General features: G+C 36.8%; 4 protein-coding genes and 1 long non-coding RNA gene across 5 annotated transcripts; 3 read left to right on the top strand and 2 right to left on the bottom strand.

Annotated features, from left to right (window-relative positions):
* Positions 1-20,906: 20,906 nt before the first annotated feature.
* Positions 20,907-24,284, bottom strand: LOC141596736 (uncharacterized). Its single transcript, XM_074417011.1, has 2 exons — positions 23,495-24,284; positions 20,907-21,203 (listed from the first exon to the last, which is right to left on the bottom strand). Exon 1 carries the CDS (start codon positions 23,961-23,963, stop codon positions 23,496-23,498), a length of 468 nt encoding a protein of 155 aa, XP_074273112.1. The 5' UTR covers positions 23,964-24,284; the 3' UTR covers positions 20,907-21,203; position 23,495.
* LOC141649930 (uncharacterized) lies at positions 21,617-22,516 on the top strand. The gene has a single exon (XM_074458600.1). The coding sequence runs from the start codon at positions 21,617-21,619 to the stop codon at positions 22,514-22,516; it is 900 nt and encodes a 299-aa protein (XP_074314701.1).
* A 1,930-nt stretch (positions 24,285-26,214) lies between the features above and the next one.
* On the top strand, positions 26,215-42,963 carry LOC141607581 (uncharacterized). Its single transcript, XM_074426934.1, has 27 exons — positions 26,215-26,591; positions 27,004-27,163; positions 28,076-28,168; positions 28,305-28,425; positions 28,510-28,678; positions 29,561-29,735; positions 31,401-31,523; positions 31,817-32,362; positions 32,769-33,368; positions 34,407-34,475; positions 34,770-34,886; positions 34,995-35,240; positions 35,665-35,712; positions 35,793-35,930; positions 37,021-37,185; positions 37,325-37,387; positions 37,486-37,593; positions 38,013-38,096; positions 38,190-38,237; positions 38,974-39,048; positions 39,316-39,411; positions 39,525-39,605; positions 39,799-39,870; positions 41,360-41,404; positions 41,518-41,601; positions 41,985-42,088; positions 42,482-42,963. Exons 1-27 carry the CDS (start codon positions 26,371-26,373, stop codon positions 42,627-42,629), a joined length of 3,999 nt encoding a protein of 1,332 aa, XP_074283035.1. The 5' UTR covers positions 26,215-26,370; the 3' UTR covers positions 42,630-42,963.
* An 846-nt stretch (positions 42,964-43,809) lies between these two features.
* On the bottom strand, positions 43,810-46,324 carry LOC141596683 (uncharacterized). The gene is made up of 3 exons (XR_012522563.1): positions 46,126-46,324; positions 44,815-44,982; positions 43,810-44,478 (listed from the first exon to the last, which is right to left on the bottom strand). It is a non-coding gene; the product is annotated as an uncharacterized LOC141596683 (long non-coding RNA).
* A 1,344-nt stretch (positions 46,325-47,668) lies between these two features.
* On the top strand, positions 47,669-50,070 carry LOC141649924 (uncharacterized). The gene is made up of 4 exons (XM_074458593.1): positions 47,669-47,729; positions 48,034-48,289; positions 48,798-49,385; positions 49,488-50,070. Exons 1-4 carry the CDS (start codon positions 47,669-47,671, stop codon positions 50,068-50,070), a joined length of 1,488 nt encoding a protein of 495 aa, XP_074314694.1.
* Positions 50,071-72,089: the final 22,019 nt, after the last annotated feature.

Here is a 72,089-nt window from a genome sequence, read left to right as displayed (position 1 = left end):
GTAATCAAAAGGAGAGCTCTTAATATAGAATTTTGGAGGATCATCTTAATACTCATCATAGCTCAAGAACAAGTGAAGGTAGGAGACTTTACTTGTGCCCATAAATCCGAAAATTACAATGTAAGGGACATTGTTTTTCTTATTAATCTCTTTATTTTGTTCACTATTAGAAGAATCTAATAATAGTTATATGAAACTAACAAATGGTATCAGAGCATAGGATGTTGCATGCATAATCGGTTATTGTTTTTCCGAGTTAAAATGTTAACATATAAAACTAAAAATTTGTGATTTATAAGAGTAAGTCACGAAATCATGATGCATGTTATATATTCTGGTCCTAAAATATTTTTAGGTCATTTTTATGATTTATGGTAATTTATTGCTCATTTTAATGATTTTTAGTGATTTTATTGCATTTTTATGAGTAAAATGAACTTTTATTGTAACACCCCCATTTATTCAGGAGCCTTTAGCTAGACATTCCCAAATAAATAAAACTGTTACCATCTCGGTTTCCCAAGGTAGTGAATAACAAAGTACAACAATACCAAAGTACTTTAAATTAAAACTTTAGTGAATACATGTTTATTACAATTTTAACCAACTAACTTAATATGAAATACAATACAACTCGCAGCGGAAATAAATAAAGTGATGTAATTATTCTATGTGATCTAGACTTCAACTACGGTCCAAGTCAAGCTCCCATCCCAATGCTCCCGAGTCAGCTAATCTTTGATACCTGTCAAATCTGTTCCCCATAAAACGGTTCACCGCAGGTGTTCACGAATACACAGTCAACCGCGAGGTTGAGTAGAAATAAAACTAAACAACAAGAACATACAATTATCAATCCAATTCAATTCACTTTCATTGCACAACCCCCTGACAACGTGCTCCTTTCCTTTACTTAGCACAACTCTCTTAACAACGTGCTCTCATTACTTTGGTACCCCTCCCTTAACAACGTACCACAATATGTAATAGTACCCCTCCCTCACAACGTACATATTACCATCACCCCAGTGTACAAACTCCCTCAACAACGTACAACTGACTGTCGCACAGCTTTTTATAATAACCACATTCCAATCAACGATAACAATTCAATTCACCTCATCAATATAACCGACACAAATCAACATAAGTCACCCTTCCAACCATTATGATATTATCAACCAACATATACAATATGAATCTCTCTTCCAACAATTACGTTTATATCAACCAACACGATCAATTCACTTTAACGTAAGTAATCCACCATACCAAACATAGATAATTAAAAGTCGAGTTGAGTAGGATTATCCCTACCTGACAAGCAAGCATTCAAATTACGCAATCCAATAATTAAAGCGAACAAATCCGATTATAAACTCTTCACAATTTCCGTCACCTATATAATAATAACAATTACAACAATTATAACTACTAACTTATTTATTCATTTATTTATTTATTCCTTTTATTATTTTAATTATTCAAACTAATTATTTATTATAATTAAAGATTACGATATTATAATTATTGTGTAAAACCCGATTACTTAAACAAACCCAAGTCACCAAACAAAAACCCATTTTAAACAAGAAGTCAACCCATCCCCATACAACACCCACGTAACCATGAACAACCCTCCCTTTAACCCGTATAAACTTCCTCACAAGCATTCACACACACACCTCAACCAACCCACGGCAACACAACCACCTCAGCCTCACCGTGAGTCCCTACCACCAGCCCCCAACCACCTGCAATGACAACCTCAGACAATGAGCAACCCACGGCCCTACTACGTGCAACAACCACACATATCACCAATAATACCGAAAACCCGACATGTACAACTCCTCGTTTAACCACTACTTACGACCACCAGCAGCCTCCATTGACTCCGCCCAACCTAGCCACTAATAGCCTGCAACCCGACGCACCCCTACAACCAACACCCACCAGCAAAAGCACCACCACCATCCCACAAACTCACGCCCTAAACCCCGCAACAACTACCCCCTGCTCTTCCCTGTTTCGCGAAATCCCGACCACCACCAACACCAACCACCACCAGCTACCCTACCAACACCTCCACCGTGGTCGACCCAATCCCCTGAAGCCAACCCACCACAACCCAGTTCAAGTCAGTCCCGTTTATGGGTCCAATTACCCATCCAAAACCCCACGACCAAAACTCGTAACCCCCCTGACCAGCCACCTTTAGGCGCCTGCCACCGCCACCCTAGGCCTTCCCAGACACCACCACTACACCCATTCCAACCCTTGCAACCCCACGAACTACCTCCCAAAGTTTGGTCTCATTCCGTCAAGGTTTGGGTCAGTTTCTAAGTGTCTTAAGATCGTCTGACATTCAACTGTATAAGAAAATAAAACAAGATTAGAAATTGTTACCTATTAATTACCGCTTGCTAATTCCATCTCCAAAAGCTCCTCCTCTTAATTTGTGATTTATTTCTCAGATTTAATAGGGTATTTATAGGGTAGGACTATAGAGAATATGAGGTCAATTAGGAAACTATATAATTTACCTTATTCTAATTAGTATAGAAATTACTATTACTATTATATTATTATTATCATATATTATTAATCTTACCTTAACTAGGATTCCCTCATACAATATTTACTAATTTATTATTTGCCATAACTTATTATTATTATTGATATAATTATTATTACTTTTCCATATTATATTATTATTAATTCCCGATATAAATCCCGATTACACTTACACCAATTTAATAAATTTCGGTCCAATTACCAATGACACACGGCCCAAGATCCACTTATAAGCTTAACCCAATTCCAGACTTATATTATTAATTTATTAACTAATTATCGTCTTACTTGTATTTATTATTAGAAATTAGAAATGTCATTTAAGCAATTATTAATTTACATAAATTACTTTCATAAATTATTATCAAAATACGGAGTATTACATTTATTCACTAAAATACGTTAATCTTCACTACTGGCCATGATATTTTAGTATGACCTCACGTGAATATTTTATGTATTGCATGTAAAATATCATATTAATGTGATTAATATTTCATGATTTATGATTTTTATGTGATAAAATGGCATAAATGGAGGTTAAATGACTAAAAATGGTTAAACTTACTCTATGACCTTAAAAATTTTATATGACCTCACATGCATATTTTACAAGTTGTGTGTAAAATCTCGTATTAATTTGATTAATATTTCATGATTTATGATTTTTATGAGATAAAAATGCATTAAAAGAGGTAAAATGGTTAAAAATAGTTAAACTTCGAACCAGGACATGTAACTTTAATATGTTGTCACATGCATGATTTACACAGTGTATGTAAATTTTGAGATGAAATGATTTCATTTTGCATGATTTATGAATTTTTAGTGTAAAAATGGTATAAATAGTGACTATTTTAGCATAAATGGCTAAAATGAATTGCATGGTATGAGAAAATTATTTTAGGGTGCATAAATATCCCACTTATCAGAGCTAAAGTTTTAAAATTGATTGGATTAATTTTTGGATACTTTAGATGTTTTATGAGATAAAACCGATAAATTACAACTATATTTTCTCGAAATAAATTCAAAAATTTTAACCATGATTTTTGACATTATGAGTGTCATGTAATTATTCTAGAATGTTCAAAAATTTAAAATTCAAAATTTGAAATTATTGTAATTTAATTTGGATTTATTTCATAAATGTTATGATTTTAAGGTCAAAAATGAGCATAAAATTAAATCAAGTTGAATTATTGTCAAAAATTGAGTGATGACTAATTTTTGAGTCCTAAGAGTGTTAGGATAATTAAATTGAACTTAAATGTGATTTAAGTGTTAATTTGTGATTTTAAGAATTTTATCACGCATTTTCATAAAACCGGGCTATATAATCGATATAAGTTAAATAGGGCGATTTGGCACATAATTTGACATGATAGACACATATTATAATGCTGCATATTTCAATTGTTGAATGTTTTTATTTATATAATTTTGAATTATGTAATTTTATCTTAGTATGACTTTAGTTTTAATCGATATTACCCGTAATGAAAGGGAATATTGATTCGATTGTAATTTAATGTGATCTCGTATCACTTTTATTTTTACTAGTTTTTCATATTACAAATGTATAATAGGAATAGCTTTGTATTTTTATTATTATTTGTAATTATGGAGCTTTTTCAAGACGGTGCCATTCGGAAAGGCGTTCCGGCAAAGACGGTGTTCTTGGGAGGCGTACCACTTGAAGATTCAAGGGACCAAAGGAGTTGGTTTCCGAATATGTAATAGATTATTTGATTTTCTATTTTAGGAAGGCCCGCCATACTAGGTATTTATTATTATTGCTTTGCATTTCTTTTAATATGTTGCATGCATTGCCAAATCACCATAACAACACATGCATATCATATCAAGTCATCGACCGTGTCAATTATAATTATCGTAGTTCACCGCTTTAGTTCACTTAAAACGTGATAGATAATAAATTGACAAGACCTCTCACTAAATAATAATTGTGAATTAGCCTTGCCAAATAGTAGAAACCATGAGTCCCAATTTCATGAGGAAGTAGGCTCGGCTCACCGGGGTGCTAAACTTGTTACGTTGGGTAAGTGGGTAATAAAATGTTATTACATCGAAATTTGGATTGAGCTCAACGGAAGTATTCGTGACCGTAGTCGCATGTGTTCCGGGCTAAAGATAAATATTAGAGTAATTTTTATCGACCGAGAGTTCTAGAAGTAGAATCGATTAAGAGTTAATCCACCGAGTTATATTGATAAGGGATGAATCGGCTCACCGTGTCCGAGTTAATATGAATTTGGATCTCGGAATCATTTATAATAGTTGGGTAGAGGTCACTATATAAATGCAATACTTGTTTACAAGTATTATTAAAACGATAGATATTAATTATTTCTTTCATTTCCGTTTTTGTAGTTATTTATATGCAATGGATTCATCTAATACTCTTACACCAATCACAATTAATTCATGGCTCCAATCATTCGATGAAAAATGCTCTGAGTATAACAATAATACGATTAGAGAATTACGCATTGGCATTGGTCAGGATGGAAATCTTTGCTATTTTACCACTTCCATATCTCCCATTCCAATATTTATGCCTACCTCTTTGATAAGAAAACCTTGTGAAGAAAATCTCACTAAATCCAAGGCATCCTTGTTTGTAGAAACAAGGAGAAATACTAAATTCAGTGGGAGTTCTAGCAAGAATGTTCTTGCAACTGAAAGGAGTAATGGTATTATTTAAGGAAAGGCAAAGATGGGTAAGAAACCAAAACCTGATAATGAATTGGAAATGGATAGTGAGACTACCACAACCAAGACCAAGAAGGGTGCCCAATCTTATGAAGAATGTTATTATTGTAATGTCATGGGCCATTGGAAACGAAATTGCCCAAAGTATTTGGGAGATATCAAAGCTAGACTTGTCACTCCACTTGGTACTATTTCTTCCGAAATCGTTATTGATATAAATTGTACATTCACCTCAACGTGGGTATGGGATACCGGTTGTGGTTTTCACGTTTGTAATTGTATACAGGGGCTTGGAAATGTGGAAAAGCTAAACATGAGTGATATAAATCTCCGAGAAGGAAATTGAGCTAGGGTAGTCGTCACTTCGAGAGGGACTTGTGTACTTGTTTTAGCTAATAGCTTTGAGTTGTAATCTACATAATGATTATGTACCCATTTTATCTAAAACATTATTTCATGTTAGACATGGAAGGATTCATATTTTGCCATCAAAAACAATCGTTGTATTTTGTTTGAAAATTGACATGGCTGGGAGCCAAGTCAATTCTCTTAATGGTATTCATGTTTTAGACACTTCCAACTCAACTAAAGATATCTATAACATACAAACCAAAAGACTCATAACTAGTGATCCAAATGATTTGTACATTTGGCTTTTTCGATTAGGTCACATAAATGAGAAACGAATTGAAAGCTAGTGTCGACTAGATTTAATGAACCATTTGATTTTCAATCATATGGAATATGCGAATCTTGTCTCTTTCGCAAAATGATTTGTACTTCCTTTAGTGGTAAAGGGACACAAGCAAGTGATTTGTTGGGACTAATACATGCCGATGTATGTGTTCTAATGAGCATCACCGCAAGGGAATTTATGAGTTATGACTACTTCGTCACTTTTACCGATGATTTAAGTATATATGGGCATATTTACTTAATCAAATATAAAGTGAAGCATTTGAGAAATTTAAGGAATTTATAAAATGACGTAGAGAACTAATTGAACAAAGTACTAAAGCATTACGATCTGATCGTAGTGGCAAAGATCTAAGTAATGAATTTGATTTATTAAAATATGGATTATGACTTAGTGTCACTACCCATAAGATCAAACTAATATGAGTCAGTTTGAGTTATTGAACTCAATTTTGGGAATTTGCAGTCCAAAATGGACAAGTAATTCTAAGTGGATGGTCAACCAGAAAATACCTGAAATAGAGAATCTATTTAACATATGACATGGATCAGACTGGCATATGACATGAATCAAGCTACCATGATAGGGCTGGTCTTTTATGAGCTAATGCGTTAGTCTAAAAAAAACTTCTAATACTCCACCACATGAATGTTTGTGACTCACAAAACTATCTCTCAAGAAGATAGATGTATTTCTGAGAGATAGAGTGGGAGTAGATTAGATCGTCACAAACATGTCTTATAGTTAATGTGTTACTTTGTGAAAGTAATGGAACTTAATTTATAAAGATAGAGTGGGAGTATAGTTTAGTGGGAGTTTAGCACACATGTCTTGTTGTTAAAATGTTGATTTGCGAAAGCAATGGTATTATGACCATGTCCCAAATCGACCTTGTTACATACGAGCCATAGCATTACAATCCAAAGATTGTTACTCAAGAGTAGATTTACTTTAAGACGAGGGTATCCTTAAAAGTAAATAGAACTTTAGAGTACCTAAGTGCATAGATTGACATGAAGATGTTGATCAAGATAAATGATGTTAGGAATTGCCGTATTTTATTTTAATGAAGAATGGCAAATGATAATTAAAAATTCGCTTTTTTTAAAATGGGAATTTAGAGAAGGAGGTGTTTGAAACACAAAACCTTAGATGAAGATCTAAGAATCCTAACATATTATGCGTAGCTTTCTTAAGTGATCTCAGAATGATCTTAAGCAAGCATTAAAGGATTATACTTTTCTTTCATGTGATAATAGAGAATGGTATCGTTCACATGATTGAATAATCATGTTTATACATGACGTTAAGTGGGAGCTAAAATTATTTTTCCTATGTCTCATATGTTGAAGACATATTACTTATTGAGAATAATGTATCAATGCTCTCTTCTGTCAAGAGTCATTGGGTGACTAGGAAAAGGTGCGATCTATTTTAGATTACCGAATCTATGTGAGAGAATATTGGCATAGAGTTGAGAGTCTTATGATGATAAGATCTTTCATATCTGTTTAACATCAACAAGGTTGAATAGGTTATTCATGATGATGAAAGTGGAATTGCTATGAGGGAGTCATAGTCGTTCACTGAACCTATTAAGTTGTCGATCACATGAAATCGTTTGCTAATGTTTCCGCCATTAGAACGATCATGTATGTCAACAGACACACATGTCATGATTTAACATATGCTTAGAGCATGATAAGACAATAACAAGTTAATTCGAATGATGGCTTGTGAAAGCCTTAAAGAACATCCTTTGAGATTCTTGAGAAGAATTAAGGATTCGTTCATATGTTTGGATGATAAACTAAGTTATGTGTTGAAGGGTTGCACAAACTTTAGTTTCCAAATCAAAAAGAATTTGGAGAAATCTTAGGCTGTTTTTATTGACTTAGGAGTAAGAGACTAGATAAGTGTTTTAGTTTCGACCATTGCAAATTCTACAAACAGAATCTAAGTAAATTGTGATAAAATCGTCAACGTAGGGAATGAGAATAGATTCCTCTACCAATAACTTTATCACAAGTTATGTGATAACAGTGGGAGCATCTTTCAAGTTAAAGAGCTCAAGTCTAGTAAGAAGACTAGACATATAATTAGAGATAAATTCATGTTATTGGATATAACATTGAAAAGAAAGAAATAGCAATTGATAAAGTTGGAATATATGGATATATGGTATATCCACTTGCCAAGCTTTTATTGCATTTCAACAAGTGTAAAAGGTACACTATAGATTATAAGATATGAAGTAGTAATAGAGTATTGACTATTCATATATGATAATCGCATTTATCGTTTGAGATTTATTAAACTCACCCATTACTTTGTTAAATCCAAATGGGTTGTAGAGACAAATTGAACCCCATTAAAGTGAATTGGATTGACATGATATTCGCCCCTAGTTACTTATATGAGGTGACGTCTCGAAGTGACTAGAGTGTGATGCGATTGATGGCAAGTTCAAGTGCCATAGAGTCATATGGGATGACTAGTCGATCACATAGACAGACTGTATGAGACACTCTGTCGGGCAGTGACCGCTTATAGAGTTCTGGTAATTCATAAAGCCTGGTCGTGGCAAGAGCTGTTATAGTATTCTTATGAGTCAATTCTTTTGACTAGAGACTATTCGCCCAAGTTGCCACAAATTTCTGATTGGCTTTGATTTATGCTCTACGACTGTCGTAACTGAGGTCAAATGAGTACATTTTGGGTTATGATGAATTGTGGCTAAACAAAGGGAATAGTGCGATAGGAATTGTCCGTCCCCTTGTCAGGGTTATTTGAAATCTCAAGGCCACTCGAGGAGTAGTGAACTGAAAATGCGTGGCCACGCTCGGAAGGTATATATGGTAGATAATTCCGGTCAGACAGTTCTCCAGATCGAGAAAACTACTCAAGATATGATCAAGTGCAAGTACGACCTGCGAGGCACCTTGCATTGAGTGAGAGATTGTAATAGGATAAGAGAATTGGTGACGCACACTTGTCTCGGACAAGTGGGAGATTGTTGGAGTATGTGTCCTCAACAATAGTGCGATCACATGTTTAAATCTCAAATTAAGAATACGTAAGGAATGATTCATTTATATAGTCAACTGATCAACATTAATCGGTAACGATTGGCTTGCTAGAGTTTGACGTTACTGTCGTAGGACGATGGTGATCAGTTGATCCCTTAAGGTCACACCTAAAGGATGATGCCTTAATCGGTAAAGTTGATTAATTGTATGACGATACAAGTTAATTAATTTCTTAAAATTGAACAATTCATTTGTGAGAGAAAATTTATATCTTATTGTAATGGGATTAAATAAGATTTATTTTAGTAATTGAAATACTTTATTACTAAAATTGATTATTGTTTGTGAAACAATTGAGATAAGAATGAATGGTGAATTATAATTACAAGATGTTGTGAATTATAATTATATGACCCATTTTATTTATGTGATCAAGTATCACTAGTCAATTTATTATATGTGATTTAATTAATTTATAAAATGATATTTATTTGATAAATATGCATTAAATTAATTAATAACATGTAACATACTACATGTACATATTGTGTGACAAATGACAAATTGACAAAATAAAATGGTAGTCCATTTTATACTTGGTGACCGAAATGGAGGGAGTAGTAGTGGATTGTGGTTGTTTTATTTTATGTGATAAAATAACATAATCATACCTAGTCTAACTAGACTAAGACCTACTATTTCTTGTGAAGACAAAAAGCAAAAGAAAAGATGTCATCCCTTTGCATATTTGCCTACTCCCACCGGTTTCTCCCTCCTTTACATAAGAGAATTTGTTCTCTTATTATCATCCATTCAACACACATGCAAACTCTCTCACACATATTCATTTCTCTTTCACCAAAACTTGAGAAATTTTGATTCAAATTGTTCAATGAGATTACTAATGTTATTAGTGTAATATATGAGTATTAGTGATCAATTTTAAGATAGACTACTAAATAAATATCTAGTTAATATTATTTAGTGGAGATAAGGGCTAATCTTGGGTGCAATCAAAAGGAGAGCTCTTAATATAGAGTTTTGGAGGATCATCCTAATACTCATCATAGCTCAAGAACAAGTAAAGGTAGGAGACCTTACTTGTGCCCATAATTAATCCGAAAATTACAATGTAAGGGACATTGTTTTTCTTATTAATCTCTTATTTTGTTATGCATGCACTAGATCTAAAGAACACAAATTAAGAAGTTAATTAGTTCACTATTAAAAGAGTCTAATAATAGGTATATGAACCTAACACTGACACCACCGACACAACCCGACACGACAACAACACGGCCACCTCTCTTTCTCACCTTCCGCCACCAAACTGACCACCGCACCCCAATACTGTCGCCTACACTTCTTTCTCATCTTCCAACACTAAAGCCAGATCTGCTTTGTTTATACGGTTTACACGGTGAATCTGTTTTGTTTATACGGTTTACACGGTGAATGTGTTGATGGTGGTGTTTTTTTTTTCAGATTTCCTTTAGTGAAGGGAGGATTTTTTTTTTTGGTAGAATGTGAAAATTCTCATTAAGCTCATCAAAACAAGTACATGGATACAATCATAATAGGACCAAATAAATTAAGGCCCTAACACATACACCACTAGCTCATTACACATCTAACATTAACAAGCAAACAGTCCTCTATCACTTAACCAACCTCGGCTTCTCATAGTAACCTTAGGTTCCACAGCTTGCAGTCGGAATTTAATCATGCTCTGAACTTGATGTAGGATCCTTGCAGGTCGGGGAATCATACTGTCATGTTTAGCAATGTTCCTGCTCATCCAAATCAAGTACACCAAGCAGGCAAAACTGGCCATCAATACTTGTTTCTGCAGTAAGCTCTGAAAATGTTTGTGAAGAATGCATTCCAGGGACTGAAATGACCATGTCACACCCAAGCCATTGCCTAACCAAAATCAAGCAATGAGTACTTGAATTGACAATCAAAGAAGAGATCTTTGTTGGGACTCTGAGCGGTGCTGACAAAGGCGTGCAGACTCCATCCGAAACTACCCCAAACTTCGAGTAGTCTAATCTTAGTGAGCGATGCATTCGAGCATATAACTAAGTAATGAAATTGACCTTAAGGAGACACACTCTGTTCCAAACAAAGGGTACCCAGCTAATCTTTTCTCTGGTGCCCATTAAGTACTCATAGGTTTTCTGAGTAGAGTAAGGTGAGAGGAGCCAAACCTGGTAGTCCAAACAAGTGAAGGGAGATTTCCTTTAGTGTTTTGTTTCTAATTGTTTGTTTATACACCACGTTTTGTTTTGTTTGCGGGTTGTGTTTTGTTTTTTTTTTTTTTTTTTTTATCTTTACATGGTTTATTTTTTTTTGTTTCTAATTAGTGTTTTGTTTTTTTATCTTTTTTTTTTTTCAGATTTCCTTTATCCTAGATATCGTCTTGACTCCTGTTATAGATTTAAAATTTCGTATTTAAAATCTCGACTTAAACACTTGCATATCTCGTCTTTTTTTGTTTTTTTTTAGATCTATAAAGTTACACTGTGGTGGTTTCAGATCTGTTTGTTTTTTTTGTATGTTCTTTTACAGTTACACTCGTATTCTTTTAAATTTACACTTGTATTTCCTCACATTTACACTCGCCTTTTTTTCAGATCTATAAAATTACACTGTGATGGTTTCAGTTTTTTTTTTTTTTGTTCATTTACAGTTACACTCGTATTTCTTTAAATATACTTTGTCTTTTTAAGATCCTTTTTTTTTAAGTTAGTTGTTAATTTGTTTTTGTTGGTGTTATTGTTATTGTTCCAGATTTACACTCGTATTTTTTAAAATTTACACTCTTATTTCTTTAAAGTTACACTCTTACTGCTTTAAAGTTACACTATTATTTCTTTAAAATTACACTCATTTTTTCAGATTTACACTTGTATTATATTAAAGTTACACTCATTTTTAGATTTACACTTACACTCATATTTTATTAAATTTACACTCGTATTTCTTTAAATTTACACTCGTATTACTTTACAGTTACACTCGTATTTCCTTACAGTTACACTCGTCAAATATCTCATTTTTTTGTATTTTTTTAAGATTTACTATAGATCTTTTTGTGGGTATGAGTTGGTGGTGGAGGACGACGGTGGTGGTGTTTGTTGGTGGTCGGACTAAAGTTTTCACTCGTAAACCTTCAAATTTATACTCATAAACCTTCAAATTTACACTTAAAATACTACATTTACACTCGCAAAACATCAAATTTACACTCGTAACATGTTAAGATTATATAAATTCAAATTTCTATATAGAAAATTGCATAAAAAATCAAATGTACACTCTTAAAGTATTACATTTACACTCGTAAAACATCAAAGTTACACTCGTAAAATGTTAAAATTATATAAATTCAAAATTTCCGTCATAAAAAAATCAAAATTACACTCATAAAATATTACATTTACACTCGTAAAACATCAAAGTTACACTCTAAAAATGTTAAAATTATATAAATTCCAATTTTCCGTCACAAAAAATTCAAAATTAGACTCTTAAAATATTACATTTACACTCGTAAAACATCAAAGTTACACTCGTAAAATATTAAAATTATATCAATTCAAATTTTCCGTCATAAAAAAAATTCACTAAAAGAATTTCAAAGTTACACTCGTAAAATGTTAGAGTTATACTTGTAAAAAATTTTGCATACAAAACCGCCTTAAAAAATCAAAGTTACACTCATAAAACTTATACAACATTACATTTACACTCATAAAATGTGAAACTCAAAACTGATTAATTAGGGGCTAGAGAGAGAAAGAAAATTTAATTAGTGGATAGAAATTTGATTAGTGATAATTATTTTTCTTTATTTTCAATCTCAACCATCAATCTCAATCCAACCATCCACATTTTTTTCCTTTCCTTTTTAATAAGCCTTAATCAATTTCATCTCAACCATCCATTGAGTCCATCCAATGGCCCTTAGAGGGACTTAGGGACTCAATGGAAGAGGAGGGCTCATTAGAACTCTTCTTTCTTTCTTTCTCTCTCTCTCTCTCTCTCTCTCTCTCTCTCTCTCTCTCTCTCTCTCTCTCTCTCTCTCTCTCTCTCTCCTCTCTATTTATATATATATATATATATATATATAGAAATTGCATCCGGTGAGTCTAGGTAACTTAAGTGAGTCCGTCCCGCGAATCTCAACCATTAGATCTAACATAAATCAATGGCTGAGATTAAATCTCAAAAATTATAATTAGACTATATAAGGCTCAGATTTCACGCTGCTAACCTTACAATTCTGTTTCACTTTCTCTCTCTTCATTCACACTCTTTCTCTCTCTACGAATTTCCCTCTTTTTTTCTTCGTTCTCGCGTAAAACAAATTCAGCAAAAAATATATACAAATAATTTTACTTTTCAATTCATCATTCAATTAATTCAACAGTTCAATCGTTCTCAGTTTTTGCTTTATGGTTGATACTCCTATGGATGCCGATTCTACTAAAAATAGTTTGCGCGCAGGTAATCGCTTTCTGTTTTTGCTTTATCCTTTTCTTTGATTATAATCGTTGTTGTTTTTCCTGACAAATTTGATTCGAATCGTTGTTTTCTCTCTTGAATTTGCAATTTCGCTTTATCCTTTGCTTTCATGATAATCGTTGTTGTTTTCCGTCATATTCGATCGAATTTGATTATAATCTATGTTTTTGCTGCAAATTCGCTTTTTCCTTTGCTTTGCTTCTAATCGTCCTAGTTTTCTCCGTCAAATTAGATCGAATTTGATTATAATCGTTGTTTTCTCTCTTGAATTTGCAATTTCGCTTTATCCTTTGCCTTCATTATCATCGGTGTTGTTCTCCGCCAAATACGATCGAATTTGATTTGTAATTGTTGTTTCGCTACAAATTTGCTTTATTCTTTCCGTAGATTAAAATCGTCCTTGGTTTTCCCGTTGAAATTAGCAATACGCTGCTACGCTGATATTAATTTTGCAACACATTTTATTACTCCTTTGCTTTTGAGCTCTTCTCTCTGCTCCACCTGTGTGAATATTCATGTTCTGCTGTCAATGCTAATGTCACCACATTGTAGCAGTCTCACTGTTACTGTAACATTCATTAGTTTCTCATTGCAGTACCACCTGTGTGCATATTCTTGTACTACTGTCAATGCTTATGTCAGAACTGAATTTGAAATAATTGTGAAACAATGTTACTATATAACTGTGTAAGTGTGTTACAGTAATAGTGAAACTGTATTCTAATATTTTTATAATTGTATTATGGTAATTTGGCTTCTTCTTTTGATGAAGTTGTTTCATTATAATGATCATTTATTATAGATAAACATTAGAGAAGTGATTTGTTGTTTCAATGTTTACAATTTACATCTATGCCATATGAAAAAGAATTTAACTCCATATGAATAATGGCTATTATTATATCATTGTGAAGTTTAAGCTTGTAGGAGGAGGATACCTCTATTGTTATTCATTTCATTTGAAAGTTTGAGTAGTTAGTTTAAAGGCTATTAGCTCAAATGGGAGAGCAATGTGCAAAGCTTGTACAAAGGTATGGGTTCGAATCCCATATAGCCTATTTAGTTACTTTAAGATTGTATTGTCAAGTTTTCAAACAAACCATATAGTCTAATGTTGTTTATTGTATGTGGTTCCTCATAATTTTAATACAACCATTAATCCTTGTTCTGCCGCGTTATAGTAACTGTGTTACTGTAACATTAGTCACTCATCAGAGTAATATAGTGTTACTATAACATTGTTACAGTAATATTGCTACTGTAACATTGCTACAGTAACATTGCTACTGTAACATCATTTATTCATTATAGTAATACCTAATTTCCTAATCATAATTATGTTAAATGACAACAATGTTGCAATAATAATTATTTAGTTCGTTTATTATATAAGACGGTGAATGATGTAGTTCTAAAATGTAATGGTAGAGATTAATTTTTCTCATCTTGAAAGTAACAAGTGTTACTGTAACATCTTTTTTTTTTTTTTGCAAGAAAGTACATCCCATTTTATTCATCCATCAAGGGAAAAGAAAAAAAGGGAATGAGATCTTACAAAAGATGACCAAAAGTAACCTTAAATAGAATGCAAATGAGTGAGTATCACCTCATTTGCTTTTACATTACGGTCCAGGAGTCGAACCCCGACATGGAATTGAATCTGCTGAACTAACACTAGTAGGGAAGTTTCCTTACCATCAAAAATACGACTATTCCTTTCTAGCCAAATGGTGTAAATGGTGGCTGAAAGGCAAGACCGATACCAACTTCCTTTCCAGTGCTTCCTGGAATATCTAGAAAGGCACCAAGGAAGCTCCTGCCAGAGATCATTCGATCTACCATAAATTCGCATCCAGCCCAGAATACATCTCCATAAAGCACTAGAGAAATCACACTTAAAAAAGAGATGAGTGTGGGTTTCAAGAGCACATTTACAGAGCATACAACGATTAACCAAGCAAATTCCTCGCTTTCCTAGGCTGTCCACAGTGGGTAGTTTCTTTTGAATAGCTAAGGAGCATATGAATCGATGCTTAGGAAGAACATTAGGATTCAGAATAACTGGTGCCCAGGTGACCTTGGCATAATGAGGACGAATGAGATCATAAATCTTGCTGATCTGAAACTTACCGCAGGTAGTAACACAGCTAGCAAGGGACATTGCAGCAATATCAGCAGTCCCAAACACCTGCAAAAGGAAGTCACGAGTATGAAGGATACCTCGCCAGCTTTCACAATGGTGTGGCTTCGCTTTAACAGTCCAGATATTATCAAGTTTCAGGTTGTAGGTAGAGTTCCATACTGACCAGAGGGAGTCAGTAGGGTTTATCAAAAGCCAAATCCACTTGCAGAGGTTTGCTTTGTTCCAAGAGAGGATTTCTTTTATATTGAAGCCACCTTCCTCCCAGGGACTACAACAGGAAACCCAGCTCTTCATATACATTTTAATCTGAGCATCTTTAACTCCCCAAAGATAATTCCTACAGAATTTGGTCAGGAGCTTTAGAAGAGACTTAGGCAGCAGTAAAGTATTGCACCAATAATTTTCAAGGCCAAAAAGAACAGAATTTAAGAGCTGCAACCTCCCAGCATAGGAGAGAAGCTTTGTAGTCCAATGATGCACAGATTTCTGAATTTTGCAGAGTAGTTCCTTATACATTGGCACATTAAGCTGACTATCATGAAGAGGAAGGCCAAGATATCGAAATGGAAAAGTTCCCTCAGAGTAGCCAGTTAGTTGCTTGATCATAAGCTTAGTCTCCATAGTCACACCTCCAAAGTAAATATTGGTCTTATCAGCATTGGCCACTAATCCAGATATAGAACCAAATAGGGTAAGAGTTTGAGCTACTGCAAGTACTGAAGGGACATCTCCTCTAACAAAAATCATGAGATCATCCGCAAAGATCAAATGATTAAGCTTGATTTTAGCACATTTGGGATGATAAGTCACTTGAGGTTTAGAGCAAATAGGCCTCAAATGTCTAGACAAAATCTCCATTCCAAGCACAAATAAGTAAGGGGACAGGGGGTCTCCTTGTCTAAGCCCCCCTGCACCTTTGAAGAAACCCACATTACCTCCATTTATTCTTAAAGTAAACCAAGTACTTCCAATACAAGCCAGAATCCAGTGTATAAACTGAGCAGGAAAATTTAGGCATTGCAGCATGTTTTTAATAAACTCCCACTGGATTGAGTCAAACGCTTTTTTGATATCCACTTTGATTAAGCTTCTGGGGGAGCAAGTAGCATGGTTGTAACCTTTGATAAGAGACTGAGAAAGCATAATATTCTCAAAAATGTTTCTCCCTTCAACAAAAGCACCTTGTTCATAACCAATGATCTTGCTCAATAAAGGCTTCATTCTATTGACCATGATCTTGCTGATTGTCTTATAAAGGACAGTACAACAGGCTATTGGCCTGAAGTCTGTGACAGAAGAAACCACCTCCTTCTTAGGAATTAGAGTAAGCACAGTAACATTAGCTTGCTTAACAAGTTTTCCAGTTCTAAAAAAAGTTTGGACAGCATTAGTGAAGTCTTGACCCACAATCGACCAGGCAGTTTTAAAAAAACCAGCCGAGAATCCATCATGACCTGGGCTTTTATTATCACCAATTGAGAAAAGAGCAGACTTAATTTCCAAAGGAGTGACAGGAGCACACAGGAGAAGATGATCATCAGAATGAAGGCAAGGCCCAGTGGTAATAAGAGCAGAATCAATCTTCTGGACATCATGCTTGGTGCCAAGAAGAGCTTTATAGTAATCAACAAAAGCCACATTAACATTATTAACACCCATTATCAAGTCACCATGGTGATTGCAAATTTGACCCACTATAGTTTGTTGTTTCCTCTGAGCAATTTTGGCATAGAAGAAGGAAGAAGAGCAATCATTAAGGTTAATGCTATGAACTTTAGCCTTTTGATGCAACATTCCCAGTTCAGCTCTCTGGAGAGATTTATAGGCAGTGAGCAAAGCAGCTTCCTCAGCAATTAAGTGAGAATCAGTAGGAGTAATACTCAGACTTTGTTGGCAGACCCTAAGATTATCCGCAGCTACTTTTACCCTAAGAGAGAGGCCATTGTAGCAGTCCTTGTGAAGTATGTTACTGTAACATCATTTACTCGTTAAAGTAATAATGATACAGTAATTATGTTATTGTAACAGTATTGATTCATCAAAGTAACACTAAAACAATGTTAAAAGTTCAAACTTAAATTATTTGCATAGTAAAAGGCAAGTGAATACACACTAGTCAAACTGATCATGATATGCTAAAATGATTTGCAATACCCCATTACAGTAATGTGAAAAGTTTACAGCAAGTATACATCATAATCACTAATAACATTTTAACTTCAAGAACGTTTCCTTTTTCACTCATATCTTCATGATTGATTTGTCAACGTCTTTCTCTTCTTTGTATACACCGTCTCTTTGCGCGACTTGTTTTATGTTGGTTTATTCTCAAACCTTCTTCTTCAAAATTCCTGGCATTCAAATAAAACATTCGACCATGAATAACTATCTGAAAGTCGATGGTCCATCATTAGTGATCAACATCTCTTGTCAGTTAATAACAATGTTATACCAACAAATTTAATTGAGTTAAATCATACAATATCAAATATACAATGTTGTAATAATATTTGAGTTGAGTTCAACAAGAACTAACGATTCCTCAATAATAATTATATCATGGCATGTAGTAATAATGTTACAGTAATATTGTTACATTGTTATAGTGAAAATGCAACAATAATAATAATGTTACAGTAACAATGTTATAGAAATAGGTGTCGAGTATTTTACAAAAGTTAATTTGATAAATTGCAATTTAACAAGCACAAAATAAAACAAACATTATTACTGAATTTTATCATGTCTTAACCCTAATTTTTTTGCAAAAACAGTTGTAAAACATAAAATCGACATTAACATCATGAAGAACAGCAGCAACAACAACAACAACAACAACAACAACAACAACAACAACAACAACAACAACAACAACAACAACAACAACAACAACAACAACAACAACAACAACAACAACAACAACAACAACAACAACGAGAATTAGTTTCTCAATTTCTAAGTTCGAAAAAGCGAACATACAATCAATTGTCAGTTTATGTATATAATTCTAGATCTAGAACAACAGCAATCAAATTAAACCTAATTTTTTGGCGAAAAATCAATTACTCAATTCGAGCAAAATATTAACCCTAGATCTAGAAGAACAACAATCAAATTGAAAATTTTCTTCATATCATTCAAAATCGACAATAACAACTTACAAATTAAATTTTAAATTATGTGATAACATTAAACACAATAAAACAATTTCTAAAAAATTCGCATAAAGATAATCGATTTATACCTCTTTATTATGTTGAAACGGAAGTATTAGACTCGCGATTGAACAACTTGAAGATCTTAAGTTGATATTTTTGAAGATTTATTGAAGAATTTGGTTGCTTTTGGAGGTTTTTTTTCATGGTAAGAGAGAGTTTAGACAGAAAGTTGCTTTTTCAGGTTCACCAATTAATGTGTTTTAACTGACTAGAGAGAGAGAGAGAGAGGAATTTTTAGAGAGAGAAACAGAGTTGTTAAATATGAGAAGTATCGTTTGACTTCCTCTTTTAATATTCAGCGCGCAAATTTTTAGGACACATGGAGCAATGAGGCGCGTTGGATCTTTAGATCCAATGGCTGAGATTAATAGTCGATAAAATATCACAAAAAAAAACACCTGTGCAAAAAAAAATTATAATTTTTTTTTTAAAAAAAAAAAAAATTTTTTTGGCAAAGGTCAGATTTTTCGTGATATTGTATTGAAGAACCTGTGATATTGTATTCACTAATCCTCAATCCTCAAATATTTAGGAGTTCTCATCGGATCCCGACTCTATATATATATATATATATATATATATATATATATATATATATATATATATATATATATATATTGGAATGAATTTATAATTAGTGTATATATGTCATTTCGTATGCCAAGAGTTGTTTTTTAATTAATATGTTTTCGTTTCGTATGCCAAGAATTAATGAATTAAATTAAATTATTATTTTTTATAAAAAAACTCCAATAACAACGGTTATTAAAATAAAACCGTTGTTATTAAGTAATAACAACGGTTATAATAAAAAAAACCGTTGTTATTAACATCCCTACAATAAACTATTAAGCGCGCCATTACTATCAACAACGGTTTTATGTCATGAAACCGTTGTTATTACTTTCCCACCAATAATTTATTCAATACAGGGACTTCTTTTCACAACGGATAATTAATAACGACAACGGTTCTAAACCGTTGTTAAAACCTTAGACAACGGTTAATAGTAAAAAAAAGTAACCGTTGTTAAAAGTTTTAACAACGGCCCAAATAACAACGTCCGCTTTTTTTTAATAACAACGGTTTTTAACCGTTGTTGTTGGCTAAGTCTGTAGTGGTGTGGTGTCATCATCACATAATAATTGAATCTTCTTATTATTTTGAAACATGAAAACGTAATCAACATCAACTACTTGATAACCCAATCCTTGTATCAATATGTCCTTTTGCTTCATATTTAGTTGACATATATCCAAAATTCCTTCGTCAATCAATCCACCAACATACTCAACGTCATCTCCATTAGCCTCAAAACTTCCCCATGAAAACATCGATAAGTGACAATATTAGCAGAATTTGAACCTAAAATAATTGATAATTGATATATTGGTCATGTTAGCAGCAAATAGGCCATCATTTCTGATGATAAACAAAGATTCAACTAGTTATACAAAAACTAATAAACATTAACAAATTGCACATCTTAGTATATCAGTTAATTGCTAATTTTATTGACATAATGCTTATTTTTTTTTCTTTCTAATCAGGTATCATATTCAAATAATAAAGCGCAAAAGCGAAAAAGACGATACATCAATTGGGAAAATTACCTCTCGGCATGGGGTAACCATAGCTGCTACAGGAGAACTATTCCCGAATGAAGATAGTAATGAAGGAGATAGGAAGCATATAAACAAACGTTAGAAATAAAAATAGATGGAAACCTAAATTCTGGCAATATTTAAAATCATGTTTTTTTTAATTTATTACTCCCTCCTATTCTCAATAAATGTTCCATTTGGAGGAGGGCACAAATATTAAGGAATATTGATAAACAATGAAATGTTAAAGGTAGGGGTAAGATATAGGAGAAATGGTGTTATAATTAAGAGGGGTAATTTGATAATGAAATGCTAATGATTCCCTCCTTTTTTACACAACAACTGATTTCCCACCAAAACGAACCAAACTTGGCTGAAACTTTGTTTTTTCATTACACGGTTGCGATATACAGACGGTTTCGCTTACAAATAAAATGACATTATAATTATTACACATTCTATTTTCTAATTAAATTACATAATAAAATTACATTACCTTGAAATAAAATTATAGCACACTTAAAATAAAATTACATTAACTCGGGAAAAAATTACAGCACACTTAAAATAAAATTACATTAACTCGGGAAAAAATTACAGATCCAACTTGAAAGATCGAAAGAGAAAATTGGACTTCAGATTAACTTCAACTTATCTTGATTGGCGTGTCTTAGTTGTTCCATAAGCCAAGTAAACTCAAATTGTCAGTCCAAATGTAAATATCCAACTCACCAACATTGAAATTTGGCACCAAAATTGAAATATGGAGCCAAAATACAAAGAGGGAAATATTTGCGCCAAAACCGAAAATTCAAAAGAGTGCAAAGTTCTTTTGTCTATAAATAGCAGGTGTGAAACAAAAAATTCATTTACTAACTTCAGTCCAAAAAACATCTTTAAAACATAGAGCTATCAAACAAAAAATTCACCAACATTCAATTGAGAATCTGACCAACTTAGAAAGATCAAAAATAAATGAAACACTATTGAATAACAGCATAAATGGAAAACCAAGACATGGTATTATCAATGAAGTGGCAGCAAGGTTTTCATTCGACAGGAAAACAATAACAAGGTTATGGATGGAAGCACAAAAACAGAGAGCTTCATCCTTACCAGTGAATGTGAGCAGCAAAAAGAAAGGCAGCAAAAAGGTGGGAAGAGCAATTTTAGATGAGGAGAAGCTCAAATCAATTGACCTACTGGATAGGTCAACACAACACTCATTGGCCACGCACTTAGGTGTAAGCCAATCAACCGTTTCAAGATGGATGATGTCAAAACAAATCAGGTCACACACAAATGCACTCAAACCAGGTTTGACTGATAAAAACAAACTTGCTAGATTAATTTTCAGTCTACAACATTTAGTATATCATGAACACACTAAAAGAATTGTTTTCAAAGATCAAAGCAATATTATTCACATGGATGAGAAATGGTTTTCTAAAACTAAACCTACTACAAGGTTTTATTTGGCTAAAGGTGAAACTGACCCACATAGATGTGTACAATCAAAGAGTTTCATAGAAAATGTGATGTTCATGTGTGCAGTAGGTAGACCATTATATGGGTCAAATGGTGAATTAATTTTTGATGGCAAAATAGGAATATGGCCATTTGTTGTTGAAATACCAGCACAACGAAACTCAAAAAATAGAGTAGCAGGAACAATGAAAACCAAGTGTATTGAGTCTATAAACAAGCAAGTAACAAAAGACATGATAATAAATCGTGTGTTGCCAGCTATAAAGGCTAAATGGCCTTCTAATGTTAGTAAACGTATAATCATTCAACAAGATAATGCCCGTCCCCATTTTAGCAATGATGATCTTGATTTTAAAAGGGCAGCAACATCAGATGGATGGCTGATTGAATTGGTCTATCAAACACCCAATTCACCAGATTTGAATGTATTGGATTTGGGGGTTTTTAGGTCAATACAATCTCTCCAACAAAAAAAAGGCAATCAAATTGGATGAGTTAATCAGCAACACAATCAAGGCATATGAAGAACAAGATGCACTAAAGCTGAAGTATGTCTGGATAACATTGCAAGCATGTATGGTAGAAGTAATGAAAAAAAAAAGGTGGCATAGACTACCCAATTCCACATATGCATAAGACAAAACTAGCAGCACAAGGTTTATTGCCTGAATATCTTGATGCTAACATCGATTTAGTGAAAGAATGCATACAATATGTACAGAATGTTGGTGATCCAAGCACTATAAGTGAATTAGTTAATTCACTAAACAGTTTGACAGAGAATGCAGAAAATCAAGCAAGTACCAGTGGCACCAGTAATGAACCAACATGGGACAATGAACCTGTTGGCACCATTACTGAAGCAGGTGAAGGTAGTAATGACCCAGCATTGGAAAATCCCCCTGTTGGTAGCATTAGTAGTTGGTTCGTAGATTTATGTGCAGGGGAATGAACAAGCAGAATTTAACATCATCAATAAGCACCATTTTGGACTGTTAGAAGTTATCAAAGACTGGATATCAAAGACTGGATATCAAAGACTGGATATGTTATCAAAGTCAATTTTTTGCGTAGATCAAGCAAGAAGCAAGCAAATCAAACAATCAAGAAGGTCACACTGAAGAAGATGTTGTGACTGTATTCAGTTTTAATGTAGAACTTTGCAACTCTTTTGTAATATTCAGTCATTGACACTAATATGGATATGAACTTCAGAAATGATCAAATGAGTACAATAAGCTTTTGTAAACAAAACTCTTCAATTTTGATGTACATCACAGCCTCATCACTACAAAAGGTGGTGGCATTGTATATGAACATCAAAAATGATAACCAACCAACTACCCTCAACATTAGATCACTGGGTAGATAAAATAAGATGAAACAGAGTATATACGGCCGAAAAAGTTATCATCACTAGTCCATTAAAAAAAAACAGTTTAAAAATTAAATACAGGGAATAAGAAATCAACCTCAAAACGGTTCGTCTTCCTGTGTAGAATCAAAACCAGGCCAATACTTAGAAAGCTCCTTTATAAACCAACTAGTAATAACTGGATTTTTTCGTACAACCTCCGGATCTAATTCAAGGTCTGAATTAGAAGGATCATCAGTTTTACATGCAACATGAAATGATTGCTCCTTCGCCTTCTCCTCATACTCATATTCCAATAAAACCCCAAACTGAGGCCAGATTCTACATAGTTCTTCCATAAACCGCATTCTATTCTTTAGATATTCATGCTTTTCCAACCACTGCTCAATCCCTTCATCCACGATTGTTACAGGCACGATTGAGCGACATGCAGCAACATCAGACGATCTTTGTTCAACTTCTTTATCTTCCATCTCCATCTCACCCTCATTTAGATAGAAATCTTCATAGATCTTCTCCATTTTACGAAGATCAAAATCACCAGAAAAAGGTTTAGATTTTTCCATTTTTTTTGAAATTAATCAAAGGCGAAGACAAAATTTTGTGAATCAGATCATTTTTTTGATGAAGATTAAAAGAGGACATGCAAATTTGATGAAGAAATTAAAACAGTTCACGTATTTGATGAAGAATCAGATCATTTTGATGAAGAAATTAAAGCCGTTCACATATTTGATGAAGAATCAAATCGTTTTTTTGATCAAGATTAAAAAGGAGATGCAAATTCGATGAAGAATCAGATCCGTGAGCATATTTGATGAAGAATATGAGAGGATTTGAGAGACGGATGAGAGAGAAGGAGAGGATTTATGAGGCGGATGTGATAGAGTTAGGGTTTCAGGGGAAGGGGAAGCTATATAAGGCGGGAGGTATTAGGGATTGGGCTGGGTTAATTAGGGAATGGGATGATTAATGAGCTGGGTTAGTTTATTAATAGGTTGGGTTAGGGATGGTATGAGTTGTAAATAAACAAAATAGCAAAGGGTAGAAACATCATTATTCATGTCCAAAAAAGGCAAATGGGACAGTTATGTGAAAACACGGAAATGGCAAATGGGACAGTTATTGAGAATAGAAGGGAGTATTTAATTTAATCTATCCTAGTCATCTTTCCGGTGCCACGTCAATATTTTCCGGCGAGAAATTTACTCGGATATCTCTAATTGGGGCGAATTGCACATCGGGTATAACTAATGGGTTAATTTGCACGTGTAAAATGTTATGAGGCTAATTTGCAAGTAGTGGCAAACGTTTGAGGCTTATTTGTCACTTCCCCGCAATTTTAGAAGAAAAGTGATATTCTAATGTAATTTATAAAAAAAATTATGTAAGGATGTAATTTTCAAAAAGTGATTTTTAAGAGGCTAATTAACAGTTTTTTTTCGTATATGGTATACTCCCTCAGTCTCTCCTATTCTAAATAACTCTCCCTATAACATTTTTCATCTATTCACAATACTCTCCCTACTAGTATTGGTGCCCGGCTTCGTCCGGGCTACCTCTACTTATCATTATTTTTTTTTTCATTAAATAAAATTACTTAAATTGCATAACTCATAAATTTATCACTAATATATTTTTCTATGACATCCTAAAATTACGATGAAATAAATTTCGAGACAAATTCACTACTCCTGCAATTAATATTTTACTCTTATTAATGAAACAATAGTAATAACATTTCACTACTTGCCCGTAATCATTGTTACTTTCACTACTCCCGCCGTAATTATTGTTATTGTCACAACTGTCGCATTAATCGATAATTTCACTACTCCTACGGAATTATTGTTATTTTCACTATTGCCACATTAATATTGATTATTTCACTACTCCCGTTGTTGTTTCTACCACTTTCACTAATCTCGCTGATAATATTGTTACTTTTACTATTCAAATGAGTGATTACTAATATAACTTGAATTATTTATAACCTACTTATATATTATATTTTTGTATGTTAAATAATTAACATCTCTATACATCTAATAAACTATAGAATTTAATAAAATTGCATAGATTTTAAATTGAATATATAATTTTATGATGATAATAATAAATACCATAAGTGTGCATGTTTATACTAATTAATTATTTTAAGGAAATTGACCATCTTCTAGTCTTCTATAAATATTTAGGAAAATTACCATGCATCTTCTTTCTTTTAGTTTCCTTGAAACTGACCATCTTAATTAATTATTTGATTTTAAGGAAATTGACCATCTTAATTAATTATTTTATTTTAAGGAAATTGACCATGTTTTAGTCCCTTACAAATATTTAGGAAAATTACCAAGCTTCTATATAATAATTTTAACCCAAACTATATAATATTTGCATTGAGATCCCTTAAACGGGTCCATCACACGATGCTAGTGATTTAAAACTATATAGTATAATTAATTTGTATAACTTTCTTTAATTACATTGAAGTCCCTTGGTTTCTGGATTTAATATATAGTATTGATTGATTGATTGATGATTTGCTTATTTGACAAACTTTTATACTTATTTTAATCACCCCACCCACACCAATACCCCACAATACTCATACTTTATCTTATTTTAGTCACCTTACCCCACAACAATAGTTATTTTAATCCGACAATACCTTCTCTCTCTCTCCAATCTCCTACCCCACACAAATACTTTACCATATAATACTCCCTTTCTTAATTCTTGTGCCCTTTGAATATGGAGGGTTATTTAGAATAGGAAGGAGTATGTTTTTCTAAAAAAAAAAAAAAAAAAAAAAAAAAAACTCAGTTTTGGTAACTCAGCAACAGCTTCTGGAGTTCTGGCACACCTTGGGTTTCTCCCGCTACAAATTCCCCAAATCAATAAAATCAAGGGTTTATTTCAACTAAATTAAATTCCAAACCCTGTGTTTCACCACCACTCCCCCCATCAACAATGGTGGGAATGATCGAGTCCGATTCACTTGCCCGAGTTACGACTCTCGTTAACTCAGTCGCCTTCCCTTCCAACAATCACTCCAAGCTCCAAAGCCTCAATCAACTCAAGCTCCAGTTACTCCAGGATCAAAACGACGCCGTGTTAATCTCTCCGCTTATCCCTTCCTTGTTGAACCTCATCTCTGATCGCTTCTGCCCCGTCCGAAAGTGCGCCATTGAGTATGTCACTCTATCTGCTTCTTTTTACGTTGTTCCCTTTGTCTCGGTCATTTGTTTACCTTTTATTAAAATCCCGCACATGATTGAAGTGAAGCATGCACTCGCGACGAATGGCTGTTTGTGAATGTATTAAGCGGAATTGATGATTGAATTGCTTATGATGAAAGTTTTTTTTTTTGTTTACAAAAGTGCGCCCTTTATCTTCATTGACTTGGATGCGCTGCAGTTCAATAGATTCTTTACGTTTTTATTTTTTTGTGAGAACAATCAAACGTAAGAATATTATTGAACGGGAGGGAGTATTGCTGAAAAAAGTCTAATAAATTGGATTTTGTAGCACTTCAATAGATTCTTTACGTTTTTATTCTTTTTGGCCTTTCCAAGTATTTCATCGGTTCCACTTGAATTGTAGGATAATTGGTGAAATCGGATTGAGGCATGTAGAGTTTTTACCCAAAATTATACATGCATTATCGATTGTCGTAGATGATGATACTCCGGCAGTGGGTCGACAAGCTATTACTTCTGGAACTACTATATTTTGCCGTGCCCTTCAGAAAATTGCGCTCGAGGTAATCTATCAACCTGCATTACATTCTCTGCAAGTACTGATGAAACAAATCTGTAGATATTTGAACCTGAAGCGCTTGCCTCTGAGTCTTACTACGTAGTACCTACAAACAGATTGGAAGAAACTAAAGGATACATTTTATTATTTTTATGCATCTGCTTAATCTATCGTTTGAGGTAGAAGTGGAAGTATTTCTTATTAAAGGTTGGGCGATGTTTTACTTAATGCTTGACCCAGTAAGCGCAGAATCTTGGTTAGCTTGCTAAAGAAGGGGCTTTGAATTTTTTGGGTTGCTGAAAGAAGCAAGCAGATGTGAGGCTTAGTGTAGTTACAATTATTGTCAATTAATATGAAAAGATGACTTTGGCTCTGCTTTTGTGTTAAACGTGTTGTTTGTGATGTGAATATGTGATTCTTTCCGAGACTTTCTTAATGCCGCGAGTGCTTAAAATTCCATGAGAACCATATTGGATTGGCTGTTACGTAAATAACTGGATGTCTTTTAGCTGTTTGCTCTTTATTGGTAGTAATATGTCGTTTGGGGATTCACGATTGAGTTAGATATTTACAACCTGCCATAATGGCCTTGTGGTTCATTTCTTCACTATTTTCTAGTTTGAAAGCATTTTTTTACCCGTTTCTATTGGATACTCGAAAATCATTTGCGGTTTAAAAAATGTACTTTATCAGCTTCCACCTGATTAACAGGAATATTGTCCTTTATGAGCACAGTAGGGCATCAAATTCACACTTTCTATTTAACCAACCTGCCTGATGTCCCCTGGTAGTGCATGTTACTTCCTTTTTAAGTGCTTAGTTACTTCCTTTTTAAGTGCTTAGTTGCTACTTGCTTACTATCAGTAATATTATTATTAGAAAGCGGCTCCTTTCATTTCCTCTATATATTGTTCAGGAACTTAACATAGCCGAGCAAGCTGATTTACTAGAATCAACATGGGCATCAGTGCAGAAGTTGAAGGAAAAAATTTATTCAATAGCTTTCCAGGCAAGTTATTATATGGAATAAGCATGCTCAGTCTTCGGACATTGCTTAAATGAAACAGAAAAAATGTTTCAGCCCTTAAACCTTGTTCTTGTTTTCATTTCAACTCATGTTTGATTGATGACTGCTCTTTTACCAGTCTGAAAGTGATGGAAGAAGGTTATTAGCACTAAAATTTATTGCCGCAGTCATCCTTATTTATACACCGGACCCAAATGGCAGTACCGATCAACCTCCTCGTGTAGTTGGTGATGATAATGGTAAGGACTAACAGCTGATTCAAGATTTTAACATGTCTTTTAGGTTCTCACTGATAGAACGTTCGTCTGTGTTCTTACCTGCAGCTAAGGAACTGGGATTCAGTATAGCGTGGCTCCGTAGGGGGCATCCAATACTAAAGCTTGGTGATCTGTCAATCGAAGCTAGTCAGAGTTTGGGATTATTGCTTGATCAGCTTCGCCCTCCAATTGTGAAATCTCTCAGCACCTCCATGGTTGTTATACTCATCAACTGGTAAACGTATTTGCCCTTCTCTCATTCCTAGTCGCGGGCAACTGTTTTTGAACCTCTTTTGGTCTTTTGGCTTGACCCCTCTTTCATTTAGGATAAGGAAACATGTAAGAAAACACCCAGTTGTCTGATTTAGGCTCTTATACTTGTAAAGTTAACTCCTTCTTAATGTGTTTTAACTTGTAAACTCTGTCTATCTTCATAATAGTAGATGATATCTAAAACATTATGTGTGATCTGATTTCTGTTATTAATGTTTTTTTTTTTTTTTTTTGCGAATCTTTATTGCGCAGCTGCTTATGTGCTGGCAGGTGACTAATAGTTGTTGATCATTGCTGCTATAGTAAAGCACATGAAAAGTCGAGTCACTGCTCATTTATTCTCTTTTGGTTCAACATTTGAGTTATGCACATATGTTTGATCCCTTTTCGTTTTTCAGTTATTTCTTTGTTTTTGTGTGTCCTTTATCTAAGTGTCCACATGCTTCAAGACTCCTTTAGTATCCTTGTGGTGTATTGTCCAGTTTTTTTTCCTTGTGGTGAAAGATCAACGCAGAAGCTTGAGAGTGCATGCTGCATTGCATCTATGATTCTTAGAAACTTTGCGAGTTAGATCTATCACATTAGATTTTATGAGTTGAGGGTAGAATCTAACATTCTGTCATATTATCAGAGCTAACTTCTTGTTATTTGTTTGCTCTATTTGCAATCTGATTTCTGTAATTGGCTAGTTCTGATTGAAATTCATTAGGCCCAATATTCTATTGCTTAGCATAGATTGCAAGTGTCAGTGTTTAATAGCTTTCCAGCTTGCCTAAGTAACTAATAATGTTTTTTGTCATTGGTTGCTCGGGTTGTTCATCTAATGCTTTATTCTCATTTCCAGTTTATCGGCAATTGCCATTAAGAGGCCGTCGTTCTACGGACGTATTCTACCTGTTCTTTTGGGTCTGGATCCTTCAAATTCTGTTATTAAAGGGCTGCATGCTTATGGGGTGCAACATGCTCTAAAGAATGCATTTCTGTCTTGCCTGAAGTGCACACACCCTAGTGCTATCCCGGTACTTGCCATTCCCTGTATTGTGCTTCTGTTTTCTTTTCTTGTGCTTTAACCAACTAAATGGTTACCTTAGCTCTCATTTGGAGCTGTAGGTTAAGTGTTCTAAAGTTGGATGAATGATATATTTTGCAATATAGATTGGGGTTCATGCATGAGATAGGGAGTGATATCCTTATTCACCACTGACACATTACTTTATTTAGCTCCCTTGCTATTGGCATTCTTTCTGTTGGAATTTTGACAAGTGAAAATTGACTGGTTGATGATGAATTCAGAACAGACTCGAGAGCATTAGAAGTTTATATGGTTGAGTATATATTTTTCTTAATTTGTATTCAATGCCGTACTCCGTCAACCTTCTAATATTTGTTGAAAGGGTATGACAATTCAACAAGAACAACAACATCAGAGCCTTAATCCGTAATTATTTAATTCCAAGTTCTTGGCTTATGCTTTGTTATTGTTGTTGTTCATGTTTATATTACTGGCTGTGGGAATTGAAGTATAGAATAAGAATTACTGTGGTCTTATCCTGTCGATTTTCTTATATTTTTAAATTATTTAGAACACTCGTTCAAATTCAAACTTTGCTTCATGATGTTGTCTCAGAGGAGTATCTATCTATCCCTTTATTATATATATTATCCCTTTATTATATATATTTATCATGAGCTCACACACACACACACACACTAATTGCATTGCCTAATGAATGTATTTACCCAAAAATGTTAATTCAACCGAGTTGCTATTCTTTGTTAATTCCAGAGAGTTGCACATCTTTCCAATTTTTTTGTGCATTTTAGTATTCCTTATCCTCTTTTGTTTCATCATGGCTCTAGCTTCACGTATCTAAAAGAAGCTTAGAATTTTCTTCTCATTATATATATATTCTTTATTGGTATCTTATTTACAATAATCGACTTGCCAAATTAATCTTCTCATTTGACTTCACACACGTCAGTTTGACTCTATTTTTCTCCATTTATATAATATTTTCTTTTTCAAAAAAATATTTTTGTGAAAGATTTTTTCATGATGAATCAATATATATTGTTGTCAAGTTATATTTCTTTTTATTAATTTAGCACTTATGTAAGGTCAAAATTTTTAAACTTTGACCACGAAAGTCAAACTAGGAAGATAATTACAGGATAGAGGGACTGAGGGAGTATATTTTATCGATATTTGGTGGTCCTTGCCCCTTGGGTGGTGTTTTTGTTTTTGGCCCCATTTTCTTTCCCAGTTTCTTTTCTTGTACAACAAAGAAAAGGATTTAGTAAATGAACTTGCTTTCTATGTGTGGATCTGTTTGGGGTGTGTATGTAGTGAATGCTTTTTTTTGTTTTGTTTTGTTTTTGTTTTGCTTTTTACTGTTTCATCTGAACATTCTGGTTATGAAGGATGGTTGGTCCTGTGTTTGCAAGTCTTTATATTTGAAATATATGACTTATACTTGGATATCTCTGATGAAAATATATGCCTTAGACTTGGATATCTCTTTATGTTTGAAACATTTGAAATATATGCCTTAGACTTGGATATCTCTTTATATTTGAAGTATTTGAAATTTACTGGATGCCTAATTTATTTTTTCTTTATTTTGTCAGTCTCACGTGTCATGATTCTCCTTACCCAAAAAAATTAATTCGTTGTTTTTTTGTAGTGGCGGGATCGCTTAGTCGGTGCTTTGAGGGATATGAAAGCTGGAGAATTAGCAGAAGAAATTCTTGGAGGAGAACTCAAAAAAAATGTGAAGGAGGAAAAAGTCGATTCCGTTCCTATTAAGGTACTCCCTTTGTTGCCTTTAGTTTGCTCGGAGATGTTGATAAGTGTAGGCGTGTAGCTAGTTTTTCTCTAAGTTCACTGACTTGGTAGGCCCTGTTCTTTTGGACTTAATTTCAGTTTACTTCAGTGAAATTTAGTTCATTATTGCTCTTCATTCAATTCAATTAAGTTATGTACTTCAGTTCAGGTAGTTCCTGTTTAAAAGAACAAGGCCTTAGCTTCATATGCAGCTGAAGTGTCTTTTAGTTTGTTATATTTCTCGGAGTTGATGATATCTAAGGTATCTGATGACAGGAAGAACAGTCGCCTGAAGTAAGTGACTCAGTGGGTAAGAAGACGGGGAGGAAAAGACTTAGTGAACAGAATAATGGTGAAAGGAGCGAAGATGACGATACACCTGGAAAGCGTGCCAGATCCATGCCTACACCATCTGAAGAATTGAGCTCCGAGTCAAATGTAGGTCATACTGGTGAAGTAAAGCTGGATCCTACTGCACAAGCCACCATGTCTGAGAAGGATGATCTGGGACCCGTGCAACAACTTCTAGGACTGTTTGGTACCCTGGTTGCCCAAGGTGAAAAAGCTGCCGCATCATTGGAGATTCTTGTAGCAGGCATCTCAGCTGATTTGCTAGCGGAAGTGGTTATTGCTAATTTGAGAAACCTTCCTTCCACTTGCCCAGTGGTTGATGATGATAAATTTTTTACAGAAAATAAAGTTGACAGTGATATCCCCTTCAGACAACTTTCATCATTTTTGACGACTGCCGTTTCCCATAACAGCTCCCTGAATATGTCTTCTGGAACAAATATCCGAGCACCCACTTCAGATGACATTGAGGTAAGATCTTCTACACTGATGGCAGCCTTTTATCTGTCTTTCCATTTGTTTCCATTCCAGGCTTTTCATGTTAAAGGGGCACTGTAGCTTGAGTCAAGTGCTTCATTCTCTTCAGAACTTATCTTTTCTTCTCTTTATGTTATATTGGCATTGCCTCCCTGGTATCTTTTTGTTCATAGGTGTCACGCTTTTGTGTCTTTTTTACACGAGCGCCACCCTCTTTATGTCCTCTAATCAATAGTCTATATCACTTATAAAAAAAATGTTACAGATAACTTTATATTTCTGCTTTGTTTATGAAGCAGAACCTTGTTTTTTATAATTTTATCTCATACCTATGTGTTTCTCATGTGGGCTTTTTCGTGGGTTTGTCTGATTTAGCTGCCTGTTGATGCTCAATTTTCAGAGTCACCCTATGGAGGAATCACGTGTTGAGGAAATGAGCAATAATAATGTCTCTGAAAATGATGTGGTAAACGCTAACTCAATTGAATTAGCAGAGAAGGTTCATTCTGATGTTCCATTTGCTTTGCCTTCTGGAAGTCATTTAGGTATTGTGTCCGAATCTCAAGATAATGGAACTCCTGAAGCTGTCATACCAGGCTTGGATGATGCTCGTAGTGATGGACAGCTAGACGCTATTACATCATCGTCTTTCGCCTCGATGGAATTAGATGATGCCGGTCCGGACCAAGTTTCCAGTTTTGGCTTAATACCAAAATTAGAACCTGTACCTTCAATATCAACTGAGATGTCTGAGGAACTTAGTTCTAAAACAGCGTTCGTGGAATCAAGCGCTGGAATAGCCTCCACTGCTACTTCTACAGGGCCTACTGCCCAGTTAGTTTTGCCAAAGCTGTCAGCACCTTTGGTGGACCTTTCTGATGAGGATAAGGATATGCTTCAAAAGTCTGTCTTTGTGCGTATTCTGGAAGCGTACAAACAGGTGGCTGTTGCTGGAGGTTCACAGCTTCGGTTCTCTGTACTTGCTTGTTTGGGAGTTGAGGTAGTTGATTACTGTTGTAGATATTCTCTCATATCTTTGCAATTGCTGTCTTATTACTGATTTTTGAAACAGAAATGCATCCTAGCTATCCTATTGTTTCTTTTGAGGTTTTTTAGGGAACATTTGTCTCCATTGATTAAACATAACCTTATGCCAAATTCCTAGAAATTATTTAGCAGATAAATTCTTAGTTGTAGTAAAGCAGGGGGCAAGAATAACAAGTTCCCAGTAAAAAGTTTGAAATATGAGGCAGACAACCCCGTACCAGTTGAAAATTATTTCATCTCTTCAATTTAATACTCCCTCCCATCCATCCTTTTTTTCCCCTTTGAAGTGGGCACGGAGATTAAGGGTGGGGAGTATAATATTGATAAATATATGAGTGGGGTTTGATAATTGGAGAGAGGTATGAATAATTATGATTAAATATTAATAAAGGAGATGGGTGGGGTTTGGTTATTGGAGAGAGGTAGGAATAATTAGAATTAAATATTAATAAAGTATATAGTGGGGTTTGATGAGTGGAAAGAGGTAAGAGTATAATATTAATAAAAACTTTCTCAAAAAGGAAAGGGGAAGAAAACCTGAATAATCCGTTTTAGGAAATAGGGAAGAAAAGAGTGGATAGGAGGGAGTATCAATTATCAACTCAATTTTTTTCCTTTTTCTCAACATTGCAAGAAAACCAATATTAGTCTTATTCCAGTCATCTATCTTTCTCTGACGGGAGCCTTTGAGGCACTAAGGATATTTTGCGCCTGTAAGGTGGTTTGGGCCCGTGCTATGACAGACTCTGATACTTTCCATCTCCGTTGATTTTATAGCCCTCCTTTATATGCCTGTGTTGGGTTTGGACAGTTGGAGAATATCATTTTGTTCTAAGTTCAGCTTCGATATTACTCCGTTGTTGGTATACTGCTTCAATTTGGCTATTTTATGTGGTGCTTCATATATATTTTTAACTTGTCAGGTTTCTTTTAAATATTGATGTTAGTTGGTCTTTCATGTTTTGACCAGTTTGCCTTTTTTCTTTGCCAGTTTCCTCTGGATCTCGACCCTTGGGCACTTCTACAGACGCACATATTATCAGATTACTTAAATCATGAGGTAAATGATTTATATTGCTATGATTCTTTTGCTCTTGATTAAAATTGAAATATATCTTGCTATTACTGGCAGATATTGTCCACATACTTCTGTTTAAAGGGAAAGTAACTTAAATAAGTAGAAAATGCTAATTTGACAATATGACTATGACTCGGCCAGTAATACTTATCAGCAATAAAGCACCATTAATAATGCTTCTTGTTTAAGAGAGAAGGAAACAATAGTGTGGCAGTGTGACACAGTTAGACTATGCTTTAGCCTGCACTATCTGATTGTATAATTGAATGTTCTTAGGGACATGAGTTGACAGTGCAAGTCCTTTACCGATTATATGGGGAGGCAGAAGAGGAGCGCGACTTTTTTTCATCTACAACTGCGTCGTCTGTATATGAAGCTTTTCTTCTGAAAGTGGTAATGACTCAGTCTTGTATATTTATATATTTATTTATTTATTATTATTTTTTTTTTTTGCATGTTTAGTCCTTAGCTGTAGAATTGACCTTTTTCGAAAATCTGCAGTCAGAAACACTAAGAGACTCATTTCCAGCATCAGACAAATCCTTGAGCAGATTGTTGGGTGAAGTTCCTTATTTGCCTGAATCAATTCTTAAATTATTAGAATGTTTGTGTTGTCCTGAGCATGGAGATAAAGATGAAAAAGAACTACACAGTGGTGATCGGGTAACACAAGGTCTCAGTGCTGTTTGGAGTTTGATATCGCTGAGGCCGACTCTGCGCAAATCATTGTTGAGAATTGCTTTGCAGGTTTGTAGTTTCTGCAATATTGCAAACTCGTGATAAAGTTGGCTTGTATAAATGTGCTGCATGGACAAGTATAGGATTATTTCTCTTAAAAATTTTGAGCCCGATCTTTTGCTTAGATTTTTATAGAATTGTTCTTTTTCCCTATATCGTTAATTGATAATTTCTGTTGGCTGTCACCACGCCTTGTATCTTAGAGAAAGATGTGAAACCCTGTAAATATTGTTCTTCAGATTGCGAGGTATACCTTTCGTGTAACTGTGATGCTGAACAACGAGCCCTGTAAATGACACATGAAACAGCTTGCTATATGTTTACTGGGTTTTCTACGAAATGTACACTGGTCATGTATGATTTTTTGGCTTTATTTGACTTTCTGTGTCCTTATTAACTCTCTTTTTTATCTTTTTTTTTTTTTGAAAAAAAGAGTGCAGTTCATCACATGGAGGAAGTCCGTATGAAGGCTATTCGTTTGGTATGATTAACCTTCTGCAAGATAAGAAATGTTGTGTTTGCTCCACTGATTTCAAGTACAATTAATGTTCTATTTTCCAGGTTGCCAATAAGCTGTATCCTCTATCATCGGCTGTTTTACAAATAGAAAAATTTGCAAAGGACATGCTTGTTTCCATAGTGGATACCAGTAGTGGGGACAACCATGAGAATGAAAAGGCTAGCATGCAATCACAAAAGGTGCAATTTTGTTTATAATGTGCTTGACCTGACAATTTGTGAATTCTATGGCATAATGTGTCCCAGCTGGTTATTTTCTTCTTTGAGGTAAATAACAGATAATTTGGATGTGGAAAAATGTAGGACAGGGATGTAGGTGCAATAGGCGAGATACGAGAGACTTGATTGGATGAAAGGGTGGTGCATTTTCCTTCTTGACTGAACCTTTTTGGAACATAGAATTTTATTGAGAAATATGCCGCCCATGAACTTCCACTGCCTACTAAAATGAGTAATCTACCTATGACTTGGAGTGGTGGAGGCTCCTAAGTCGTAAGCGCATAGAGAATTGTGTTCTAGTATCCTACAAGCCCCACCATTTAGAAGACATTGAAAAGAACATTTACTGAACTCCATAGGAATCACCCTCTCACTGATCATTAAAATAAGAAAGTACAGACTGCAGTGTCTTACATACAGTTTTTCATGACTTCCACAGTACTCTTTTAGTCATGCATATTTCTATTAGAAAGTAAAATTTCATACAATGTGCTGAAGCATCAGAGCAAGAGGTCCTCTTAGTGACAAGATATAGAGGATTCAAATCCTGTTGTATTATAGAAACTGAAAACTTTTAAAAGATCTGTGAATCTTAACCTCACAGGAATAGTAAAAAAATCACCTGCCCCCATAAAAATAGCCTTCTTGGAGCGAAGTGAGGTGAAGTGTTGAATTGTGGAACATATACAAATAGCCTGCTCTACTATAGGACTCTAGTGCTGCTGTTTGTTTAGAACTTGTCAGTTTGTCGATTTTGAACAAAGTCACACATGACAGGTCGAGAGAGCGACTTATGTTCAGGTGATGGAGGTCTTTTCCGCTCATGGATTCTCTCTTCCATTTTTTTATGTTTGTCTTTTATTTGTATCTCCTTTTCATTCTTTTTCCATATCATGGTGATACATGGAGCGGGTTGATATGTACTTGTGGGTTCACTCCACATTTCCCTTTATAATAGTCATTGATGTCGTATGTTGAAATGAGCTCTGAACATCATCTGGTGGTTATTTCATTTGTATCTGTAGTTGATGTTGTTGTTCCCTTTTATCAGAATTTTGACACAGCACCAGCTTCAAGTGATCAAATGACACTGGATTTGACGACCAAGAACACGTCTGCATGCACTACTCAGTTAAAGACGCCTGAAGGTGTCTCAAGCACTTCATTATCTGAGGCGCAACGATGCATGTCACTTTATTTTGCTCTATGTACAAAGGTAACACATTTTCTTATATGGTACTCTAAAACATTTTCATTCTTTTGGTTTGTGAAGGTGAAGCAGCCTGAACCCTTTAATGTCTCTCAATGGCATCTTATTGTTGTTTAATGTTTGTTTATCCAATTTGGTTTTGCAGAAACACACCCTCCTTCGACAAGTATTTACTATATATAAAAGCTCACCAGAGTCTGTGAAACAGGTAGATTGGGTTTTCATGTTGGGGTTGTCTACTTGTCGGGCTTGATCATGTTTTCTTAACCATTCAGTTGCTCAATTTTTCTGCGTGTATATGTGAAGGCAATTGATGGCCATATGCCTATACTTATTCGTACCATGGGTGCATCTCCATCTCTTCTCGGGATTATCTCTGATCCGCCTGATGGAAGTGAGAACCTTCTGATTCAGGTTTGTACTTTCTTATTTACCCCTATATTTCTCCAATTTTTGCTATTCTTTTGGAATGGAGGCTTGCTTCGGAGTAAGCTGCAATTGAAGCTGAAGCGAAATAAGTCCAGTTCCTGATGATGCGGTGGAAAGTAAGGGCCTTTACTTTATTAGCTACTCGCATAGCAAGCATATAAGTCGACAAGACAAGTAAGGAGCGAGCGAAAGCCCTAAAGAAAGAAGGCGAGTTGGCGGTTGAGCGAGGGGAATCCCCTTATGTATTACAAACGCGAGTTAGATTACAGAGAGGGAAGGAGGGAGGGAGGGCTGCTCGTTAACTTTTTTTGGTTTGTTATGGAATTGTTGTGTTTTCTTTGGTGGTGGGGTGGGAGGAGGAAGGGACATACCATACGAATTTGAGTTGGAATGTCTGGTTGCAGGTTTTACATACACTCACAGATGGCACAGTTCCTTCTGCAGAGTTGATTTCCACTGTTAAGAAACTGTATGAGTCGAAGATAAAGGTATCGTCTTTTTTTATTATTAATTTATTTTAATTTTTATTTTCTATTATAGACCTAACAAATACATCTTTTTTTTTTTTTTATGTGACACAGAACGTGGAGATTCTGTTCCCAATATTGTCCTTTTTAACTAACGAGGAGGTTGTTAACAGATTAATCTTTATTCTCTCATTTTAATTTCTCAATAGTGCGTGGTTTCTAGTAGGCACAATGTTCCTTTTGAAATTTTATATATGCTTTCATTTATAATTGTGCTTTAATAAGTGCACAATGTCTGATTACGTGTGTTCAATAGATGTGAAATGTGTCACTGCCTCTAGATGCCTAGTGGATGTGATATGTGATAATAAGTCTGCAGTTTCATTTTCAAGTGGATCTTAGCAAGTTACATGTGGTAAATGTTTATATATCTGTTGGATTTGATTAATCTTTCACCCAAATAGAGGTTTCAACTTTCAAGTTCTTCACTACAGGCAAATAGAGATGCGCTGTTTCTATCATATGTTATCCCCTCCACTCCTAACCCCTCCTCCCCCCTCCCCTTTCTGTAGCTCACTACCATCATCACTGCCTTCTTTTAAGACAATTCATATCTTTGCAGTGACCATCATCATCCTCAAACATTATTTCTCTTATGTAAATTTTTTTCTATGTTTTGTCGTCTGTCTTTTTTCCATCATTGTTGACTCGGACACCAGCCTCTTTGTATCGTTAAGAGATAATCTTGCATACATCTAGCCTCCCATTGGCCCAACATCTGTGGGATCCCGTGATCACCAAATTAATGTCATCATTGTCATCGTCATCTTTTTTTCTCTTCCTCCCCACGGATCGCTGGACATGTTTTTGATTGTGAAACTCTGATTCTGCTTATCAGGTTTTGAGGGTTTTTCCCCATGTTGTTAATCTTCCGCAAGAAAAATTCCAGGCTGCTCTTACTCGCTTATTGCAGGTATATGCTCTCCTTGGCTATACATATGTTGCTTATTTGGTTTAAAATACATAATCCACGGTTTTAGGAATGATCAGTATTTTAGTATCGTCCAAGGTGTCATTTTAGTATATCCACGGACCACGGTACTTTTGCACATGCATGTGTCTGAAAAACCGTGGACTGGGATCTTCTGAAGTATTTTTTCCGCTGGTACATGGGTATACTTTCAGGATGTGCAATAGACATCCATCATTATCTAATAGTTTAGACCCTTTCTTCCTGCAGGGATCTACACCTTCTGGTCCTTTGTTGACACCCGCTCAGGTTTTGATTGCCATACATGGCATAGATCCCGAGAAAGATGGAATTCCTTTGAAAAAGGTATCCTTCTTATTCTGTTTTATTTTATTTTTTAGATAACTTACTCTGTTTTATTTGTGTGCTCGCTCATTTCATTTTATCTTATTTTAAAGCGATTTCCTTTTGGTGAGCAGGTGACTGATGCATGTAATTCTTGTTTTGAGAAAAAGCAAATATTTACTCAGCAAGTCATTGCGGCAGTTTTGAATCATCTGGTATGTTCTGTTTTTTCTTTCACTATACCTCCTTTAGGTTACATTGAATATTAAAATTCTATTACTGTAGCAAAGTGGCATTGGAAGACAAAAACTCCTCTTAGTCCACGAATTACAAGCCTGTCAAGTTACTTTTCAGCACTTGGATTTTTTTATAATTATATTTGTTTTTTGTTGTTTCTCCTTTCCACAGGTTGAACAGATTCCTCTTCCACTGCTATTTATGAGGACAGTCCTACAGGCTATTGGTGCTTTTCCAGCTTTGGTAAGCTTAGTTTTTTTTTCTGTAAATCTTAATTTGCCACGCTTTTTCTATGTTTTTAGTTACTGAGTTCATTATTATAAATAGGTTATCTGCATACAGCAATTTTTACAATATTAGGCGGTTTGATTTTTTGATAACCCTTTAAATGGGGTTCGGCTGGTGATGGGAACTTTCTGGTACATTTATTGACCTTTCAGATTGGCGTCTATTTTATTCTTCGCCGAAGTTGACTTTGGATCCTGAAATCAACTTAGTGCTTAAATTTTTGTTCTGCATCAAAGGCATGTACCCACAGATTAAAAAGGCAATTGTATAGCTAGAGGTGTATTCTTCTGCTAGCCATAGGCGTTTTAGTGTGCAACTGCTCAGTGGAATAGAGTTGCTTGCCTTCATCTCTCACATATTTGAGAGGGTGTCCTCTGGAATAATTGATAATTAACGCTTGTACAATAGAGTGTCTTGCGTTGTTTTTCTGTGATGTCATTTATTACGGTTTCTCTATTAATGATGCACACAAGTGGTAGTGGTACACCCTCTTGTTCTGGTATTTTTCTTTTTAGAAGGACGTTTCTCGTCCCCTGCTTTTTTTTTTTCTGTCATTTTTTTTTTCAGTTTCCATTGATCCATCATCATTTCTGGAGTAACTGTCGTGATGAATATGAGGTTGCCATTATGTTGTTCCCTTTGCATAGTAAAAATTTATAAGACGACCATCTTTCAGTCATGATAATGGACACTTTACAATATCGCCTGGATATATTACGCCATCATTTTGACTTAATCTGTTCTACCAACATAAATTATTGGTTCCAGTCTTGATTCTGGAATCAGCTTTTGTAACATAGTCTTGGACTCTTGGTCGTTAAATTATAAATGTGGCCACTGTATTGAACATTAGTACTCATTCAAAGAATATACTAAGTGGTCATTATGCAGCGCCGTGACCTATATTTATTCATTCAAAACATGTACAAAGTGGTTGTTATGCAGCTTCATGACCTATTTTTAATACCATTATACTATGATACTACCCTCTCTTCCCAGAAAGGGCTACTAAATAGGCGCATTTGCAAATGGTGCATGCATTTGTACAAGAGATGTTATAAGATGGAGAACATAGACTTCTAGTATAGCAAATAAACTAAAACATCAGAAACACATTTGGATTTCGCGACTTGAGGACCATTACCATGAGAATGACCAATACCTCAGTTTTGTTTCATGCTTACAAGTTGGCATGATGTGTTTATTATGTGGGAGGAGGTATCAAAGGATTTTCCACAATTATGTTCTCATGTAGATTGTTGCGTGGCTCTTTTTTTTGGCTACTTGTTTAAGTTATTGGTTTGAGGACTGAACTTTAATCCTGACAAGTAATCGAATGTTTTGAGTACTGAACTATAGCGAGCTTTTCAAAGAATAAGACTTTTCAATTTCACTGTGTAGAATTTTTTTTGCTGAAATGTTGTTTGTGACTTTTAACAAATAGGTTAACTTCATAATGGAGATTCTTGCTCGTCTTGTCAGTAAGCAGGTAAATGTCCCTACGTCGGAGCTTCAATTGTGTAGATTTTACTTCATTATTAGTACACAGAGGATTCTTGTTCCTCCTTTTTTTATCTAATGGTTGGCGGATTTTTTTGACAGATATGGAAAAACCCAAAGTTGTGGGTTGGGTTTCTTAAATGTGCGCAGTTGACACAACCTCATTCGTTCAGTGTGTTGCTTCAGGTGTGTCCATTACTGACTTCCGTGTCCATGTTTTAGTTGCCTTTTAACGGCAAATCTGATTTTGGTAGCATTTGTGTGGATTTGTGGGCATGGGTGATTGTTTGACTAGATATGATGGATATGAATATAATGTTGTTGGAGAACGGTAGTCAGGAGCCCTCTCCCGCCAGTATTTGCTATCACTAGGTCGTATTTCACTAGAAATAAATCGAGGGATTATATGCTAGAGTGCTATGTCTACTAAATCTTGATATTACTCAAGTATAAATGCTAACACACATCTTATGCAGTGTCTTTACCTGTATAGACACTGATTTTTTTAGGCATCTTTGTCTTATTTATTCTGCACTTCTAGAATATGACTGATAAATTCTGTTGTTCAGTTGCCCCAAGCTCAATTAGAAGGTGCTTTGAAAAAGATTGGAGCTCTTAAGGCTCCATTGGCAGCTCATGCTAGTCAACCAAACTTAAAAGCTACACTGCCAAGGTGTGTATACAACGACTTATCTTGTTCATGGAACCTTTACTCTCTTGGTTGTGGATGGTTACTATGCACTCGGAATCATTATAGAGCCTTTTCTTGTTCTTTTGATACCCACTGTCAAGCCTATGGATGAGGTTCACCTCTTTTTTACCAAATTTAAAAAAGAAAGATTACCATTGAACAATCCATTCCTTCTTGAAAGACGTCTCGTATTGATATAATGTGAGACCAGCTTACTTAACTATAAACTCCGCCAATATATTTATTGACCCACCAACTCAGAGAATAACTACCCCGTTTCGTTCTCATATGGCTTGTCTCATGATAGTATAGTCTCATGAGAATTTGTGATCATTTGGTTATCCTAAAAGTATTCACTGGATTCTGGTTTTGTAGGTCTATACTAGTGGTCCTTGGCATAGCCTCGGATCCTGAAGGTGAGAGTCAACCGCAACCATCAGGTCAACTCGAGGCTGGAGATGCAGGAAACTCTGAGAAGGATAATACCTCTGACAAAGGCAAAGAATCATCTGCTGGTGGCTAACATGTCTGAGTTATAATGCACATCCAAAGATTATGTAACAAGTTTGGTACTGTACTTAATTAGCTGCCAAAAAAAAAAAAGTTTGGTACTTAATTGTCGGTTGGTGCTCTAGTTTTTGTAGTATCGTGCCTTCTCCTGTATCATAGTCCCTTCTTTCTGCCTGGTGGTTGAATCTTTGTAATAGCTCTTACGACACAGGCCATTAGCTTCCTATAGACCCCCTGTAATTTATTAATTTTTTTTTTCCAGCAGCGACCATCTGTAATTTTGTATATGGTGTTCTGTAACATTTACAGTATATGTTAATGTTATAGGAACTATAAATTTTTTTTTTTTTTTTTTTTTTTTTTTTTTTTTTTTTTTTTTTTTTTTGTTATCAAAACACCAAAACCAAGCAACTTTTTTCCTGTAACGCCAATACTTAAACACGATCTTCCCATTGCTTGTATGCCATTCATACCACTTCAAAGTTTTGTTTAATTGAATTGTCGTCGACTCGTAGTAATAAATATTGTGCCTAATTTTGTAACCGTAGGTGTAACGGAGCTGTGCTGTGAATGAACTTAGTTTGCGGGTTGCTGATTTTTGTCAAAATTAAGCTTAGCAGAGACTAGAGAGGCTGGTGTTCGGTTTCAAATCAATGTGGGTTTGAGTAGATGTTGGAACAGATGATAACAACCACTTTCTCGTGTTCTTTTTGTTTTTGGACTAACAAAAGAAAATTAATTTAATCAAGATTAAAGAAATTCTGTTCATCCTTTTAGATGAGTGTAATAAGATTTTGATTATCAATTTAGAATTCTTCCGAGAAAGTTACCAAGTCCCTTTAGTTACATAAGAGGTCAAAGATATCTCCTTTTAATCTATACGTAGTACTACCCTCCTATCCAAACGATCGGTAATACATTCTATTTTGGGACAATTCAAACCAATGGTAATATTTTTTCTTATTTGGTAAGAAAATTGACTTATTTACCCTTTACTTTTTGAGATAATCCAAACCAATGGTAACATCTCTTTATATTCTCTTTTATACTTTACTTACTAGTTTAGAACCAGTGCAAAGTTGCACGGGCATATATAGATAATATATATAAAAAATATACAAAAATACACTGTATCATTTGACTATACATTTTATATGGTAGATGATACAGAATCCATGTACTCCAAAATCAAAGCAAATCATGTACATTTCACATAATGATTTACATTATTGAGAAAAATATACATTCAAAAATCAATCTCACATAACAAAAAAAAAATGATGTTACTTCAACATTCAATAGAACAAAGTATACTAATCCCTCAAATAGAAGAATCACACTAAAACTGAGTAAATATACATCACCATTAACAGAGAAGACATGCTTACGTATGTGTGTCCACACTTGTATCACGTTACATTTAGAGTGTGTTTAGATTGAGTGATTTGGGGGAAAAGAAAAGGAGGGAGAGTAGGGGATTTAAAATTACTTGTTTGGATAGGGAATGAGGATGGAGGGAAATGGAGGGGGAGATATTTGGAGAGATTCAATTTCCCTCCTCCAAGCCTAATCAAAATCTTTCCACAATAGGCAAGATTTGAAGGGAAATTGTATCCAAATACCAACACTTCATTCCCCCTCCCCTCCCTTTCCCTCCTTTTTTCGTATCCAAACACACCCTTAAGAGAATTCTATTAATTGAAAACTAAACCCAATCCTTGTAATCCATTTCCGTTTCACACCCTTTTGTCGTGACTTGTTTTTCTAATATCCCCTACCGCCGTGGGGAATGCCTTTCATCTTGATAATACTTAAATAAACAGTCCACTTAATCAAATTCATCTTCAAACAGTACAACGCAACTGCAAAATAGTTATTCAAGATGAAATTGCAGCCTCAAAGAGACATTAGATATAAATCATATAATCATATGATGTAGCTATTCAAATTTTCGACAATAGTGCTATATTAAACTAAAGGCTTCTAAAACATGTAGTTTGCCCAGTTATAAACAACTAATCCATTTCATGTTCAGTTAGATGTGCAATTATCTGGATTCATGAAAATCAAGAATACGACAAAGTCCATTGTCCGACCCTCTTCTTACTCCACCATTTTTGTATGAGCCTGCTTACCCTCCTTATTCCACCATATTTGATACAAAGTAGGTTATGTCAAAGTTTAAATTCAAAATATACCTGCAAGAGTCGGCTTGATTTTGTATATCGTGGGAAAGATATTCATCAAAATGGCAATAGTTCAGGTCACTCCAAGTCTCCAACAACCATGTTTTGTTTTCTAATTTTGTCTCTTAGACTTGGCCCGAGTAATGGAGTACATTTACTTGTGCTAGTTTGAAAGTAACCCTACATCGCAAATATAAGAGAAAGTCATTGAATTTGGGTGATATAAAAACAAATGCTTAAAATTTTTACATTTGTTATACCAACGTATGCACATAATGTTCATATCTAACCTCAAAACACCCAATGACAACACTTAAAAGTTTGATTATCTCGACATAATTTCGGATCAACAAACATGTAAACTACAAAAAATACAGCTTATTTTTTAAGCTCACTTCATAATCTAGTTAGTTGGTATCTTATTCCTCATTCTTTATAACTTGGGGGTAAAATATTTAATCTCATTCTTTAATTTTTAACGTCGCTACTAAAAGATCCTCATCCAATCGAATGAGGGAAAACACCAATTCTTGTATAAGACGGTCTATTAATAAGCTTATTGTAAGAAGTCTCACCTGACACCAATTCTTATATGAGACGGTCTATCAATAATTAACCTTATTCTCCCTTGTTTAGATACAAAAGGAATGAGAGGGGGAAAGAGGGAAGGGGAACGGAAATGGAGGAGAAATCAATTTAGGGAAAATATATCCCCATGAGTCAGTTATATGACGGCAATTTCAGAACTAAAAAAATCGAATTAGCGAAACAAACACCGTTTTTTTAAGAACACTGCAAAAACCGTAGTTCTCAGATCTCACCAAAAGTAAATTACAAAAGTTCTAAAGAAAGAACACTCATAATTAATATGAACCTGCATAATTGAAAAAGATGTACTGGAAAATGGAATGAACAACATATCAAGGAGAGGAGTCAAGCATAATATGCTCAATCCATAATAAGAGAAATTTATAGTTACTGGTTAAACTAAAGGAATCAAATGACAGGAGGAACTAACTAAAGACATTTGTTTTTTTATTAATAAATTAACAAAACGGACTATAAACCAACGTACTAACCAAATTAAGCATGGTAGATTGGTAGCCTAAAATTTATACATAACCGGAATGTTCAAAGTAACACCGCCTTACACAAGACTTAGCATTTACCATAAAAAATTTCATTAAATCCATCTAAAATAAAAAATATCCAATTCCGCTCAAATTTCAAATGCAAGAGTGAGTTTTTTCGACATCACACCAAACAGACAAATAAATTGAAGGTTAAGTTTGAGAAATAGAAATCATGAAATATATTGTGTACCTAGATTCTTCAGATAAATGGACAGAGAAATTCATATAATTGAGAGGGGTTAAGAAACTTTCGTGAAAAATATGAATGATTTTAAGGAAAGATTAACTGAGGGAGATGAGAAATGGGCGATTTCGTTCTGACGGAGCAGAAACATTGCAGTACATAGTTTAGGGTTTTTAGAGGGGCACTTGGGCGGGAAGTCGAATAACGACAGGTAGACATGTGTAAAGGTTTATGTATAGTGGTTTCTGTATTATAATTATATACTTGTTTAACACCCGTGCAAAGTTGCACGGGTATATATAAAAGATTTTAGAAAAAAAAAATAGTCTTCTCTCTGCTTTATCTTTGTGCTAAAAGCAATGATAAACAAATGAACGCGACCAAGGGAGTAGGCACAAGTTAGCAATGAGAAACAAATGAACACGAATTTGAAAGTGAGAAGAAACGCAAATCACAAATCTCTTATAAAAATAATTTCATACTAATTTCATACTTAGCTGAATAACCTCTTATAATAATACTGTAATAACTATTCACGTCATATTTTTTGTCTAATAAAAAATCACAAAAAAAAAAATTCATACTAATTTCGGTAAGTTGAATCAACCAACTTATACCAAAAAAAATTCCACTTCATTATCAGCATGGTCACAAATAGTTAATTGTTCGTGAACAAATGCAATAATAACAAACAGCTCTTCATTGTCATAAACAATATCTTCTCATATTAGGATTATATCCACAATTGTCCTAATCTGGCGGATGATCCTTGTGATATTGAAATCACTTATCCACAAGAATTGATGACAATTAAGCTCTTTTAAGGCTGACGAATTCTCAAGATTGAAGCTTTATTTTTATATTTGCCTCGCCTCTCCGATGACTTCAGCTGTTCTCCTCAACTTACTTCTAGACATCTTCCACTTTCGAGTATCATCGTCGATGTGGCTGCTAGATCCTCTTCCGTCAGATTGAAAAGATTACTATGTATTGCTAAAAAGAAAACATTATACAATAATAACATTAAAACCCATATATGTGCGTTCTATTATTAGCATGCAATAATAGTATAAATTGTTAAGTCTCCTAACTTGACCAAATAAAAATAAAATTTATAGAATTATGTAACGAAGAGTAATATGTCCGTCTATTGACTCCGTATTCTCAATAGCTCTTTGCAAGATCACCAGTAAAAAAAACTTTACTCATAAATGCCTTCTAAAGTTCTAAGAGGTAAAGTCAGTATGCCGATTTTAAGTGATGATACAACAACCGTAAACATAACATAATTAATTGGTTGCAATGGAAGTTCAGACTTGCAAGTTATAAAATTCTAGCTCCTGAAACGGTTGATAACTTTTGCCCTATCAGTCTGTGTAATATAATAATGAAAATTATTACAAGGTGTATCACTAATCGATTGAAGAAGTTCATGGGAAAACTAGTGGGAGATTTCCAAAACGCGTTTGTTCTCGGGAGGAATATTGATGATAATATTTTAATTACTAATGAAATATTACAAAAAATTTCCTCATCTAGAAATGGTAGGATGGCGTTTAAAGCGGACATGAGCAAAGCTTATGATCGTCTCGACTGGAACTTTATCAGAGGTACGCTGGTTTTGATGGGATTCCCATGTAACTTAATTCAGTTGATTATGAAATGTATTACGACGATGTCTTATGAAATTTTGGTTAATGGAATTCCCTCAAGGCATATCCGACCGAGTTATTGCGGCCTTCGTCAGGGCGATCCTCTCTCTCCTTATATTTTTGTACTGTGTACTGAAATTCTATCTTTAAACATTCTACGCATGGAAAAGGATGGTCTTATTCGAGGAATTAAGGTCAGCAGAAACAGTATCCCTATCTCTCATATGCTCTTCGCGGATGATTCCATGTTTTTTTATTGAAGGTAACTTTAAGAGTTGTGGTAACCTGAACAAAGTTATCAAGGATTATTGTCATGCCTCGGGTCAGGTTATTAATGATAATAAATCTTCTATGACTTTCAGCCCGTGCTCAAGTCTATCCTTTGCTCGTAAATGTTTGAAAACCTTCAATATTCCATGTGGACTAATATGGGTTCCTACTTGGGTATTCCTACTGATGTGGGACTTTCAGGGTGTAATAAAAGTAAAAGAGAAGCTTTTGAGTTTATCATTGACAAGGTTAGGAAGCGGTTATCTTCATGGAATTGTGTTCTTCTATCGTCGGCTGGTAGATTGGCTTTGATTTCTTCTGTCTTGTCTTTCTTTTCTGTTTACTTTTTATCGGTATTTAAAATACCGGTAAGTGTGACAAAAAGACTAGATGCCATCTTGTCACATTTTTGGTGGGCAGGTCACAAGAAATCTTCTTCAATTAGCTGGTGTAGTAGACGCTTCCTAAGCCAACCTAAAGGAAATGGTGGTTTGGGCGTTAGACGTATGCTGGAGTTCAACTAAGCATTTCTAGCCAAGATTGGAGGATAATGATTACTCACCCAGATTCTATTCTTAATAAGTCTATTGGTGCTAAATATGGCTTAAAGTGGCTAGATGGTGACCTGCTTTTTAATGATGGTAGGAGTAACTCCTCGTGGGGATGGAAAAGTACTGTTTGAGGCCTTCAGCTCATTAAACCCCTTTTAGCCTAGAACATCTCTCCATCTTCTGACCTCAATGTTTGGAATACTAGATGGGTCAATGGTAATATGCCGAAACCATTATGCCTAGAGCTTCTTACTGATTCCCCTAATTTGAGTAATTTAAAAATCAGAAATCTTATCTATAACAGTAACTGTTGGGACCAGAGATTAGTGTCTATGTCTTTTGACGAATCTTCTGCCAAAGACATTCTTGCTATTCCGATTCGATGCTCGGAAGGTAGCGACAACTTCTTTTGGTCGGCTTCGTCATCCGGGAATTATTCAGTTAAGAATGGTTATCAGATTGCACTAAAAAATTCCTGGAATATTTCAGCGACACCAAAGGACCGTTCAAGAGTTCCAGATGCGTGTATGTATGTCTTTCAAAAAATCCTATGGAACTTACCAGGACCGAAAAGTTGGATTATCCTTATTTGGAAACTTCTCACTGAATCGCTGCCCACTGGGGAAAGTTTTTTAAAGAGGGGTTTTGACGGCCCTTTCACTTGCTTACTTTGTGATTCAAACGAAACGGAGACGCCTGATCACTTGTTCCGTGATTGTTCCTTTGCTAATAGAATTTGGGCTGGAAGTCTTCTAGGGATTCGAGCTCAATCAGGCGATAATTTGAGGCTCCAGTTTTGGATTTGTAACTGGCTTTCTGTTCTTTCTAAGGCTACTAATAAACAATAGGCCTGTCTTTCTTTCTTGTGTACTATTTGGACTATCTGGGTGGTAAGGTGTAGAAAGGTATTTGATAATGCGGAGAGCTCCCTTATTGGTGCTATCTTATTATATCAAGATACTCTTAACTTGGCTCTTTCTGCTGAAGATAGGAAGCCGAGGTCCATTGCTGTTCAAACACCTTTGGAGGAAGACTTGACTAATCTTAGGAATGGGGTAACCATTCCTTTGATCCAGAGTTCTCTAAGCTGTTCGCGGTCTCATATTTTTGTGGATGCTGCGTGGTCTGCGGAATTGGCTGCTGGTTTTGGTGGGTGTATTATGTTAGATAATGATGTTGTGTCTGAATTCTGTATCAAGGGAAGAGCTGAGAATGCTGAGCAAGCGGAAGCCTTGGCAATTAGAGAGGCCTTGAAGTGGGCACTCTCTCGAAACATCCTTCATGTTAACATTTTCTCTGATTGTCTGCAGGTTCTTGCTCAAGTCCTAAAGTACTCTCAGCTCAAATATTGGACTAGGAATACTGTTGACGACATCATTGATCTAGCGAAAAACTTTCATTGTAGTTCCTTTACTTATGTTCCTAGAATTTGTAATAGAGCCGCTCATAGGTTAGCTAAGCGTACTATTAAAATGTAGAACTCCTTAACCCGATTGTCAAAAAAAAAAAAAAAAATTCTAGCTCATGAAAAAGACTATGTTCATTGAATTTCCTCAATTAATTATCTTGATTAAAAAAGGCCATAAGAAAGACTATGTACATTCAACTTCCTCCTCAACCCCGTCATTTGTCTACGTCCTTGAGTCTTGGAACATCACATAACTTTGTTGTTTATACTCTAACTTAGTATAAGCACATTCTTAATAAAATAACGCATAAACATGATTAGGATTTTGAACATACCTTAATGACATATAAGATGGCTTGGTAGCACTAACTAAGTCCGTAACATTTGGGTTTTACCGTGACATGTAATAAGCGATTGATATTTAATCAACTCGGCTCCCTATACTATTAAAAAAAAGCTATTTTAGAAACCATGGTTGCTTACTTCTTCCTAAACTCAAACCATAACTTGAAATGATGAATAATCTCAAGGCTTCAATTAATCTAAAGTAATAAATGAATAAATATCATTGTTAAACGTATTAGACGGCATATCTACATCATGGAGTAAGCAAAAGAACTGTAAAGTATAACGGAACACGGAAGTATTTAACAGAACCATAATAGATTCTGAGACGATATGATTTTTGAAAGGGATAAAAACATATAGCATTACAATAGTTAAATGTATGCATAAAATGATACAATGAATTCGTCGCCGGGTAAGGAGTATGAATTCGCCATTGATGAATTGTTATGAATACGAAACTGAAAACAAATAGAGGCGAAAGAACACAATGAATTTGTCTTTCTCACTTAAGGTTACAGAAAACCAATAATAAAATAAAATATGTCAAAAACCTTACCTACTAACCACAAAAAATAATTGTTTTCGACTCTCTGATCAAATCGGTGAAATATGCTTCGAGAAAAATGATACAATGCACATGATTATGTTATTCATAAGGATATATGAAAAATGAATGAATTTATCATTAGAAACCCATTAGTTAGGTTTTCTGAAAGGTAAAATAGTGAAATTGGAGAAGATGAAAAATGTAATATAACTGAGGAACTAAAGGAAACATGAGGTGCGCAGGGAAACATTAATTAGAATTAGAATGACGGCTGGGTAGATGAAATAAGAGTAGCAGTAGTTTAGGGTTAGTAGGATTAGCGGGAAAATAATGAATGTGGAAATGACACGTGTAAAAGATGATGTCAGCTGGTTGTTGTTTTATAATTTTGTATAGAATAGATAGATAGATAGATAGATAGATTTTACCCCTTACTCTTCTTTTTACCTAAAAACTTGTGCAAATGGTCAAGTTACCAATCAATTGGATAGGAGGGAGTATTAGAACCTAAGCATGACACCATTTTTAAGAGCAAGAAAGGATGATAGCCGCGCTGAGCTCGAGCCGATCTTGAGCTCCCCCGAGTTTGAAAAAGTTGAGCTCATTGTGGACAAGACCCTCGGGAACTGCGTCCGCGGGATCCACACCAGGCATAATCGACTCGAGGTTCTTTCGAATCGAATTAAGACAAATTAGAGTCGCCACCAAGTTTTTTGGGAACTTGGAACCGTTCAAGTCAACTTTACACCTTTCATCGAAAAGCATAAAGCCAATCGACTACGAGTGATTAAAGATAAAGACTTGTACCCTATATCACTCGATTTGAATGACTCTCGTAATCCAATGGTATTTAGACGGATCCACAAACCATAGATCTTGAGTAAGGGGTGAGGGTACGTGTTGGGAAGCCCATAAGGACACCCAACCCCGCCCGTCAATAACGGCCTCTACTAAGTCAAGTGTCGGAGTTCAAACAAGGTCATAGCTACTGCGATGTATGATATGCAAACGTTGTTTTAACCCTATCATGTGACAACAATTTCTATGTCGTTTTAGATGCAACTAAACTAACTTTGTCAAAGTTGTAATTTAGCATGTGGGTTGATTGATCTAGCAACATTCAAACGAAACAAACAAGGCTTAAAGGGAATGGGGGAGCCGTTGGGATCTACCTATTACAAACCAGGCATTTCATGCCGACACAACAACAAATTAAAGATACAACTCGATCTAAATACAAATGCTACATACGACGCAATACGTGACAACACACACGGCCGTTTGGCCTTGAAAACCGTGCACATGAGGGGTGGCCCACGGCTCACATGACCCACGGCCTTGGGTCACTCCTCGTAATGCGTGCTCGCGCTTAATCTCATCGAATTAGACATAGGGCTACGCACCAAAGCATGCATTAGCATAAACCGGGCCATGTTGCTTTAGACAACACGCGGTTTACTACGCTTCTACAAGCATCGGGAACAACCGTCTAACCAAACAAGACCAAGGTTTTTGAAGAGGTTTTGACTCAAAAAGAAGTAAAACAAACTTGAAAGATTACAACTCGATAAACAAACGATAAATTACAAGCTAACAAACGACAAAGAACAAAAGGTATAAAACAAGCGAGACAAAGAAAGACGTGGCCAACCCCACGGCCTAAAGCCACGGCCCAAACCAACGGCCAAGAAAAGGCCAACCTAGTTCCTAAGTTAGATTCATTGGTTAGATCGAATGATTGCGAAAAGGGATAGGAAACAAGTTAGAAAACGAGGTAAAAACGATGTTGATTGATTGTCGCATGAGGGTGCATTCTACACGGCCTAAAGGGTCTAATTAGGTCAAATTCGCTAATTAATTTAACTCATCGAGTGTCAATAAGAAGATGCTAATCACGCACTCTTATACTAGCGAGAAATTAGGTGAAAGAGAGAGATGCATTCAATTATTTACAGAATCGTCGATTGATTTTATAACTTACGTCGAAGCCACCTATCGTGTCTAATTAGATTATTAAATTAATTTAAAGTCATCTAAATACGTCATAGGTTAACAATCAGAGGTTAAACTAACATACAACGGGTCCTAGGGTATGTCGATTTGGCCGAAACAATAAGGGGGTCGAAAGCGAAGATCGAAGTTAGAAACTTGTTTTATTTATGCCCTACCTTGAACACGAGGATATGTAAATGAGACGGGGGTGTACGACCGACAGAAGTAGCGGTTTCTTTTCCCATCTCAAGTCAACGCGGGTGTTCATGGTGGTACTTTAACTCATACTTGGCCTAACTAGTTTCATAGTTAATTTAAAACAAACGATAATTAAAACGAAAAACAAACAAAAAACAAGACAAATAAAAAGCATAAAAAAACAAAACAAAAAGAGGAAAGAGAAGGGGATTTGATGCACCCTCAACCTACATGTATCGTTGACACCGTCTTGGGTCGTAATCGATGGTAGATTTTATCTCGAGAGGCCGTCGTCGACGAAGAATAAAGCAAACACGCGTTTTGGAAACTTTCTGGACAGCGATTTTCAAACAGTGATATCTCCCTCGTTTCACGACGAAAATTCGATCTAAAAGATGTTTTGAAAACTAGAAAGAGAGGAGAACAAGGATCTTAAAGCAACCCCTGCTCGTTTTGGGTTATTGGGCACGAAAAACGAGCACAAACAGAACTGGACAGACAAGAAGAAACCGCGAAAACAGAGTGTTATTTCACTCTGTTTTTCGAGGGATTTCGTGTACTCTCAAGGGCAATTTGGCTCGTAATTCTTTGTCTAATGTGTAGATGGATGTTATGTGGTTAATTAGGAACAAGAAACTCGAGTTTTTATGGAGGTTTGATGGAAGAACGAAAGGGTTTTCGAAGAGGACACACAAACAGTTTCAGTTTGTGTGTCGGTTTTGTTTAGGGTTTTTGGAGGATGTTTAGGGTTTGTTTCTGAGGTTTAAAGCTTGTAGGTGATGGTTGGATGTATGGAGAACTTAGAGGAATGAATGTATGGTGAAGGGGTGGTATTTATAAGGAGTTAAAGTAGGTTAAAAGAGAGGGAGGGGCAATCGGGCTTCATCCCGTATGGCTGCTGTCCATCGGTTTTTGTGAGGGTTTGAGGGGGGTTTTCTTGGTGATTAAGCTAGGATAATATGGGTAGGATACTAGGGTATGGGTTAGGGTTAATGGGTACGGGTCTTGGTAGTGTTTGGAGCGGGTTTGGGCTCGGGAATTGGTCCAAAAAGGGGGGCCGCATTGGTTGCGGGTGCTTGTGAGGGTTTTGGACGAGAATTTGGGCCGTGGTATGGGGGTTCGAACAAGGGTGGATGGGTATTGGTCTAGGTGGGTTAGTGTACTCGAGATTCGTGCCAATTCGTAAAGGAAACGGGCTCAAAAACCGAGCTAAAATCGAGCTCAAAAACAAGTGTTCAAAACGGGTTCTTCGCTTTTAAAATCGATTTTTCAAATCAATTAACACATTGAAATAAATGATTTTTCAAACCAAATATATTCATAAAATGATTTTTCAAATCAATTATTTATTTTATTTTCAATAAAATAAACTTAAGAAAATAAATTCAAAATAAAATAAATTGAATTTACCTAAAAAACCATAATTTAAATATCATTTAAATTAACAAAATGAACTCACTAAAAAACATTAATTTAAATATCATTTAAAATAATAAAATGAATCATCGACGACGCCCATTCTACCTCGTAAACGAGCTCCAAATAATGACAATGACAACTAAAGAATACATGTGTCCTATCATCATCGGGTGTTTGTCGGGTTCTCTATAAATTCCAATATCGACGGATACGGGTATCTACAGAGCCCCCACTTTGACTGAGGCTTGGACAAGGCGAAAGTCAAAGTATACCCCAGGTCCCTTTCGACCTGAGGATTCTTCGGGTCGTTTATAGTCCATTAGACTTGCGTATATAAGCTCGCCAGCCATAAGAAGAGATCATACCTGAAACTTCGTTGGGGATTGCCTCTTGCTTCTGTTGTGTCAAGTTGTCATCGTTGGTCATCGACCCATAAATTGCCTAAATGGTGGGTTGAGCCTTATCCTTAGGCGCCTACGTATCCGTTTCTGACGGAATCAAACCCGCATCGTAGTTCGGCATCTGCTGACACATGCCCAAAGTTTATCATCTGCTGGCGTATGTCCAAAATTCATCATCTGCTGACATTGGCCCAAAATTTATCATCTGCTGGCGCTTGTCCGAATGGGACGGGACTTTCCAAGGAGGTTGCCGCCGCTTTCATCATTTGCTTTCAGCTACGGAATTCTTCCATTTCATACTCTTGTATTGAATTGAATTCTTGGTGGATGTCATCCTTTGCATCTTGATAATGGTCTCTGAAGCCAACGGCTTCAGAGCCCCCAGTTTGCAATGGCTCTAAAGTCGAAGACTTTAGAGCCCCCAGTTGAAGCATGTCCTGCTATAATTGAAACACAAAACGCACTTGCAATAATCATCACATAAGCACATTTGGATCATCGATCTTGAAATTGGATCATTTGAAATACTGGGTCATCGACCCGAAAATTGAATTTGAAGATTTGAAATGTTTGGGTCATCGGCCCGAATTTTGAATTTGACATTACTTGGCATGTTGGGCCCTCGACCCAAAAAATTGAATTTGAGTTTTTGAATTTTGAAAGATTGGATCATCGACCCAAAAGTTTTTGAAATGTCGGAATTTTGAACTTTTGAAATTGAACCTTTGAAATTATTTTTTTTTGAAATCGAACTTTGATGGGTGAGCATGAAATACGACACAGACACTCTGTATGACTCGCAAACAACGTGGGCGTAGCCCGCTACTGTAAAACAAAAAAGGAAAATAAAACCGTAAGTGTGCACGGGTTTGAATTCAAATATGAACTTGTCGAGGGTAGAAATGTAAATCGGCCGTTCCGGCGCTCCCTAAAACACGATAAGTGTGCGAAAACCCGATGTATCATGCCAAAAACTGGTGTGAGCTGGGGCAGGCCTAAGAGGCGCGCGACCCAAGGCCCACACGGCTCAAAAAACGGCACCCTAGGGGTGTCATCCTAGGTGATTCCTTCCCTTATACTTTCTATATATAAGGAAGAGCTATACTGCCAAATTTATTCTGCTTTTCCCCCAAACTGGTGCAAATAACATAAATCATTATGAATAATCTAGCGAGTGCTATGCGAGCATGGGAGACCGACTTCACTAGCGCAGAGAGACAAGAATTAAAGACCGTTCACTTGGCGCAATTACTTCCCTTACGCCAAATCCCCCTTCAACCTGCGCTGTTGGAACACTGCCTTAGCTATTGGGATCCTTATAACCATGTCTTTGCTTTTCCCGAGGGGGAGATCTGCCCTCTACCTGAAGAGTTTTCTGCCCTGGGAGGATGGGATGCTGAGGCCATACCGGCTATTCCTAAATTTCATTCAGGATGGCGTGGAACATATCTAGACTGCCTTGGCCTTTCCAGGACGGAGTCTGAGGGGATAGTGACTGGTGACGAAGTCAACCTTTTTGCTATTCATAGGAGATTTTGTATCTTGCGGAACAGTACTTCACTGCCAGCGTACTGCCGCAGGGCCTTTGGATTGATCATGTTACACCTTTATGTCTTCGAAGGTAGGATGAACAAGACAACTTGTGTAGGACAAGCGAAGCTTTTGTCTATTGTGTCTCAGATGGAGACGGGACATAACCCTTCCTGGATTATTCTCGCCGAAACCCTTCGAGGTTTAGATGCTAAGAAAATGAACCCTGGTGCCGATTGGTCGGGATGCTCCCGTCTCTACCGCAGTAACAAGATCTATTCTCCTGATTTCGCATCCTTGATTAATTTTCCTTTTATCACAATTCTTGTCACGTTTTTGTTGCATTCTGCCACGATTTTGTCACGATTTTGCTGCATTCTGTCACGATTCCGTTTTTTCCCTTCTTTTGCCTTTTTTCTTTTTTTTTTTTCTTCCGTTTTTTCTTTTTCCTTTTTTTTTCTTTTTTCTTTTTTTTTCTTTTTTTTTCTTTTTCGTCTTTCTTTTGTCTTCTTTTTTTTTCTTTTTCTTTTTTTCTTTTTCGCCTTTTTCATTTTTTTCTTCTTTTTTCAGGTGTGTCTTTGCGAGAGATTTTGGCTTTTCGCCCCGCCGCGTGAGCCCAATTCGTATCTCGCTCGTATGCTGACGATGCGTGCCAAGCGGTATGAAGACGAGCGTCAAAATGACCTTGCCTATTGGCGAAACAAATTGATGGGGAGGGGAAGGTCGCCCTCTGGCTTTGGTTCATGCCTTGGCTTCGCCTCAAATCCTTTACTATCCTTCCGGAAGACGACAAGACCAGACGTTTGCAACTACTGGGTTTAGAGAGGTCTATCCACATTTACCCTGACCGCGTCCTGCGTCAGATGGGCCGCAGACAAATGATTCCCAAGTGTGAGGCTGCCATTGCGGGACGAGCAAGAGCCGAATTCCTCTATATGTGATGATTGGCTCAAGAGGTGGGACCAAAGGCGTCTTTGGTACGTATCTGCGCGCCCTCAGACTACCTGGGTATCCCCGTCTTATACTAAATGGCTTAAAGAGAAAACCGAATCAGGTAAGGACTTGTGTCGGAAGGATGAGCTTGTCGACATCAAATATTATGACAGAAGCAAAAACAGTCGCGACTTCTTTGTTAACGATTTTTCGTCTGCATCTGGACCCGAAACTAAGACTGAGAAGACTCTTAAGACTGACTCACAGGCGACAGGTGTGTGGAAACGGTTGGGTTCAAAGGTGCACTCGGGCTCAGCCTTAGAAGGGAGGCTTGGTCCTCGCTTGAGTGTAAAAGATAGGCTGGGCCCTCGGGAGGAAATGACAATCCCTCCTAAGAAGCGCGCTAGACAGAACGCAACTACCCCTCCTCTGCAGGAGCCTCGGTCAGGTGACCCAAAAGGGAAAGGGAAAAAGAAGATGTAGGAGCCTTCAACTCCAATTTATTATTTAAATACTACTACTTATTATTTGTCGCTTGCTGTGTGTTGTTTTTTTTTTTTTTTTTTTTTTTTTTGGATGTTGTAATGGGCATCGCCCGATTTTAATAAGACTTACTATTTATTAAAGTTCCCAGTTTCTGCATAAAATTTCATTTTATTTAAAGGAAGGGTCGGTTGTACTCTTTTAAAGAGCTGCCTACGTATCTGTTATCAACAGAATCAAACCGAGCTCGCAGTTCCATAAAACAATTGCGCTACAATCATCGATTTATAACGCACAAAAAGCAGCGAAGCAAAAATGCCGCGGCCTAGACTCGCTCACGAGTACTGCAATTCCAAAATTTTATTTTACGACATTGAGAATGAGTTCTATGGATAGTATTTCTTCAGTTGATCCAAATTCGTCGGATTTGCGAAGTCGTTTCCATCTAGATCTGTTAGTCTAACTGCGCCTCCCGATAATATCTTCTTTACCAGGTAAGGACCGGCCCAATTCGGCTTGAATTTTCCCCTCGGGTCAATTGGTAGTAAAGCGCGAACGGATTTTAGGACTAAATCTCCATCTTTTATTCCTCGAGGTTTCACCTTTTTGTTAAATGCCCTTTGTATCCTTTTATGATAGAGTTGAACATGATGTAGCGCATTTAATCGTCGCTCGTCGAGCATGACCAAGGAATCATACGGCTTGCGGCCGGTAAACCGAGGACGACTTTCTAACAGGATCCTTAAAGAAGGTACCTCTAATTCGATAGGCTGAACTGCTTCCATCCCATATGTCAAATAGAACGGAGTTGCTCCAGTGGCTGTGCGAATAGACGTTCTGTATCCCCACAGTGCGAACGGTATCTTTTCCGGCCATTCGCGATAATTGTCGGTCATCTTTATGAGAATCACAGTGATTGTCTTGTTAGCGGCTTCTACCGCACCATTTGTTTGAGGTCGATATGGTGACGACTTGTGGTGTTTGATTTTATACTTTTCAAGTATTACGGCAGTTTCAGCCTGGAAGTGAGTGCCATGATCGCTAATGAGCTCATGTGGCACCCCATATCTGCAAATGATTTCATTCTGAATGAACTTTGCTACCTGCTTCGTTTGTAGGACTTTGTATGATTTCACTTCTACCCACTTCGTGAAGTAATCGATGGCGACCAGCATGAAACAATGCCCACCTGTTCCAGATGGGTTGACCTTTCCGATAATGTCGATTCCCCATGTTGAGAAAGGCCATGGTGATGTCAAAGTATATAACAGTGAGGGTGGCACATGCTGTATATTTGCGAAGATCTGGCAATTGTGGCAATGTTTGACATATTGGCGACAATCTGTCTCCATCGTTGTCCAATAATACCCTAATCTCATGATTTTACGAACCAGCATATGGGCATTCATGTGTGGGCCACACTCTCCGTCATGGACTTCTTCCATGACTCTTTTCGCAGTTGGTGAGTCTATGCATCGCAAAAGGATATTTTGCGCGGTCTTCTTGTACAATTGTCCGTCATTGGTTCTAACGAACTGAGCGGCTAGCATTCGAATAGCGCGCTTTCCGCGGTTATCCATGTCGGGTGGATACTCCCCTGATTCTTTAAATTTCAGAATAGCATGATACCAAGGTTCGGCCTCGGTTTCTTCTGTGTCTCCGATTACATTAACATAAGCAGGTGATGATCTTCGTTCGACATATATCGGCATAGTATCCATATGATCCGGTATGTTGATCAGAGCAGCTAGCTTTGATAGTGCATCAGCAAACTGGTTTTCGTCTCTGGGGAGGTGCACGTACTTGACCTCGGCGAACAACTTTTCTAGTTCTTCGATTTTTGCTTGGTACGGAGCCAAGCTATCACTTCGGGTTTTCCACGTCCCGGCCACTTGATTGATCACTAGTGACGAGTCCCCATGTACTACAAGCTTTTTGATGCCTAACTCGAGAGCACTGTGCAAACCGAGTAGGCATGCTTCATATTCGGCCGCGTTATTAGTGACGTTAAAGTCCAATTTGATCGAGATGGGAACATGTTCACCTTCCGGTGAAATGAGTAGAACTCCTATCCCATATCCCCTATAGTTCGATGCTCCATCGAAATAGAGGTCCCACGTATCATTGTCTATGTGAACGATATCTTCGTCGGGAAACGACCACGTATCCAAAACCTCTGTTTCTTCTATCGGGTTATCCGCCAAGAAGTCTGCAACCGCCCTTCCCTTTATCACTTTTAGCGGTACATATTTCAGGTCGAACTCGGAAAGCATTAAAGTCCATCTTGACACCCTGCTCGTTGAATCGGTTTTTCAAACAAGTATTTGATTGGGTCCATCTTCGAGTGGATGCAGACACTATGACTGAGCATGTAGTGCCGTAACTTCTTCGTCGCCCATACTAAAGCCAAACATGTCTTTTCGAGCTGAGTATACTTGATTTCATACTCCAAGAACTTTTTACTAATGTAGTAAATCGCTCTTTCCTCTTTATCGACTATCTGCTTGCCAAAGATTGCCCCCATTGCAAAGATCCGTGAATCGTAAGATACAACAAAAGTGGTAACCCACCGTTGGCGGGCTAAGCACGGGAGGGGAAGATAGTATTTCTTTGATCTTATCGAACGCAGACTTGACAAAGTGATCATCCCATACGACGTGTTCCCCGACCTTCAATTTCTTGAAAATTGGCTCGCATATCATAGTTAGCCTTGCCACGAACCGACTTATGTATTGGATTCTTCCCAGGAAACCTCGAATTTCTTTCTCGGTTCTCGGGTGAGGCATCTCCATTATGGCCTTTATTTTTGATGGGTCCACCTCGATGCCACGGTGGCTAACGATGTGACCCAATAGTTTGCCGGATGTGACTCCGAATGCGCATTTTTGTGGATTCAACCTCATGTTATACTTGCGTAATCGTTCGAAGAATTTGCGTAGTGTACCAAGGTGGCCATCACGCTCCTTTGACTTGACAATCATGTCGTCGACATAAACCTCGACCTCCTTGTGCATCAAATCATGTAACAATGTTGTCGCGGTCCTCTGGTATGTAGCCCCTGCGTTTATCAACCCAAAAGGCATTCTTTGTGTAGCAATAGGTTCCCATTGCGTTCGAACGCGATCTTATGCATATCTTCTTTCGCCATCTTGATCTGATTATAGCCGGCGTACCCATCCATAAAGGATAGTAACGCGTGTTTTGCCGTGTTGTCAACTAGGATGTCGATGTGAGGTAATGGGAAATCGTCCTTCGGACTTGCCTTGTTTAAATCCCGGAAGTCAACACAAACCCGAACTTTACCATCTTTCTTAGGCACTGGAACGACGTTAGCCACCCGGTCGAGTATTCGACACCTTGATGAACCCACTTTGAGTTGCTTGTCGATTTCTTCTTTGACCTTGAGAGACCAATCAGTATGCATTTTGCGTAGTTTCGCTTGACCGGCTTATATCCTGGCTTGATTGGGATCCTGTGTTCCGCAATTTCCCTATCAATGCCTGGCATGTCTTTGTAGGACCATGCAAAAACATCTTTGAACTCATGCAACAAATCAATGAACCCTTGTCTTTCGGTGGGACTTAAAGTAGTTCCTATTTTAAGCTCCTGTGGTTCTAAGGTTGTACCTACATTGATAGTTTCGGTATCTTCGATGATCGAAGTTTTTTGTTCGTACTCTTCCAACCCTTTTATCAATCGTAGAGGTGGTTCCATTTCTTCTTCTTCTTCTTCTTCGACCAACTGTTCATCCTCGACCTCAGTCTCAATGTCATTATTAAAACAATCATTTTCAAAGTTTGAATTGCAATGTAAGTAAGACGAGTCGTAAGCAAACTGGTTCATATTATTATTGATTTGAAATTGCGCGAAATGCGCTAACATTTGAGCCAACTGGTCAGAGCTCAGTGGCGAGATAGGGGTATTCGGGACAGGCCCCGGAATACCACCATTAGGAAAAGGTGCATAGGAAGGGAAAGCTAGGGGAGGGGTATTTTCAACACCTGACTCCTTAGACTCAATCTTAGGACCTAACTCAGACTCAGACTCAGACTCTGACTCAGACTCAGAATCGGTAACATCATCTGGCTTGAACATCTCTCCTTCTCCCGTTGTCAACTTGAAAAGAAGTCCTTTGTTGTCAGTCCACTTGATTGTTTTCCGCCATCCCGTGTTGGTCCTAAGAGGATCCACATCGGTGATGAGGGTAGATGGGTCAAACCGCTCGCTCCTCAGGATCATGCTTACCAAATCTTCGTTTGGTATTGGCGATTTCTTCTCTTCACCGAAAAGGAGACCCATAGCTTTCTCGTCATTTATGGGATCCGGTTTGGTTTCTACTGGCATCACGGTCAGAATATCTTCAGGGATGTAATAGCAGTCTTGGAATACTTCGATTCCTGGGACCATAAGGTTCTTCTTTGGGTCAAAGATAGGTTCGGGGAAGTCCATGCAAGGGAGTTCTTCCCCAGCTTTCACGAAGTGACCGTTTAGAGTTAGGTGATACGGTCCCATTTTAATATCTCGATCTTCGATCGTCCTTCCCCTCTTTTCCCGTAGATCTTTCTCAGTGGGCTCATATCCAAGCCCGAAAGTTACTCCTTTGGCTACGGGTGGTTTCAACTTGAAAGCCTTCTCCCTTCTAGGATATAAAGAGAAACCGAAGTACTTCCCAGTTTTGAGAATCACCTCGCAGACATGACTTCCCGTATATAGATCCATATTTTCTGCTTCGGAGTTCAGCTCGATCATGTTGACAATCTCGAAACCACATGCGTCATTGGCAGTTTCGACCCTTACTTCAGAAGTAATGTCTCCTCCTGCCACAGTAATTGGCGTGGCGTCAATGGTGACGGTTTTGCCATTGAGTGGAACCTTGATTTTTCGATGCAGCGTTGATGTTACGGCCCTTGCAGCATGGATCCAGGGCCTTCCCAATAATAAGTTGAAGGATGAGCAAATGTCAATTACTTGGCAATTTATTTTCTTTTCCACTTGCCCAGTCTGTACTACCAGGTCGACAAGTCCACTCACTCGACGCACAGTGCCATCGAATGCCCGGACTGTCTGCGTAGTGGGGATGAAGTCATTCTTCTCCAAGCCCAGAATATGCGCCGTTTTCAGAGGGAGTACGTTGACGGCCGATCCGTCGTCAACCAAGGTCATAGGGATGTGCTTGTTAAGACACACGGTAGCAATATAGAGGGCCAGGTTATGTCGAGGCCCGAACGGTGGCAGATCTTCGTCGGAGAATGTCACAGCGTTGGTAATCTGAGGCCGATTCTGGGCGATGTGAGTGACCATGTCCGCAGGAGTAGTATTCGACGACACGGTCATGTTCATCAAAGCTTGTAACAGAGCTTGACGATGTTCGAAAGAGCTCAGGATAAGTTGCCAGATAGATACGTCGGCCTTAGTCTTTTGGAGTTGCTTGATGAGGGAAGCCTCGGAGGTCGACCCTTCACCAAGAACTTCGACCACTGCCGGCTCTTTTTGAGGCGTCTTGTTCGGGGTATCCTTAGCTTTCTCCACACGATACGGGCGTCCGGATCTAGTCAAATGGTTTGACTCTAGGGCATCTTGCCTCACCTTTAAGATTTCTTCTTGGGTGTGAGGGATTGTCGCGCCTTTGACGAGGTAAACATCATCCTCGTCATCAGCCTAAACGCCATTGATTTCATTGCCGCTTCGGAGTATGTAAGGAGTACAATCGACAACAAAATCCCCGAATGTAATCTCGTTTCTCGAGTTTGGTAGGAATTCGGAGCAATCTACGAACATTCTTCCGACGAAAACCCCTTTTAGACGGCATGGGCGAATCAAGTGAGAGTAATCGACACTATCTTCGGTAGAGACAAAGTTAGTGTGGTCGCCAAACGGATTGGTGACGTTGTTGGGCTTTATGGCCGGGATTGGGAGCGTTCCGTTCTCAATCATATCTTGGATTTCGTGCTTTAGTCTAAAGCACCTTTCAGTATCGTGTCCCTTCCCTTGATGAAAGGCACAGTAGGCATTTGGTTTGTACCATTTGCCTTGTTGTTCAGCAGGTGGATCCGGAGTTGGGCCAATGGGCTTCAACTTTCCTTGGGCCATGAGCCTTTGGAGAGCATAGGCGTAAGTGCACCCGATATCGGTGAATACCCTTGGAGCTTGGCGCGGAGGCCTTTTTGACTGTCCATCTAAGAGATTGACAGTTTCAACAAAGTGGGCCACTGCGGGCGCTTTTGCTTTAGATGACGAAGCCCCTTGGTATCCCTTTGGCTTCTCGGCAAGCAATTCGGACATCGTCCTCTACCTTTATCCCGATCCTTATCAATTCTTTGAAAGAACCAAAATTCTGGTATTTCAGAGCATTACGGTAAAAATGTGTCGTAAATTCTTCACGAACTTATCTACCATTTCAACTTCATCAGGCTTCTTAGCTAACTTCACGCTTTCAGCGCGCCATCTTGCGAGGAATTCAGTAAAGCCTTCTTTCTCCTTTTGCGTCATCACCTCCAAAGTTCTTATGTTGGTTTGAATCTCAACATTGTCAGCATAGTGCTTACGTAACTCCACCGTAATATCTTCGAAAGTGGGGAAGTTCTTAAGGTCAAGATTGTAGAACCACGCCTTCGGGTGTTCTCCCAGAGATTGGGCAAAAATTTCAGAGAGCATATCAGCAGGTACTCCCTTCAGTGCTAAGTACCCTTTATAGGCCTTAACATGGTGGACCGGATCTTCAGTGCCCTTGAACTTTGGGATGTCAGTGAGTACCATGTTCGTGGGCAACTTATCTTGAACCGGGGCATAGGCCCTAGCATTCTCATAGTGGATGTTCTTCCCCTGGGAGAGCTTCAAACGGTCTTCGATGAACTTGAACCGTTTCTCCAGATCAGTCAGTGGTGGAGGGGGTGGAGGTGAATCTTCACTCAGCTTAGATTCGATTGCATCCATTCTAGTCATCATGAGGTTCACGGCCTCAGTAAGCTTGTTAACAGCATCTTCCATTGCTTGACGTCGGGTTTTTGGCGGCCTTTCTACAAGAAAACCCCGTACTGAGTCAATATTTAAAGTAAGAGCCCCTGCACACTTAAGGACTCGACCCCAACTTGACTCGAACAAAGACTCGACTTGAGATTGACTAACCAGAGGTTCGACTCACGGTTTGATTTAGACATCGGTTCATTTTAGACTCGACAAAACGACATGACTCAAACTGTCATAACTCGATTCTAAACTGGACTTGGTGTGACTAAACCCGTGATTGGGCTAACATAGCCCATGGGTTCGTGTGAAACGTCCATAAGGGCCTAGCTTGGACGTTTTTTGTGGACTATCCTAGACCAAAAGGTCGACCAACATGACTCGAAGCCCAAGAGGTGAGCTTGGGTGACCCAACTAGGTCGTGTTCTAGACTCTTAGAACGACACAAACCCGGCCTAACACGGCCATGACCTGAACACGACTCGACGCATTTCATGCTTGGTTGAGGTTCGGGAAACATTTGGATTGATTTTGAAAAATGAAGGATTGATTTGAAAATGAGATTTGAAATGGGCAGCATGCCGGCTATAAAAGCTCATTTTGGGCCGAAAATTCTAGTCCTATTTGGGCAAAGCATTCGCGTTTTTAAAACCATGCTATTTCGAAAATATGTTGTTCAAAAGTTCGGTTTTGAAAAGGACATGGGAATTTTCGAAAATAAAGACTCGGGAAAACATATTGCACATTGTCATTCTCATGTTATAAGGATGTATGCTCCTAGACATCTCTAAGTCTCGGCAAGTCTTCTACAAGAAGGTCTATGCCCTCCATCCTTTTGCGGTCTTATAGAGCAAGGTGTCTTAAGGTAAAGTACCTAGAAGATCGTCCCCACTCCCAAGAACCACGCGAGGCGAAGTGGAAGCGAGCAATGTGCAGCTTCCCGGCATAGTGGGACGCCGCCCCCACGCATCACGAAGAAACGCCGGGACGGCCCGGCAAGTCCTTAAGGGTTTATGCATGAATCGTAGCACTATGAGTAATGTTTTACTTTCCAACACTTTCTTTTCAAGTTTCACCTCGGAGGAAAAGACCCTAGAAACACAATGTAACTAGTCCTCTTTTCCCAGTGAGTCGCCAAATCGTGGACAAGGCCCTCGGGAAGCTGCGTCCGCGGGATCCACACCAGGCATAATCGACTCGAGGTTCTTTTGAATCGAATTAAGACAAATTAGAGTCGCCACCAAGTTTTTTGGGAACTTGGAACCGTTCAAGTCAACTTTACACCTTTCATCGAAAAGCATAAAGCCAATCGACTACGAGTGATTAAAGATAAAGACTTGTACCCTATATCACTCGATTTGAATGACTCTCGTAATCCAATGGTATTTAGACGGATCCACAAACCATAGATCTTGAGTAAGGGGTGAGGGTACGTGTTGGGAAGCCCATAAGGACACCCAACCCCGCCCGTCAATAACGGCCTCTACTAAGTCAAGTGTCGGAGTTCAAACAAGGTCATAGCTATTACGATGTATGATATGCAAACGTTGTTTTAACCCTATCATGTGACAACAATTTCTATGTCGTTTTAGATGCAACTAAACTAACTTTGTCAAAGTTGTAATTTAGCATGTGGGTTGATTGATCTAGCAACATTCAAACGAAACAAACAAGGCTTAAAGGGAATGGGGGAGCCGTTGGGATCTACCTATTACAAACCAGGCATTTCATGCCGACACAACAACAAATTAAAGATACAACTCGATCTAAATACAAATGCTACATACGACGCAATACGTGACAACACACACGGCCGTTTGGCCTTGAAAACCGTGCACATGAGGGGTGGCCCACGGCTCACATGACCTACGGCCTTGGGTCACTCCTCGTAATGCGTGCTCGCGCTTAATCTCATCGAATTAGACATAGGGCTACGCACCAAAGCATGCATTAGCATAAACCGGGCCATGTTGCTTTAGACAACACGCGGTTTACTACGCTTCTACAAGCATTGGGAACAACCGTCTAACCAAACAAGACCAAGGTTTTTGAAGAGGTTTTGACTCAAAAAGAAGTAAAACAAACTTGAAAGATTACAACTCGATAAACAAACGATAAATTACAAGCTAACAAACGACAAAGAACAAAAGGTATAAAACAAGCGAGACAAAGAAAGACGTGGCCAACCCCACGGCCTAAAGCCACGGCCCAAACCAACGGCCAAGAAAATGCCAACCTAGTTCCTAAGTTAGATTCATTGGTTAGATCGAATGATTGCGAAAAGGGATAGGAAACAAGTTAGAAAACGAGGTAAAAACGATGTTGATTGATTGTCGCATGAGGGTGCATTCTACACGGCCTAAAGGGTCTAATTAGGTCAAATTCGCTAATTAATTTAACTCATCGAGTGTCAATAAGAAGATGCTAATCACGCACTCTTATACTAGCGAGAAATTAGGTGAAAGAGAGAGATGCATTCAATTATTTACAGAATCGTCGATTGATTTTATAACTTACGTCGAAGCCACCTATCGTGTCTAATTAGATTATTAAATTAATTTAAAGTCATCTAAATAAGTCATAGGTTAACAATCAGAGGTTAAACTAACATACAACGGGTCCTAGGGTATGTCGATTTGGCCGAAACAATAAGGGGGTCGAAAGCGAAGATCGAAGTTAGAAACTTGTTTTATTTATGCCCTACCTTGAACACGAGGATATGTAAATGAGACGGGGTGTACGACCCGATTTGAAGTAGCGGTTTCTTTTCCCATCTCAAGTCAACGCGGGTGTTCATGGTGGTACTTTAACTCATACTTGGCCTAACTAGTTTCATAGTTAATTTAAAACAAACGATAATTAAAACGAAAAACAAACAAAAAACAAGACAAATAAAAAGCATAAAAAAATGAAACAAAAAGAGGAAAGAGAAGGGGATTTGATGCACCCTCAACCTACATGTATCGTTGACACCGTCTTGGGTCGTAATCGATGGTAGATTTTATCTCGAGAGGCCGTCGTCGACGAAGAATAAAGCAAACACGCGTTTTGGATACTTTCTGGACAGCGATTTTCAAACAGTGATATCTCCCTCGTTTCACGACGAAAATTCGATCTAAAAGATGTTTTGAAAACTAGAAAGAGAGGAGAAAAAGGATCTTAAAGCAACCCCTGCTCGTTTTGGGTTATTGGGCACGAAAAACGAGCACAAACAGAACTGGACAGACAAGAAGAAACCGCGAAAACAGAGTGTTATTTCACTCTGTTTTTCGAGGGATTTCGTGTACTCTCAAGGGCAATTTGGCTCGTAATTCTTTGTCTAATGTGTAGATGGATGTTATGTGGTTAATTAGGAACAAGAAACTCGAGTTTTTATGGAGGTTTGATGGAAGAACGAAAGGGTTTTCGAAGAGGACACACAAACAGTTTCAGTTTGTGTGTTGGTTTTGTTTAGGGTTTTTGGAGGATGTTTAGGGTTTGTTTCTGAGGTTTAAAGCTTGTAGGTGATGGTTGGATGTATGGAGAACTTATAGGAATGAATGTATGGTGAAGGGGTGGTATTTATAAGAAGTTAAAGTAGGTTAAAAGAGAGGGAGGGGCAATCGGGCTTCATCCCGTATGGCTGCTGTCCATCGGTTTTTGTGAGGGTTTGAGGGGGGTTTTCTTGGTGATTAAGCTAGGATAATATGGGTAGGATACTAGGGTATGGGTTAGGGTTAATGGGTACGGGTCTTGGTAGTGTTTGGAGCGGGTTTGGGCTCGGGAATTGGCTGCCAAAACAGGGGGGGCTGCATTGGTTGCGGGCTGCTTGTGAGGGGTTTGGGACGAGAATTTGGGCCGTGGTATGGGGGGTTCGAACAAGGGTGGATGGGTATTGGTCTAGGTGGGTTAGTGTACTCGAGATTCGTGCCAATTCGTAAAGGAAACGGGCTCAAAAACCGAGCTAAAATCGAGCTCAAAAACAAGTGTTCAAAACGGGTTCTTCGCTTTTAAAATCGATTTTTCAAATCAATTAACACATTGAAATAAATGATTTTTCAAACCAAATATATTCATAAAATGATTTTTCAAATCAATTATTTATTTTATTTTCAATAAAATAAACTTAAGAAAATAAATTCAAAATAAAATAAATTGAATTTACCTAAAAAACCATAATTTAAATATCATTTAAATTAACAAAATGAACTCACTAAAAAACATTAATTTAAATATCATTTAAAATAATAAAATGAATCATCGACGACGCCCATTCTACCTCGTAAACGAGCTCCAAATAATGACAATGACAACTAAAGAATACATGTGTCCTATCATCATCGGGTGTTTGTCGGGTTCTCTATAAATTCCAATATCGACGGATACGGGTATCTACACTCATTATCAAGCTTGCAAGGTTAAACCCGAGCTCAACCGAACTCTAGCCTATATATAATCGCTAAATGTTTCGTTTATGTTTCTTTCGATATTTTCAATAACAAGATTCGAAGGTTATATATTAAAATTTTGCCAATGAACACATTTGATATGGTGATACAAAGATATAATCATGATAAATTATTTTTATAAAATAAGAGAAAGATCTAAGTAGTTTAAACCGTTCGCGAGATTTTAAAGCCGAACCTATGCCTAAATAAGTTCTCGGCCGAGCTCAAACTGATCACGAACTTTCTCGTCTCATTATCATCCTTAAGAGCGGGAGTTTGAGCCTCTAATGCATAATATTAATATACCTTTACCATTAAGATCCCTATTACTTAAACCAAACAACATTTCAGCATCACCGAGTTTATAATAGGGCCGAGCAGGGTTTAATTCCTGACTGGAAAATGGACAAGAGCGGATAATTTGGTCTGGAGCGAACCCGGATCATATTCATTTAGGTTTGGTCATCGGTCCACACTTTTAAAAGTTTTGGTTTTCGGTGCGGTTTGATTCGAGACCTATTAGTTTCTGTTCGCACAGTACGAAATTAGGTGTTTTGTGAATAATTTTCGCAACTTTATATGTAATCAAGTATTTTATTTGCAAAACAATATTATAAATTTAATATTGATGTTTATTTATGCTAAATATACTTTAATCAATTAGTTTTTTTTGATTTAATGAAATTAAATTTTAATTATTATATACTTAAAAATGAAAAAATTATAAACTTCGGTCGACAGGACCAGACCGAAAAGTATGGGTTCGGTCCTGTCCGAAACCGAATCTTTTAGGTCCGATTTTCGGTCTACCTAAATAGTTTTTCGGTATTCGAGCTAGCCCGCTTTGATTTTGGACCTATACTCACCCCTAGTTTATAACACTCTGGGGGCGTTTGGTTCGCAACAGGGTAAGGGAATGAAATCGGAAAAGGGAACAAAGGGAAAGAAAATGGAACAAAGGGAAAGGAATGGGATAACCCAAACCCTTGAGAGAGTGAGGGAATGGATTTGGGGTGATCAAGGTTAATCCCATTCCTAAAAATGGTTAAAGGGAATGAGAAAAGAGTGCAAACACATACCAATAAAAAAAGGGGTTATTTGACGGGAATAATCCAAATTATGGCTCTCCTTCTCATATTAATCCATACCATACTTTAACTCAGAATAATCTGACCTATGCACTCATTTTTCTCACAATACACCGGGTAACTGGCTACCTATTTATCAAGTCATATTTATAAATACAAATACAAATACAAAAAAAAAAATTAAACAACAAGATCAGAACACTAAACTTCATCCTCTTCATCCTTTTGTCTTCAAAATCAACCACAACTCTCCACCATCAGATCTTTAAATTAACCACAACTCTCTACCACTGTACATCACTCCTCTTTCTCACTCCTCCCCTCATCAACCCAACAATCCAACTTCATTGCCTTTGACGCCGTCTCCGACTTCGAACACCCTGGTAGCGATGATAATTGTGCCTTAAAATTAACCCACCAATCCTTATAGCCATTCACCTGCCCAACCATCAGATCTTAGCCCAAAAACGCTGGTATTCAGGTTCACTCTTGGTTCTCGGGTCGAAAAAATCTCGGTTCATTTCCATCATTTTTCCTTTTTTTTGTTTTTTTTTTTGTTTTTTAAGAATTTAGTATAATGTTACAAATTTAATATTAGTTGAGGAAGAAGATGAAGGAGAAGAAGAAGAAACGTGGGTTATTGTTTGGGTATTGTTGTTAATTTAGAAAGACGATGCGATTTGGTATAAGAGAAACTATTATTTTTCATCTGAAATTTAGGGTCGAAGATGAAGAATAGAACAAGGAACCCATTAATTTGCACCCAACAATGGAAACAGAAAAACAATGGAAACAGGAGAAAGATGACAAAGTAAATAAATACTACCAAATCATAGTTTCTATTCATCGGATTCCTTGAAAAACTAGATAGGAAAATAATAGTTTCTCTTATATGGAAAAACAGCGAGTCACGGTTAAATTTCCTCTAATTTTATATACTACTATCGCTCCTGTTTCCGTTGTTTTCTGTGCTGTGAGGAAGCGTGAATATCCTGTATTGTGTGATGAGTGATATTTATATACATTTATATGCCTCCCCTTAGTTACTTTTGATACGGTTTTCGTGTTAAATTATATATTTATATGCCATTTATATTAGAATGTCGTTACTTCCGCTATTTGGTGTTTAATGCAGGAATGATGCATTTGTGGAGCAAAAGAATGAAATGTAGCACCGCGGAGATGGTATGAAAGAATACACGAAACATGGCACGGAAATCTAGAAGAATAAAGGAAGAGAATTGAAGAACACTAGGCGAAGAAAAGAGTTGAAGCAAAGAGTACTCGATCGAGTTTCCTAGTACTCGATCGAGTGGTGTGTACTCGATCGAATCCCCTTATACTCGATCGGGTATACATCGTTCTGACGACTTTTCGCGCAAGTTTCCAAAGTCGGTTTATATTTATTATAAATACCTAATTCGTGCCCTATTGTATTTTTACGGATTATTTTACCTAGTTACGCCTATCTACATCAAAAACTCTCTAGAATACTTAGACTTAGTTTAATTACGCAGTGCTTCCAGATCTACATTTTTTAATTACGGTATTCATCAATCTTTCTTTAGTTATTGTTAATTCAATTCCTAGTTTACGCAATTAGTTTTTATTCATCTATTTATGCTTTCAATCATGTTTGCCCTTATTATTATTATTATTCTTTTTGTTATTACTAGTATGCGTAGCTAAATTCCTTATCTAGGGTGAATGGGGATCTAGGTTGTAGAAAGAGGGTTTTGTTAATGAATTGATAGTTAAAT

Source organism: Silene latifolia, chromosome 1 (assembly GCF_048544455.1).
Source record: "Silene latifolia isolate original U9 population chromosome 1, ASM4854445v1, whole genome shotgun sequence".
NCBI lineage: Eukaryota > Viridiplantae > Streptophyta > Magnoliopsida > Caryophyllales > Caryophyllaceae > Silene > Silene latifolia.
The sequence above is the reverse complement of the archived record's forward strand: the minus strand, read 5'-3'. Positions and strand labels throughout refer to the sequence as shown.

Coding starts and splice junctions, on each gene's coding strand:
- LOC141649924 (XM_074458593.1), top strand. CDS start 47,669: ATGGCGTTTAAAGCGGACATGAGCAAAGCTTATGATCGTCTCGACTGG. Junction 47,730..48,033: donor CGACTGGAACTTTATCAGAG/GTACGCTGGTTT, acceptor TTTTTATTGAAG/GTAACTTTAAGAGTTGTGGT. Junction 48,290..48,797: donor TTGAGTTTATCATTGACAAG/GTTAGGAAGCGG, acceptor TTGGAATACTAG/ATGGGTCAATGGTAATATGC.
- LOC141649930 (XM_074458600.1), top strand. CDS start 21,617: ATGGAAGCACAAAAACAGAGAGCTTCATCCTTACCAGTGAATGTGAGC.
- LOC141607581 (XM_074426934.1), top strand. CDS start 26,371: ATGGTGGGAATGATCGAGTCCGATTCACTTGCCCGAGTTACGACTCTC. Junction 29,736..31,400: donor CACACCCTAGTGCTATCCCG/GTACTTGCCATT, acceptor GTTTTTTTGTAG/TGGCGGGATCGCTTAGTCGG. Junction 37,186..37,324: donor ATTTTGCTCTATGTACAAAG/GTAACACATTTT, acceptor TTGGTTTTGCAG/AAACACACCCTCCTTCGACA.
- LOC141596736 (XM_074417011.1), bottom strand. CDS start 23,963: ATGGAAAAATCTAAACCTTTTTCTGGTGATTTTGATCTTCGTAAAATG.